This window comes from Motacilla alba, chromosome 5 (genome assembly GCF_015832195.1).
Source record: "Motacilla alba alba isolate MOTALB_02 chromosome 5, Motacilla_alba_V1.0_pri, whole genome shotgun sequence".
Classification (NCBI taxonomy): domain Eukaryota; kingdom Metazoa; phylum Chordata; class Aves; order Passeriformes; family Motacillidae; genus Motacilla; species Motacilla alba.
In genome coordinates, this window is record NC_052020.1 from 32962666 (window position 1) to 33028634 (window position 65969).

The 65969-nt window shown below is 36.9% G+C and overlaps 1 protein-coding gene across 1 annotated transcript; it reads left to right on the forward strand.

Annotated features, from left to right (window-relative positions):
* Positions 1-1213: 1213 nt before the first annotated feature.
* Positions 1214-49341, forward strand: AQR (aquarius intron-binding spliceosomal factor). Its single transcript, XM_038138144.1, has 35 exons — positions 1214-1309; positions 2244-2300; positions 3096-3136; positions 4136-4171; positions 5202-5322; positions 6656-6796; positions 8346-8414; positions 8887-8987; positions 9639-9715; positions 10949-11013; positions 12873-12989; positions 14477-14590; positions 15362-15465; positions 15946-16048; positions 17057-17177; positions 20007-20148; positions 20852-21030; positions 22792-22959; positions 23394-23563; positions 26651-26892; positions 28388-28531; positions 29009-29078; positions 30022-30132; positions 32231-32340; positions 33654-33789; positions 35442-35651; positions 36460-36597; positions 37455-37526; positions 38936-39123; positions 39941-40112; positions 42393-42563; positions 43341-43426; positions 44249-44423; positions 45671-45784; positions 48819-49341. Exons 1-35 carry the CDS (start codon positions 1214-1216, stop codon positions 49062-49064), a joined length of 4407 nt encoding a protein of 1468 aa, XP_037994072.1. The 3' UTR covers positions 49065-49341.
* Positions 49342-65969: the final 16628 nt, after the last annotated feature.

Here is a 65969-nt window from a genome sequence, read left to right on the forward strand (position 1 = left end):
TCCTTGTTATTTACAAAATTTGTTATTGAAACTTTTGTAAATTTTAAATTTTACTAGTTTTCATCTCCCTGGATCTTCTAAAGTAAAGGCATGCAGTAGGCATATTTATTTGAATGCAGCCATTGTCTGATCCTAGTCAAGGTACTGTCATTACTTTTCCCATTCCCATTGTACATTCTAATTCAACTTCAAAAAGAATATTTAGTTTAACCTCTGCTTGAAGAAATGAAATGGAGTTCACCTTGATATGAAAAAAAAAGGAGGTCATAATCAAACAGACTTCAATGGGACCTGCCTGGAAGTTTAAAGTACTCAAGTGGCAGGTGATGGATAATGAGCCCAGAAACAAAGCACAGTAACTTCCCTGGGGAGCCTGTTAATTTCCTCCTTAATTAATTTACCAAATAGAATAAGTTAATTGCAAACCATTCTAAAGCATTACTAAAGTGTTGACTTCCTTGAGTATGCAATTTTCCCCTTGTACCTTTGCCTTTCCTGCATGCATGTCAGGAGATTTAACAGAGTACTCTGAGCTGGAAGGGACCCGTAAGGATCCTTCTGTCCAACCCTTAAGTAAAAGGCCTTAATTACGGGCCTGTGGATGGGACAGAGCGCTCACCCACGCTCAGGAGTCAGTGGCAACTGTTTGATATTAAAAACAGTGTGTGTTTTTCCATGTTAGATGGACAGAAAGCTGCGCTCTAAGTAATACACAAAACAGGAGTTCTCCTAAGCGCTGGAAGGCTGAGCGCGGCAGCCACCCCGTGCGCTGGCAGCCTCCTTCACCTTTTCCCGCTGCCTTTCAACACCGACTCCGGAACTCCGGCCGGCGGCAGGGAGGGAGCTGTGACAGCGCAGGGAGGGAGCTGTGGCGATGCAGGGAGAGAGCTGTGACAGCGCAGGGAGAGAGCTGTGGCGGCGCAGGGAGGGAGCTGTGGCAGTGCAGGGAGGGAGCTGTGGCGATGCAGGGAGAGAGCTGTGACAGCGCAGGGAGAGAGCTGTGGCAGTGCAGGGAGGGAGCTGTGGCGATGCACGGAGGGAGCAGCAGATGGCGCGGCCGCCGCCCGCCTCCCCGCGGCCGCTCCAGCCCTCCCGGCCCCGGAAGCGCTCCCGCCTCCGCTGCTCCTGGCCCGGAGATCCCTCCCTCGGCCTGGCCCGGGCTGGCGGCGCCGGGGGAGCTGGGCCTGTGCCGGGCGGCTCCAGCGGCGGCACCATGTCGGCGGCCGTGGCGACGGCGGCGTCCTCGGCCCCGCCGAAGAAGATCGTGGCGCCCACGGTGTCGCAGATCAACGCGGAGTACGTGACACAGGTAGGGCCGGCGGCGCCTCCGGGCCGCCTCTGCCGCGGCCGCAGCCGGGGCTCGAAGGGACATTCTGGCGGCGACGGCGCCTCGGTGTCTAAATAGCCTTCGCAGGCCGTGGGTGATGGGGAAAGGGTCTTGCCTGGTCGCAGCTGACGAGGGATGTACGCCTCTGTCGTGTACGAGAGGGTATTTCCCCCGCGCTTCCGGAGCAGCGGGATTTACAAAGCAGCGCTGCCAAACGCATCAGTGCAATACTCTGTGCATCGCTGTAAGGCATGTTTTAACTTGTGAAAAGCTGCCGACAGTTCCTTGTTGGTCAAAGTTCTAAGTGATTTTCTATTTTCTTCTTTTTTTTTTTTTTCTTTCTTTCTTTCCTTTTTTCTTTTTTTTTTTTTTTTTTCCCTTGGAAATTTGCTCTCCTTCCAGAGCATAAAGAAGCTTGAATAAAGTTGCATAGGAAAGCTCTTGTCATCATTGCTCAGGAGTATTGGTGAAGTGATGGCTGCAGCAAAGAGCCTTAAAATGCTAGGCTTTTAAATAGAACCTCTGGTTACTTGTCAGATTCCTCAAGGAAGCATAATCGTTATCCATTTGGCATTTGCAGTTCCTGAAAGATCATGGCTTATTTTTGATGGATTTTTTAAGTTAAGAACAGGAAATATTTGTTAGATAGCAGCCTAGATAGCGTCTGAAATTTTTCCAAAGAATCGCGTTTCTGTTGAAAGAGGTTTTGGCATAAAAGCCTATAAACAGCAGTGCTTATCAACCTTAAATGGCTGATAAGCATTGCTGTTTAAAAATATAATAATTTTGTTACTTGTAGTTAGCATAAGCTGAAGTTAAGCAAGCTACTAGTGAAATGTGAAATAAAATTTGGGGATGGGATATGTTGTAGAGATGTTGTATTTAACCTTTTTTTTCTTTTCTTTACCTTGTGCAGTTAGCAAACAAATACTGGGCTCCACATGTGAAGAAAACATTGTCTTTTGATGTAAAGGTAACTACTTCTACTGGTATTTTGCTGGGGGCTGTAAAAGAATGAGGATCAACCGTTCCATGATGTGCCAATATTTAGTGTTGCTTATTTTATATGAGACTATAGGGGACTGCTTGAAAGGTCAACTGTTGCTTGAGACACTAATTTGTTATGTATTTGTAGTTTATAAATGTAGGCACTGTTAGGAAGGTATGCTATCGTGTGCAGTTATTTTGTATGCTATTCAGTTTATTCTGGCCACGAAGTTATGAAGGCAAAAGACTTTCAGGCATCTTCTTTGAGGTTAAAAGATGCTTGAGGGGGTTCTACTTTTAGGAATCAAATGGGGATGAAAGATGCAGGTATTACTGAACTGTATTCTTTCTAAAAGCTTCTGTGGTGAGCTTCCATCAGACAACTTTATTGCCATTCTGGTGGATATGTGCATTTTGAATGTTTAAAATTTGGCATGGTGTGTTAGGTTTTGTGTACTGCAGGGTACTTAAATGTTAAGTTTCTTTTCCTTGTGGATGTTTTCCTAAATCTCCCTGTTTAGCCTCAGTTTATTTTATAGTATTTGTGGTAGAACTGTCGATCGTTAGGATGTACATCAACAGCTGAACTGCTTCTCTGTGTCATGTGATGTCAAAGTGTGCCTGCTTACCATGCAGGTTCTTTCATTCTTGTTGGAAAAATTTATTGAAAATATTTTAACAGCTGTAAGCAGAGAGTATCTAATTCAGGGTAAAATGCATTAATGCTTTTTGAATCACATTAGTGGTTATATGAAATTTTCTTAATTTTTTTTTTCCATAGGTCATTGAAGATGTATATACAAAAGAAATAGTCAGGTCAAAGTAAGTACACCAGTTGCTTTCTCTTGTTTACCACCATTTCAACATTCTCAATGCTGGAGTTGTTTCTAATGTCTGATAGAATACTTTCAAACTCATCTGTATGTTAAAAGCAGATGAAAATTGCTCAAGTGCATTTAAGTAATTTAACCATTATGATATTTCAAAGTCTGAATGTGGTAACAAGAGAGTTTCCAAGCCCATAAACCTTAAACGTGATGGTTGGAGTGAATATTTTTCAGATCCTTTCCCTGGTAGTCTGTTGTCTTTTATGTTGGTTTTGTTGTGGTGGTTATAGAAGGCTGATCTCTTCTTTTGTCACTAAGGAATGTAAAGGAAAAAAACTGATGCAGAGTGCACTGCTTCTAGCTTCCTCCTCTCTTCTGGCTGCTGTTACCAGATTCATGAAGAGAAAGTGGTTTCAATGAATTGTACTGTTAGATGGGGGAAATGAATCCAAGATACACTGCATTCTGCAGCTCTCTGTGCAGAAAAGAGGTGTAACTATGTCTGGAGCTTTTTGGGGAAGATTGAGCTCTGCAGAGAATTCTTTGTATTATTCCTGTATGAAAACAATCTAAGAATTTGTCATATGGAGTCAAAGCAAACTTCCATTGCCAGTCACTAAGGAAAAAAACACCATTATGAACAGATTAAATACCTAATTGTAGTTTTCCAGGAGACACTCTCATCCGCTAGCAGTTTGTATCATCAAGGCTATTGGAAGTGTTTTCATATTTAAAAGACCTACATGAATCTCTTCAAAATGTGAATTTAATTGCTTAATGAATCTCTATGAGCTTTAGCATCCCCAGTGTCACAGCAGTTGCCTCTGCATTCATGAGGTTGCTATTGTATGGAAATGTCAGGACAGAAATAATTCCTGGGTATTTCTGCAAGTTTCCTTATATAATGAAATAAAGGAAAATATAGTCATTTTCCATACAGCTGTGTGTGGGAGGCTTTCTTTCCTGTGTTAATTGATTAATTTTTTCCTTTTAGGTTTGCAATTAGAAAAATAATGCTTCTTGAATTCAGGTAAGCTAATGGGAGGGAAATTTGGAGTTATATTTTCATAGGAACCTGTAAAGATGAGAAGCAAATGCAGGGCAGTAAGACAGTTTGAGGGTAGTGTATTTGTTCATACTTTGTAAGGTCTTGAATTGTGTACTGAGGAAAATTAAGTGAGGAGAGCTTAGTTTAAAGGGGAAATAATTCCGTAAGTGTGACATCTCAGAATGTCTTGTTTTATGATTCTCAATTTCTAGTGTAAGTGGAGCACTGAGAAAGAGAGTATGAATGAAATAAGTGAAAAACTTGGGTCTGTAATTTGGAATGTATCATTAAGCCTTAAATCAGAACTCACTGAAATCAGAGAAGTTTTTGAATTATGTCTCTTACTATGAGGTTAAAAATGGATTTTGTTGCAGCAGCATCATTAACATTTTCTTCTCTTGAGAAAGAATGGAAGTCTGTTTAAACAGTAGTTTACAACTGCTTCAGACTTTCCTGAAGAGATTACAGAGTATGTCCAAAAAGATGTAAAATGAATATTATCAGTATGCACTTAAAACCACAATATTTTATGTTCTCTTTGCTTCTTTTAACTCTCAAATCTTAAGAAAAAAATACAAGATGTTTTTTGCTTGAGGTACATTCTTTGTTTCAAAAAGGCTCAAGTCCCTAAGTTAGTACCAGTAACTACAAAAGGACAAACTTCCCTTGGTTTTTTACATCTTAATTAGAAAAAATGCAGAAGAGAAAATGTAAATAATGGTTAAGGGTTTGACACTAACAAATGGCATGCAATGGACTTTTGGAATTTGTATGTCAGCAGTAGCAAAGAATTAGAGGTTCCCGTTCTTTCTGTGAAAATGTTAGTTACTGAGTCTAACAAGTTTTGCCTCAGTGACCTAGAGGAGAGGTAACTTGAGGAACTACTCACAAACGATGAAGATAGCTTTCGGGAGAAGAGCGGGGGGGGAAACTTGTGGATAACTGCTTTTTAAATGAGTGACAGATTATGTGGGTGGCTGCAACTAATGAAATACTCTTTATCTCTTCACAGTCAGTACCTTGAAAATTACCTATGGGTGAATTATTCTCCAGAGGTGTCCAGTAAGGCATATTTAATGTCAATCTGCTGTATGGTGAATGAGAAGTTCAGAGAGAATGTCCCTGCGTGGGAGGTAACTGATTTCAATTGCAGCTAGAATTGACTTTGATCCTCAAGTTGCAGCTTTTACAGTGTGCTCGCTTACAGTGACAGAAGGTAGAAGAGCTTGTCGTGTTAAAAGGAAATGGTGCCTCAGCTGGAATACCTCATACGGTGTTTCAAACTTTGTGTTCTTTTTTGGAGAAGGGAATGGACAGGTGAAAAATTACTTGATTCCTTCTGGTGTGAAAGTCCTTGGTTCTGCTGTGAGATGCTGAACATTGTCACCAGCATTTGCTTTTTTGCCACTTGACAGAGATTGGGTATTTACAGAGAAGTTCTTGTTCTGATGTTGAAGGAAAAAGAAGGATTTATATATCTGTATATTCAAGAAGGCACCACTGAAAGTCTAATATATTATCCAATAACATCTTGCTTAAAACGTGCATATTGGTTTCTACCTTTTTTGCTTTATACTAAAATAATGTCTTACTCTTCTTTTGTGTATATTGTTTGTTTGGGGCTTTTTTTTGTTTGGGGCTTTTTTGGGCTTTTTGTTTTGGTTTTTTTTTTTTTCTTTTTTTTGGTAATAATAGATTTAGAAATTATTTAATGTTTCTACAAACAATCCAGGTTTTATAGGCCATCTCAACAACAGATGCCTAGTTATACGTTCTATACAGGCATTATTTCAGAAGCACACTTACTTCAATGTGTGTGCCATTACCTGAGTGTTGGCAAAGCACAAAGGAGTAATAACTTGCTCATATATTATCTGTGTGCTTTTCTTTTGGTATACATACTAGAAGTAAAATGACTGGTGCATGTTATGTTCCAAGCAGCTTAGTTAAATTTATTTGGTACATGACTGCCCTTGTAAAGGAACTATTTTATCTTGGTGATTATTCAGTTTATCTTTTTCCTGCTCAGGTAGCTCAATGGAAGTTCTAAGACTATAAGTAGTCTCTGGTGGTTATTACGTGCTCACTTTTTGCACGTCACTTAGAGCTGCCACAGCTTTGGCCAAAACCTGTAATTTGTCTTCTAGCTGGGAGATGTTAGAATATTTCTGTGCAGTCACGAGGTGAACATCCCCACAAGACTTCACCTGTGCTTCTTGTTTAGTTTGCCTTGTGCATCACCTATTAGACTATGCAGAAGGTATAGGGGGAGGATGCCTTGTCGGAAGGATATCATGAGTCTGTTTTGCTTGTGCTGCCTGGTTACAATAAATGAAAATGAAAAAAACTAATCCCTTCTTTTCTAGATTTAAATGGATTTAGAGAACTTCAGCTATGTTATGTAAATGAAGATTTAAATTATTTCTATCAACCTGACACAAATTTACCTTCCGCTTCTATTCCTAGACATTCAAAAAAAGGCCAGAACATTTTCCTTTCTTTTTCAAACGCATACTAGAAGCATCGCTGGTCGAAAATGAGAGTGAGTACTCTCTGCATGAGCAGACAGTCCTGCTGCTTTTCCTTGATCACTGCTTCAATAGTTTGGTACGTTGAAAGTAACTGTAAATCTTTCCAGTGTGTTTATGCTGTTTTGTGTTTGTGGCAGTTCAGTTTGAGCAATTTCTTCTTACAAGGCAGATGAAGCAAAATTCTGATTTAAGGAAAACACACTACCAGAGGGCTTTTACCCGCTGTTTTGACTCTGCACATTTGCTTTTCTCTGACATAAGGTCATAGGTGAGACTTGAAACTGAAGGATTGGCAGTTAGACAATTAAAAGACATGATTTGATACAAATTTTTGTATTAAAAATGATACTGTAAAATTTATGTATTTATATTTGAAAAGGTGCTTTACATTTAAAAATGATAAGTTATTACTGTGCTCTTTTTAGTTTGCCTAAGAAATAGCACAAAAATTATTTCCATTAATTATTGAGAAAGACAGTGAGGATTTTTTTCACTTTTGAAACCAGGTTTAGAAACAATTTTTATCTGCAGTTCTCCTGAGTTAGTTTTGAGAAAGCATTAGACCAACTTGTGTTCTCAATCTATGTCTAAAACAGAGTTAAAGATCCCAAGTAGCAAACAGGAAGAACACTTTACCTGTTATATGAAGCAGTGCTCTCTAACCTCTCTTGCTACTGGGTTTTTTCCTTACTTTCATTTCATGTGGGGGATATTATCCAAAATTCGGATCTGCACAAATAAAATTGAACAACATAGAAAGTGTATTAGTTGGTTTTGGGATTAGGAATGATTTTGGGAGCCAGTAACCATCTTGAACTTTATGTGTATAGTTTATTGATATAGTATTTTTCTGTAGTGGACATTGTACAATGCATCTTCATTTTAAATAGTTTGATGGTGACTACAGAATCCTTCTTGTAGAGCACATTTCTAATACAACATGATAGGAAAGCTGGTGAAAATGTGCCACTGTTATTAGAAGCTGCCTTTCTTTGTGAAAGGCAGAATAGAATAGTCACAATAGTGTTTTTAGTGAAGAGCACTGAAGTTTGAAGTTTCAGAATGCTAAGAATGGAGTATTTGTCCATGAAGACATACTTTAAATGTTAATTGAAATTTTTCAGTAGCTCAGGAAAGAAGGAAAACTTTGTGGATCCAGATCATAGGCATAGTTGGAGAGAGCACATTTGAACTGACATGGAGAAAATGGTTTGTTTCAGATAATGGGAAGAGTGTAGAAGTGAGAGAAACTTGATAAATTAAGGGCTTCAGGAGGCAAAGAACAGCTTAAAAACAAGTAGAGAAAGTACGGTAGGTGAGTTCAATAACAAGAACTGACGGAAGAAGGAACATCAGTTCTCAGCAGCTTTTGTCCTAAAAATACTTGCATGGATGAGGCCCATGGTGAAGTGTTAAGAACAGACAGACTCCATGAAAAGAACCTAAAATACAGAGGTGTCACTGGGTAGAGTTATTGTGCAGTTTCCTGTTAGGAAATTGTGAAATCTGATAAAACAATACAAATATTTTTGTCAGATTTGTACATAGATGTATTTTGTAAGACAGGCATATCCGAAAACATAAGAATGTTCTAAAAACTTTTATCATTTGTAACTTTTTAACAGGAGGTGGATTTGATCAGAGGACAGGTGCAGCAGCTGATTTCCTTACCGATGTGGATGGCTCTACAACCTGTAAGCTTAACATTGTTAACTGGCAGAGCAGTTTTGTAGGCAGTGTCCAAATCCTGTACAGTAAATTCTCATGGAATACTGTTGAGGACCTCTAATATTTACAGCTTTGCTATGGAATTACATTTTTGTGTGCTTTGCTAAATTCTTTTTTGTTGCAAATTTCCATGTAATAATGTTTTTATGTAATTTTCCAGAAAACTGAGCTTTGTTGTTTATAGCTTCTTCAAGCTATAATTTGTAGACAAGGCCATGTGGTCACAGGTAGGCAATGGAGTTGACATCTAGTTGTGGCTAGACTCTCTAGCATTATTACATTTTTGGTTCACAGTGATACTTAGTGAGAAGAGCCAGAGACAGCTCTGTTTTTCAGTTTGTTATATGTTTTTTCTTTTTTTAATAAAAAGACTGGACTGTATTTTTATCTCATGAAAACAAGGTTCCTTGGTGACTGAATATCACTTTATTATTTCAGAATCGATTGGAACAAGAGTTGAAAAAGACACCAAAACTAAGAAAATTCTGGAATCTAATTAAGAAAAATGATGCAAAAATGGATGAAGAATCAAGAATGCAGTATGTACAGAAGCCTTTTTGCCTTAATGCATTCATTGTGTTTCAGCTAAAATAAATTGTTTCAATGAAAAAAGTGTATTTTGAAGACCTGTAGCAAATGAGGATTGATCACACCTGGTCTCCTGGAATCTGTTGTGTTTTTCAGTAGTCTTTATGCAAAATGCAGTTATAGAACTTTATATTTTATTTGGTCAGTGAATTTGTGATATCAAATCTTAAAACGAAAGGATGAAAGCACAAAAGAATATTCATGTAGCTACTCACTTTCTTTCGTGACCTTTAGCAAATGTTTCGCTCCTAGGTATATAGCTTATGCAAGTATTTCAATAAATCTGTGTCTATCACACCAAAATTAAATGTTCCAATGCCTTTGTGTTGCAATGTGCTAAGGTGTAGGAGGGGACTTCTCCTTGACACAGTAAGAAGCATGGGTTGTTAATCAGTTTCTGTGCCTAAAAATGTAGGCTGCTAATCTGTCTTCCTGAGAGCAAAGAGAAAAGTTATAATCTAAACAGTTCAGTTGTGTTTCAAAGCAACCTATTATCATTATAATAAATTTGAAGCTGCTAACTTTGTGTTAGTGAAAGCTGCAATATTCTTCTAGTCTGCATTTAAGGAGTATTAATTCTTTTGTTATGTGTCCAATTTTAGAGCATATCGAGAGAGAAGATTTCTTTCACAGCTCATTCAGAAATTCATTTCTGTTCTAAAGTCAATACCTGTCTCAGGTAACTGTGCTTCTTATGTTACTTAATTATCTGGTAATCTGTGTGAAAATCTTTTTATGTTGCTGAAGCAACTAGTCCTTAGGATATCAGCCTGAGGTTGGAGATCTTATTCAGGTGAGGCTTGTAGAGAACACTATGCCTGTCTGCATGGATTTCATATCAAAAATAATATTCCAGTCTGTATATACTTTAAAATTGAAACAGCAAAAAGCTACTTTAAACCTCCTTCTATTCAGTATGTACTTAGTAAACACAATATTTCTGGGAACTGATATTCTTTACTGTGTGCTTATAGCCTTAAAGCATTTCATACATACTTAGGTGCCGTATTAAATAGGTGGTATAAATGGATACCATAAGGCTCTGTCTGTTCATACTGTTGATTTACAGCAAGAACAAAAGCCTAAGTGAAGTGAAATTGTGTAAGATTTGACTGCTCTTGAGTCATTGTGACAAGCAAAATTATCTCCTTGTCTGATTTAGAAAGGAAAAGTGTTTGTGGAGGAAGGTGTTAGCCTTTTAACAGAAAAGGGTTATTATGCTCTAAGCACAGCACAATTTGGGTGAAATCAGTTCCCAGAGTTTTGCTTTTCCTGTTAAACTCTTAGCAAACTTCAGCTCTTACCTGAGCTGTAAATTTTGTGATGTGGCTTCCTCAGAAAGGATACTTATCCCCTCTGCTCTCCTAATTGTGCTAGACCTGTTTTAGGAAGATCTACTTCAACATTTCTTTGGAGGCTGTAAGAGTTGGAAAGTCATTAAGGGAGACGTGGTGTGTTTTGACATGGTTCTAAAGGCCCCTTAGTACCTCTTAGAGGTACTAAAGACCCCTTAGAGTACCTCTGCATATGTCAAGGCCTTTTGCACACATCTTGTTTGCAGCTTTTAAAAATGTATTTTTGAGTACCTGGCATTAAAAGTTCTTAATAAACATAATGGGGCAAGTGATACCTCGTGGAAGTGAGCATTTTTGCATGTTACATTCAAGGTTTTTTCACAGCAGATAAAATCACTCCTGAAATTCTGGTTCTGTTACTCTTTCATTGTTAACCAGAAGAATTTTTAATATTCTTAAGAAAGGATTGTTTTAAAAAGAGAATAATGTTTCAATTAGGTTTTAACAAGATTAAAAGTAATATTCTATATTTGTAGCATTTAGTTAGTTTCTAAGGAATTGTTCAAGTGTAAGTATATTGTGATGTGGATCAATTTAAACTTTTTAATTTTTTCTAGGTCCCATTTCTATGGACAAAGTTCATTATTGTGAGAGGTTTATTGAACTCATGCTAGACCTCGAGGTAAGTTTTTTAATAGATTCTAGCCAGTTTCCAGGTGAACTTTTCTAGGCTTGAAGTGCATAAAGTAATTATTACAGCTTTATTCCAAATAGGAGGTGATTATGTCACAGCTGTGCGTATGGCTGTTTAAAAGTGATTTTCCATCTGTAAATAAAAGGTTGTAGCATTGCATCCATATTGGGAGCTGACCAGCAATGATGATAAGCCAGTAGACAAAGCTAGGATCCTAAAGTGCTTAGTAAAGAGGATTCAGTTGGAATAGATTTAATAATAGTGGCCATTTCTGAAAATATGTAATGCATTAATCTGGTAGGAATAATTCAGAATTATTTTTCCCAGTGCATAACAGGTCACCTAAAGACTCTTTTGTGTCTTTGGGTCAAATCCCAGAAAGCAGCAGTAGTCTGAAATGCAAACTATTCCTGTTTGACTAGAGTTCATTATTTAGAAGTACCAGGTCTGGGGATCTGCAGTTTGTTAGAGTAATAAGGCATGGAGCCAGGTTTTGTGAAGTTTTTCAGCAGATACCGAGGAAGTGAGACAGTTTTAAGCACCACAGTACCAGTACTAAAAGGCGTTCATTTGCAGTTTCTTGCATGAATAATTATTTTTTTAGAGTAACTTCAGATTCAGAAGGCATTGTGAAATAAACAAGAGTTTTCTGAAACAGTATCACAGCGAACTTAAAATGGCTTTGTGGTGAATTTCTGCAGCCTGACTCTGTTAAATCATTGGAGTAGTCTGTGCTTGTAGCTGCAATAGATTGAATAATTTAAATTAGAGCTTGCTGTCTTATGTATGTAATATACTCTGGTATAAAAAAAGAGAAAACATGTTGGAAGGTGAACCAAAGCCTGTCTGACTTAAAATGTTTAGAAGCATCACATTTAAGATTGATTCTCTCTAGATATTGCAGAAAAATTAGAATTCAGACAGGTTTATAAAGCCTGTTCAAGTGACTGGAACAAGTAAATGAGAAATTAGCTGTAAATCCAAGTCTTTTTGCCTTTGTAGCATGTACTGTGTTAATAGGCTCTTTTTACTTGGCTTTTTTCAGAATATTACTGTTTCATATTACAGTGCCTACACTGCCATCAAAACTGGTGATTTGATAATTTGAAAGTAATAAGTCAATGGAGGGTTCTTATGGTTTTATGACTTTTTTTTGTAATTATTGTGCAGGGAAATCAACATCTACTACGGATTCTTTTATTTTCTTAATCTTCTAAACATCATGCTGATACTTTTTGGCTTTAAGAAAAAGCTATTTTTCTCTTGAATTGTTGTGATCTTGTACTGTATGCTGTTCAACAGTTGCCACATATAGCGGCTTAATCTATTTACGTTGAGAAGGAAAGATCTCTATTTTTGTTACTGAAGATTTGAAAAATACTAGGGTATTTTGCAAAGAAGAGAAGATACCCTATCATATTTAGAAGAAACAGTTGGCAATTCTAAGGACCTCAAGCTTAAAATTCATTAAATTAATGTAGTTTAAAACTATGCTGAAGCAGTTTGACATATCATTTGTAGCACACAATCATTATGTAGACACTTAGTAGTAGAATAATTGCTTTATTTCACTTACTTTTTGACTGGCAGGATGAATTCTCACTCATGGCAAGTTCATGCCATGCTCCCCGTTACGTAAAGGACTGTTCATAGCAGAGCTTACCTGCATAAGCTCTGTGTCTTGGCATACATAACTGCTGCTTTAATACCTCTGTGAGGGTATTAGATATGCAAATAACTGCAGCAAACTATCTTAATATGCCTTCTTGAAATGGAAAATCGTAAGAAGCCAGGATTTCTTACTTTTTGAGGAGTTGCTTGTATTAACATGATGTTATTTACCACAGGCTTTGCTTCCCACACGGCGCTGGTTTAATACAGTGTTGGATGACTCCCATCTTGTTGTTCACTGTTACCTGTCTAGTCTTGCTAAAAGAGAAAAAGAGGGTCATCTCTTCTGCCAGGTGAGATACAAAGCTCTTGAAAAGAACTTTTTCATTCCTTTTGTTTCTGAATGCTGCAGTTGGTTTCTTTCTATTAAAGACAGGCTTTTGTTTGGATGCAAACTACATCTTTATTTAAATCTTTCACACAATGTTTTTTCTTACCTGCACCTATGTGTGTGACTACTCACATAGCATTTCATACATTTCATGGAATCACAGGATGGCTTGGGTTGGAACGTACCTTAAAGATCATCCACTTCCAATGCCCCTGCCATGGACAGGGACACTTTCCACTAGATCAGGTTATTTAAGAGTCCCATCCAACCTGGTCATGAACACCTCCAGGGATGGGGCATCTGTGGGCAACCAGTTCCAGTGCCTCACCATCCTCACAGTGAAAAGTTTTATCCTGCTGTATAATCTAAACCTGCCCTCCTTCAGTATATGGCCATTCCCTCTTGTCCTATGACTACGTGTCCTGTGAAAAGTCCTTCTCCATCCTTCTTGCAGCTCCCTTTAGATACTGTAAAGAAAGCTGTAGGGTCTCCCTGGAGCCTTCTCTTCTCCAGGCTGATCAGTCTGAACTCTCAGCCTCTTATTAGAGAATAGGTGCTTCGGCCCTATAGTACACTCCTCTGGACATTCTTCAGTAAGGTTTTTTAATGTTGGAGACCCCAGTGCTGGACACAGTATTCCAGGTGAGGTCTCACAAGAGCCGAGTAATATTTCTGCTTCTGATTTTGAGAAGTTCTTAAAAGTACAAGCTAGAAGGCAGTGCAGCTTCTGGCATGCTTTACCACCCACATAGCAGAAGTTGTCACCACTGCATTCTTCTCTTGCTCATTTTGGCTTCACACTGTTTTGCAGTGCAGCTGTTTTTCACTCCTGTCCTTCAGTTTACTCACTCATAGCTAGTACATTGTTTTTTATATGGCAGGATCTGAAGATCTATCCCCTTTCCTGCATCTCAGCTGCTTTTCCTGCTGCTTGCTGTTCTCCTCTTTGCCACTTGTTCATTTTCTCTGAGGGTCAGTATTGATGGAACACAAAGGCAACACAAAGTACATCTGAATAATTTTCTTCCTCCAAGTTAAATAATCCCATTGAAAGGCCAGATGAACTTCAGAGCTGCCATCAGAGCGGGCAGAAGGGAACAAGGTCTCTCCCTTTTGGTAGCAGGAATCCGTTAGTTGGGTTCAATGACAGCCTCTGGCCTAGATCATCTTACTGGGATCAGTTTCAATTTCAAGTCCTAGTATATCAAGAAACCTTATTGCTTGTGGACTATACTGAAATTTTGATGGCTTGCAGATGAGATACCTAACAAAAACTATTTTGTGCATCAGCCAAGTATAAAATTCAGATACCACTCCTTAGACCAGTTCTTCTAGAACTTTGAGGAGTTCTTGTTTGTGCATTTGTCCTCTTGAACTGTGGTTTTGTTCATAGTGTTTGTAGGTTGTGTCTTTTTGTTGATCCATTAATTTATATTGATGATGTCTTAGCTTTTAGATATGCTCAAATTCTACACTGGCTTTGAAATCAATGATCAGACTGGAAATGCTTTGACAGAGAATGAGATGACTACAATTCACTATGACAGAATTACTTCTCTACAGGTAAGTAGAAGATGAAGTGCTTATGAGAGACAGAGGATTTGGTTTTGCTGTTCTAGTCTAATTTGCATCTGGAATAGGCATGAGGCTATTTCCCAAATCAAACTCCTTATTTTCCCTCTTGAGTTACAGGAATAGCTTTAGCTTGGCTGCCTGTACCATATTGAAGACACGTAATGCTTCAGCATGGTGGACTATCACTAATTAATATGCTGTAGCAAAGCATCAGCATTTTTGACCTTGTGTTACCAAAATGAACTGTTCCTGTTAAGTGTGTTAAGAAGGGAAAGCAGAATGCTGTAGCACCCTGTGGTGATGCAGTAGGTGGCAGCATTTCCTCAAGATCAGTGTGCACATGTGCCTACAGTGGTCCCTTGTACAAATTCACTCTCACTTTTTAGAATTGTTCACATCAATTTTAACAGAACAATTGAAGGAAGCATGGTAAAGTTAAACTTGTTCCTGGCTTTTCTCAGTTGCTTGCAAAGCTACGTATCTGCTCCCTGATGTTTTATTTTAATGACAACAAATGCTGATAGAAGGGTCTAATAAGAAAGATACTGTGTCAGAAGTAGAGGAGTAACAAATAGATGATGTTAAGAAAAACGGAGATTTAATCTGGCTTGTATTTCTATCCTGGTAGGGTCCATAGGGTGGTTCATGTTATGAACCAGAAGATACTGTACTTTTTTCTTTTTTCTAAGTATTTAAACTGTAATTAACTCCTTTCATTAATATGCTTACATCTAGTTTTCATGCATGAATCTTTTGCAGAGAGCAGCATTTGCACATTTCCCAGAATTATACGACTTTGCACTCTCGAATGTAGCTGCAGTAGATACTCGTGATGCACTGGTGAAGTTATTTGGACCTCTTAGGTAAGTTAGCAAATTGAAATTCTTGGTTCTCAGTATGATTAAATTTAACAAATTTCCAGCCTTTTTTCCTTCTGACTATTCATGTGCATATAACTTTTTCAGTTTATTTTTTTTACTCTGTTCTGTAGAAGAACTACAACAGAAATCATGAAGGCATGCCACTGTATTAACTGTACTATATTGTAAATGCTGTGAATAAAAGGATAGCAGCATGTTTTTGGCCAAGGCAGTGTACGCTTTGTAGCTTGCTTCGTGTCAGGTCTTGAAACAAGACAAAAATATCCACCCCTTGCCATGTTTATTGTAGGTGAGAGGTTCAGCTTACACCTTATACACAAACTTCACGTAAAAGCCTGACCCGTAATTGTTTATCTGTGATCGAATCAGACAGTTGGGGTTTTGTTTAAGGAAAAAGCAGCTGCAGTAAGTGCTGTCTCTGCTTTCAGTGTCACAGAGGCTTGTTTTCCTTTCGCTGTGCAGCTCCAACGTTCTCCACCAGGTGGCGTCGTACCTGTGCCTGCTGCCGCCGCTGGCCGAGGGGGAGGACACGAGCCACGAGAAGGAGTTTCTGCTGGAATTGCTGGTAAAAGCATGATTAATGTTCCTTGCACTTTTTCTGTTGAAAACTCAAGGCATAGCTACATTCAGTAACTACACTGCAGTAAAGTAGTAGTTTAGAATGTTTTGTGAACCACCTGTGAACCACAGCAGTATTGTTGCAGTAATTGGCATGTTAAGATGGGGTTTTAAACCGTATAAATCAAGTATTCGAAAATGCCTATTCATAAATATAGTTTCAATGAGAAATTAATGTGTGGTTTTTTAGGTCAATAAGGAGAGCCTTGGAAACGGTTTTGAGTTCTTCTGAAAATGTTTTGACCCATTTAAACACAAAAATATCTGCTAAAGTAGATCTAGATATTCAGTACCTGTTTGGGCCTCAAACCAGTTTGAAATATTGTTTGATGCACATAATGGTTTTTTGGATATTCAAGGTCTAGCAATACTATTGTAGGCTTCTAATTTGATACCATAGCTGTTTTTTAAAATCTCATTCATAAGTTTTTTTTTTGTGGTTGTTGATTTCTTAAAAAATTGTTCATGTAGTTTTCTAAGGTATTTAGTGTAGAGATATGCCTGTGGCTGCCATGGAAAGATACTTGTTCAGATAACATATTATAATATTGGATAGATTTTTTTGTGTCCCAAAGAGGAAACAAAGATTAACTGTTATTGAATGAGTTGTATTAGTTAGGTACTGACCGTATTTTTAATGGAAAGTAAGGTAAGTTTTATTTGAAGTTGACTCTCTGCTGAGCCTTGACTGAGCATTTTCAGTTCTGTTGTGCCATTTTTGGTCTGCTGAATATCCAAAGGATTGTTTGATTCTTGTACTATGACCAATAGTTGGACTATGTGTTTGTTCATCTTCTGATGTCACTGTGTGCATTTGGTTGTATTAAAATACTTAATTAGAAAAATATTGATGGAGAAAATTCAAGTGACCACCTTATGAATTATTGTCTATGTTTCAAAAGTATCTTTATTGTTCCCTTTTGACTCAGAGGTTTGAAATGCTTCCTTTCTTTAGGTTTCCCGTCATGAGCGACGAATATCTCAAATTCAGCAGCTCAATCAGATGCCTCTCTATCCCACAGAGAAGATTATTTGGGATGAAAATATTGTGCCAACTGAATATTACTCTGGAGAAGGTATGATTAGTAGTTCAGTAAATGCTGAATGGAGCAGTAAATGCTGCAATAAAAAAAGGAGTTCTGATGTATTATGTTTATTCTGGCCAAGAAACTTACACATGGTACTTTGGCATATTCCAGTATCTTAAAGTAAGATCAGGGTTTTTTTTTCCCCCAGTTATGAGTCAGGAACTCTTGAGTTTAAATTGTTAGCAAATAAATAGTGGAATAAAAGAAAAATCCAAAAATCTATTTTTACACAAAGATGTTTATTTGTTTCTGGATGGTGGGTGTGCTGTACTACCAGCTGAGGCACAGGCAAGGTGAAAAAGGTTGGAAACAGCAGCAGAAATGCTGTTTTCTGTGCTTTGTGCTGAAGTATGCTCAAGTAAGCCTTTCTAAAAAGGGGGAAAAGGTTCTAATGGGAGGAAATTAACACCACTGATATTACTTCTGTTTCAAGGGAAATGTACACATAGTTACTGAAAGGTGAGTACTTTGAGAACCTAATGTGCTCATGATCAAGGAAGTAAATTACTGGTATTGCAAACAGGAATCATGTAATTTTAAGGTTTGCAATCAACAGCACAGGTATTTTTGTTCAACTACTTTTAAAAACTGTTCTAATGTAGATCACAAGAAATTGTATTAGAAATGTGAAAATTTTAATTTGAAATGTGCCAATTTCAAGTAACAACATATGTCTCCACAGACTAATATAAAGTTTGTTTTGGGTATTAGCAGCCGGTATTCCATACCCTTCTCTGTGTAGTTTTGATTTAGAGGGGTTTTTTTTGCATAGGTATAAGCTGTAAGTTCAGCTGCTTGCCATAAATTAGTCTTTTTGGATAAACTCTTTGTGAAATGAGTGTTAATGAGAAGAAAGAGATGACCCCCTTTAGACAGGCAGGGTTGTAGACAGCAAAGGATCTTTTTTCAACAGGGTATGATACAAATGTCATCTAGAGATGTGCTCTAAAAGAGGAAAAAAGGTATTTTGCTTTAATATTATGCAGTTTGTTAAAAGCTGATTCAGGTTCTTCTGCTGCTGATGTTTAACCTTTAAAAAAAGGGAATAAAAAAAGAAACTACCCCTCTTCCCCTGAAAAAAAACAAACCAAAACAAAGGAAAAAACCCCTAAACCAGGGAGATTGCTATAATTTCTAGGAAATTATTATATAAACCAAGTCTTTTTTAATTTTCTTTTTTGTTTCAGTGAACAGTACATAGGTTGTTCTAATTCTCTGAAACATTCAGGTTCTTAAATGCAGGTCAGGGCAGCTCTACTGTCATCCATCCTGTTCTGGCTGGTTGACTGCTTGTGCTGTGTGGTTATGTTTGATCAGCCAAATATATTAATGGCAATATGGCTTACAGTGGGGGTGGAAAGGGAGGGGCAGGAGGAGAAAGCAGCTCATCATTGTGACTTTTAAAAGAAATTTTGTTAATGATGAAATGTAATTTTGTCAAGTAATGCTGGTTGCTAGTGGAAACATTGCCTCCTGTGATGAATACTTTTGGAATTGTGGTATTGATGGTGCTGTTGTGAAGTATTTCTTTTGCTGTCAGACTGTTACAAGTATTTTTTTTCTATTTTGCTTCTCTCAGTTTTCTTTGCTTCTTAGTTTTCAGTTTCTCTTTTTCAGCTCTTTGTATTCTTCTGTCCTGGTTTCAGACAGTGTTGGTTTTAGGATCTTTCAAGGAGGCTTTTTGTGTTCCTAAAAGTAATTAAATAAATTTGGTCTAAAATTTATGTAATTTAACTCAAGAATGTTAGGAGTATTGTTTCTATTTCCTTTTAGAAAATAAAGGAAAAATAATGTCTGTCTGAGTACTGTGCAGCCTTAAAGAGGTGTTGCTTCACACCCTGCCCTTTGTGCATATAACTAGCCTTACAGGACAGGTTCTCTTACTTGGTGTTGGGAAATGTGTTAAAGTATTTTAATACCATCAGGCTTTCCACAGTATAAATTACTATGTTCTGCTGCCTTTCTTCACTGCTGCTGTATCTCAGTGCATGTCAAAGTCAGTATGTGGTACCTATACCAGAGAAAGGTTTTAACAATGATACTGCAAGTTTCAAAAGCAAGATGCTTTCACAGGTCTTAAACATAGGTACCAAACTGGAATAGTAATCCAGTAATACTAGATGAGTAACTTACTAGAATTTAAATTATGGAAAATTTGCACCTGAGACTATCCTAAAACAATGGAAGAAGCTTTAGGACCTGTCTAGGAGTTCTAACACTCCTTGTGTAGTAGGATCTAATCTTCCTATGTTTTTCTTTCTCCTTTAAAAAACAAACCAGTAACAGAAACTTTAGAGATGTGTGTTAAAATTTGATTTCTTGACTTAAAGCTTTTTTCTGCATTAAAGGTTTTTATAGCATCTAATAAACATAAAGCATGGGAATAGGGGAATTGTTGGATGTTGCATGGTTTTTATTATTTTATTAGCCTTATTCATAATTTTTTAACGCTAACTTAATTGTTGCATTTCCAAAGACCATTACTTTGTTGTGCATTTGATTTCCCTAAACTTCATTTTGTTGTCTGAATACATTGATGGATTTAATATTTAAGTAGCTCACTGTATTAGTGCTAGAAGGATGAAAATTCCTTTAATCTTGTGCAGGTTCTTTTAGAGAGAACCTGAAAAATACATGCTTTTTAGAGGTGTGCATTGATAAAAAGGGTAGTTTTTTAGAGTCTCCAAGGATAACAGCTATGGCAGTTGTACAGTAAAGTGTGTATGTATGTGTGAATTCATAGAAACAGTGTATTAATTCATCTTTTTGTTTGTTTGCTCCTCAAATATCTGCTTCCTTCCTCCCTTAAATCCTTAGGCTGTCTTGCACTCCCCAAGTTGAATCTACAGTTCCTGACTCTCCATGACTACCTGCTGAGGAACTTCAATCTTTTCCGCTTGGAGTCTACCTATGAGATCAGACAGGACATTGAAGATAGTGTCAGTAGGATGAAACCATGGTAATATTTATTAACTGGTGTAAACCAGTCAGTTCACTCCTAATCAAAGTGTGTTTAGGAGTCAAAAACGGATACTGTGTGTATACTAAATACATGGTCATAAATGTGTTTATTACATAGATACTGTGGTTTGTACTTCTTCTTCCATAAGATGTTGTCATCCCAAGGGTTGATATTTTAAAAGTTTGTGGGTAGGTATCCCTGTAGGTATGTTTAAAGCATGTGAATGCTAACAAACAGCCTTAGTTGTGTTAAGATGGGTGAGTTAATTTTCCATGAGTATTAAGCTTTGGCTGACATTACAAAGTACACAAGCGTCATAAACTCCTCTGTTTGTGGGAGATGTTACTGAGTATTCTTGAATTTGCCATCTGCCACATTTTAATCCTCTTTTGGTTTGAAGGGTTTATTTGGCGTGATATCTTTTATACTCAGTACTTGCTTTTTGTTACCTTTCCTTTATTTTCTGTCTCTGTGAGTTTTTTGAATAATGCTAGCATAATTTGCCTTTGTTTTTTGAAATATGTCATGTTATGCTTCGATTCTAAAATGCAGGATTGCATGAGTCTAATTCAGTAGCACATAAAGTTAAGAATTTTAATTTTTCTTTAAAGTTACTGTGGGGTAATTTTTTCATAATTTAAAAAAGAATTGAATCTGTTATCAGCTAATGACTAACAAAATTTTGGTGTTTGTTTCTTAGGTTATCAGAATATGGAGGTGTGGTCTTTGGTGGATGGGCTAGGATGGCACAACCCATTGTCTCTTTCACAGTGGTGGAGGTGGCCAAGCCCAACATTGGTGAAAACTGGCCCATGCGAGTGCGAGCAGATGTTACCATTAATTTGAACGTCCGAGATAACATCAAAGATGAATGGGAAGGTATTTAACATGCTTTGAAATAAAGTGCTCAGAGTAGGTGCTCATCAAAATACATTTTGATATAGTCTTATTTGTGAGAAAATGAGGTTTTAATCTGTGACACAGATTTGTCAATCCTAATACATTGTTTAGAAGACAGTTACTCAAATTCCAAATGTAAGGAGTTTATATTTTCATAAAGTGAAGTTTGAAATAATTACTTAGACGTTCATTGGGAACAGAATGTTTATTACTTCAGACCAATGTCAGTCAGTGACCAACTGTAAAATGCTGTCCTTTACAGGACTGTGGAAAGTTACCTTAGCATTTTGAATGATGTGTATGCTAAAAATGTCATATTGAAAAGTATGGGGAAGGTGATATCTCATACACAAGTGGAGAGGACAGATTTTTACTTAATTCAAACCAGTGCATTTCAGCAGTTTACAGTATGTTTGAATATTATGAAGTGCTGACTGTACCAAATACTGTTTCTTGTAAGTATCCACAGGCGACACTTCTTTTGCTTGGGGATTTGAACTTTAGTTGACTGTGTTGGCAAGTGACATAGAAGAATGCAGTTGTACTTGTATTATCAGTAAATGTCACTCCTTTCTCTTTTGTTAGAGAAACCTGATAAATGTGCTGGAGCTGCGTAGTGTGATTATAGGTCACGTAGCACAAATGCTAAAGCTGGACTGTGTGATAAATGAGCAGATGCCAGTTTGGGGCTGTAGATTCCTCTTAAAGTAGAAATCTAGGAGGATGGCAGAGAATTCACTATACTGAAGGTATCTATATAGTGATGCATGTAGCTTTTTGAATATTAAAACAGCCTCTATGATTTGGAAAAAATCATTTTTTAACTAAATCAAAACTGAGATGAAGAATTCATAAATCATTGCCCGACTTCTGTTGAATAGTATCTGGTGCTTAATGAGGAATTATTTGTCTCATGAAAAATACAGCATATTTTCTGAACGTTGAAGGTGTCTTAGATCTCTGAGACTCTGGAGGTGTACTGGAGAGAAAATTGAGTGTTCAGAATTATGTTAGTGAATTGGAGAAGCACCATTTTACAAGTAGGATGTTGTTCAACAAGGATGATTATTAAGCAAGAACAAGTCACTGTACAAATACATGTTGGGGGAATAACTTACCAGGCAGTACCTCTGCAGAATGGAAAGATCAGAGGTCATCATTACCCACAAGTGAATGTGATTCCTCAGCATTGTGTTAGTGCTGAGGGAAAAAGACAAAACCTGAAGTTATATTGGAATTTATAAACTGGAATGTTACAGTAAACAAGTAACTTGATTAAGTGACCTTTTCCTCTATTAAATAGATAACTAAAGTGACTTGGTTTGGGGTTTTGTGCCTAGTTCTAGGCACTGCACTTAACCTGTTGTAAAAAAAAGAAAAAAAGGAATTGGAGGTTTGTCCAGAGGGAAGCAATGAGAATAAGAGATTAATGCCACACTTCTTAGAGCTAATTGAAAACAATTAGGTAAAAATAACTAGAGTAAGATTATTGGGAGAAGAATAATCTTGAAATAATGTTTGTTCTTATGAAAAAAGCATTCAACTTTTTATATCTATTCTATCAGTGGCCTGTAGTTTTGTATTCTCTAAGTTCAAGGCATATTTTGGAGCAAAACAAAATATATACAGGTGGGATTTTATTTAAAAGAAATTTGAGTGCGTTCTTTTATATACATGTTAAGGAGTTGATGAGGACAATGCCATTCAGTCAAATCCCTGCCTGTTCCTTTTGGGGCTCAGGTCTGCGCAAGCACGACGTCTGCTTCCTGATCACGGTGCGTCCCATGCAGCCTTACGGCACCAAGTTTGACAGGAGACAGCCTTTCATTGAGCAGACTGGACTGGTGTATGTCAGAGGCTGTGAAATTCAGGGCATGTTGGATGAGAAGGGGCGTGTTATTGAAGAAGGTATGATGTACCAAAACTTTTTCAAGAGATTTATCTTTTTTTTTCTGTCTCTGGTTTTTTTTTTATTTTTAACAGCCTAATTGATAATTTTTCTCTCTTTAAAAGAATGCTTATTGAATTAGTTACATACATGGAAAAAAACAAACTAATTCCATAAGCAGCCTGAGAAAGGTTAACTAGTTTCCTCTGGTAAAATCTGATGTAGCTACGTTAATTAAGTAATTCCAGTATTGAGTTAAGGAGTAAAATACATTCTGTTCAAGAACTATTAGAATAATGCAGTGAAAATATGTCCATTGCTATGCAGAAATTAGTTTCATCATACGTATTTGTCTGAATTTCATTTGAGGAACAATTATGGATCACTTATTTGAATGATAATTTGCTTTTAGCAACTGAGTCAAATTCTAATCTTGCTCTTTTATTATGGGCAGGACCTGAACCAAAACCAAGACTTAAAGGTGATTGCAGAACTTACAGAGTATTTCTGGACCCAAACCAGTATCAGCAGGACATGACCAATACAATCCAAAATGGGGCAGAAGATGTCTATGAGACATTTAATATAATAATGAGAAGAAAACCAAAAGAAAACAATTTCAAGGTAAGATACTTGCTTCTTAGGCCAGAGGGATGGAGTACCTCTCCTGCAGGGAAAGCCTGAGAGAGTTGGAGTTGTTTAGTCTGGAGAAGAGAATGTTTCAGGGAGATCTGACTGCACCCTTTCAGTAAAGGGGGCTTATAAGAAAGATGAGGACAAACTTTCTCATAGTGGTAGTACAAGGGGGATTGTTTATGAACTAAAAGATGGTAGATGCAGACCAGATATAAGAAAAATATTCAATGATGAGGGTGATGAAATGCTGGAACAGATTGCCCAGAGGTGGTAGATGCCCCATCCCTGGAAATTTTCAAAGTCAGGTTGAACAGGGCTCTGAGAAACTTGGTCTGCTTGAAGATGGCCCTGGTCATTGCAGGGGGGGTGGACTAGATGAACTTTAAAGGTTTCTTTCAGCCAAAACTACTGTATGATTCAGCCTCAACAGTGCTGAGCAGAAAGGAAGGAGCCACTTCCCTTCACCTGCTGGGCAAATTTGTACTGTAGCACGAACAAGGTGGTGTTGGCCTTCTTCACTGTGAGGGTGCATAATTTTGTACACCTAAAATATTTCTTACTCAGTTTCTTTGCTTTTTAGACCTCTGAATCATTAATGTTCCTGGAGTTTTCCATTTTGAAAATGCAGCATGAATGAAAAACTGCATTTCATTTGGTGCCTTAAAATCATGCACTGAAGTGATTTTCATTTTGAGGGATTCTGTAGCAAGTTCTGTGTAAATAGATTAACAGGTAGGCAGGAAGACTTGGACTTTTTTTCCTTTCTGTATCTACAAAGATAGCTCTGGTGTAAAGCAGTAGCTTGCAGACTGCATAGACCATTGTGGTGCCATCATTTGTGCTGTGTTCTTCCAGCAAATTTACAGGCAAATCCCAATGCAAGCCGTTTTATGCTGGCATTTATGAAAGTCTCATGCCTTCATTTTTCAAGACAATCTAAGGTATTTCCATATTTATCACATTGCTGACAGTTTAGGTGCATGCATTCCATGTAATTTGCAAACCTTTCTGACTTCAGCTGGAGAAAAGAAAACAAAATGATGCTGTGATTAGTGTAGACAGTGTATGCAGCAGATGGAAGGCAGCTTGAAATTTAAAGCTGAGCTTCTAGGAGAGAAGACAAGAGAACTCTTGTGCAGTCCTTGTAAATTAAGCAGATGAGACAGCAGAGAAAGTGAAAATACAGTGTGCTTGCTGGAGGTGACACCACTGTGTCACTACAATTGGTCAGCAGTGTTAGTTCTTACAAGAATGAATGTTACTATTTTTACATGCATAGAAATTACTTTTTGAAAAGCTGAAGCAAAGTTTTTGTGATGTAGAAGCACCACATTTGCTGTTAGGAACATATTTCTTGCTTCCTCTTAGAAACTGATCACTGCATTTAGAAATACTACCTGAAAATGTGACATTGTCTGATTTCATTGTGCTTTTCTTAGCACAAACATATTATACCGTGCTTAATTTATGTTTGAGCCAGAAGTTCTTTTTCTATATTTGCAACAAAAAGATAAAAATTCTTACTTAATACGGGACCTGTCTATCCATATATCTTTGAAGTAATTCAGGCTTCAGAAGTGCTAAGATGCCTTCAACTTCATAGCTTTACAGGTCTGTCACAGAATCCACAGCATTATTGTGACTGGAAGAAACATATTCAGAGAGTGATTGAGTTTAGAGGGACCTTTGGAGATGGTTTAGTCCAAGACCTGTTTAAAGCAGAGTCAGCTAGAATAATTTGCTCAAGATCTTGTGACTGTGTAGTTGGAATTGGATATGTCCAGTGATGGAAACTACGTAGCCAGTCCAGACAACCTGTTTCAGTGTTGCATTACTTCTACAGTAAAAATATTTTGGTGTATTTAGGTGGAATTTCCCGTCTCTCAATTTGTGTGCATTGCCCCTTGTCCTTTCACAGGGCGCTGCTGAGTGGAGTCTCATTCCATTGATCTTACTTCCTCCCGTTACATTCTTTATACAAATCACTCAAATTCTCCAATGCTCCAAGAGTTTTGTATTCTTGAGGCTGAACAATCCCAGCTCTCTCTGCTTATCATACAACAGATTTTCCAATCCCTTGATCATCTTAGTGGCTCTAGCTTAATTGCTAGACCCATTCCAGTATGTCTGTGTCTCTTGTCCTGAGGAGCCCAGCATTGGATGCAGTCCTCCAGATGTGCTCTCACCCACGCTGAGTAGTGGGGAAGAATCAGGACCTTAACAGAGGTTGACTAAGCAGGGATGGTGATCACATTACTTGACTCCTTGAATGCTACAACACAAGCAAGAAAAGAAAATCCAACCCTTTGGAGATGGATAATAAATGTAGACTATCTGAATAAAATTCTGTACTTTGATTTGACTGACTGTTCTTTTACAAGATTGGCATTTGGAGGGTCTGTATTGTATTCTGGTGTGGACAGCTGATGCACTGAGTTTGCCATTCATTTGTGTCCATGTTTGGTGGCATAGGAAGTCAGAGGATCTGGAAGTCAATGCAGATACCTAGTGACCAGATGACAATTTCAAGTGAGATGGTTCTTCAAGGCTTGCCACTAAAGTAGCCCTTTAACAGGAAGGCTAAAATGCAGCTACCTCTTAGTTAAAAAGCACACCTTCTGTGCAAGTCTAGGGTCTGGAGCATTGGTGTTTTCACAAGAGGAGAAAGGAGAGAAAACTTACATAATCACAGATGCTTATATAAATTAATTTGTGGGTGAAGAGCAAATGCTTGAAGGGAGTTTAAGCTGACTGCAGGGGTGAAATTTATGGGCATGTAAGAGGAAACCTTGAACTACATGAGGATCTTCTATGTGTTTTTCCCTTGCTGTGTGTGTTCTGGGATGAAAACTTTACTGATGATTATGGTCATCTTTACTAGCTCTTAGTTTAAGAATTCTATGCTTTGATACTGGTGTTTTATTGCATATATTGACTCAGTCTAACCAAACACTGTCAATTAAAGAGTTACATTCTATAATCTTAAAACAGATTTGATTGATCTTCAGTATGATTTTTACTTGGTAAAAAGTCAGTCTCTTCAACCCTATTTTTTCTGGCTTTTCTTATTTACAGGCTCTTCTGGAGACTATTAGGAACCTGATGAACACAGATTGTGTGGTTCCTGATTGGCTGCATGACATCATTCTTGGATATGGAGACCCAAGTAGTGCACACTATTCAAAAATGCCCAATCAGATTGCAACTCTGGATTTTAATGACACTTTCCTGTCCATTGATCATTTAAAAGCTAGCTTTCCTGGGTACAATGTTAAAGTCACTGTTGACAATCCAGATCTGCATGTACCCCCCTTCAGGTGATCTCAATATTTCAAGTACTTCTTGATATTCTTGCTGAAATGTGTTTTCTGGTGGAGTTATGTTCAAGGGTTGAAAGGAGATACTCTTTCTTTTAAAAAAAGATAGAGATATGTTTAGATATGTAAGATTTAGATAGTTACATGATAGAGTTAACTGTTCAACAGCTAGACCCAGGACCAGCTTCTGTTCTATTCTGCAGAAAAATGCATCAGAGCATTGCTTGTAGATCAGCCTATGGAATATATGCTAAAAACAAAAGTATGAGATAGAATCAAGACGTGTAATACTCTCTTCTGTATTATGGTATCTAGCCTCCTCAAGATCAGGCTAGAGTATTTTAATTACATAGTTTCCATGCATGTCTTATTGAAACAAGCTAAGAACAGCAATTTCAACACCAGTTAAAATTTGAGCTTTTGGAAACACCGTTCAATCAACATAACGGATTAAGTCTGAAATCCCATAATGCTTAGTTTTAGAAATGATTTCTGAAATAAGATGCCATTGGCAGCTAAATGAGATTTACTCATTTTATTTCAGTGGTGCTATTGTCCAGCATTTTTAGACTTCACAATTCTGTCCCTTCTGGTGCACTTCCTTGAATTTTGACAACTGAGATTCACAGTACATAGTATTGGAGAACAGCTCCTTCAGCTGAAGAAACTACATCTTTTCCTTGTAAATGAATAAATCTGTGGAGGGAAAAGATGCCTCTCCCCTGCACCAGTCAGCTTTTATCATGGCTAAAGTGAATCTTGAAAAGTAGGGAGGTACTCTCCCAAGCTTTTTTTTGGAAGCACTGCATGGAGAATTTGTGTGGAGAAGGCACTAATACTGTATAATGATATAAAAATAGTCTGAAAGTATCAGGAAAAGATCTCACACACAGTTTTCCTCAATGACCTGCTGTTCAGTTTCAGTTACTCTATTAAGAGAGATACTGCTCTTTTTGAAGAGCTGTTGCTCTTCCTACTGCTACATTTGTCCTGTAAGAGATTATTACTGTTATAGGTATCTGCATTTTGGATGGGCATTGGCATTTCTTCACCTGCAATTTGTTTCTGAATTAGAGAAGCTTGCTAATATGCACAGAAGGCTATAAAAATTGAAGAGAGAGGATCAAATCTTCATCTGCTGGAATAGTTTGGAACACTGACACAGCTTATGTTCTATGACAACTTTTCTCCTGTCCCTTCAATTTTCACTTATGAACTTCTTGTCTTCAGTGTTCTTCCAGCTGGCTCTCAGCACTGCTCCTGGCTTTTCCAGTTGTGGAAAGAGTGTTTTTGACACACTTTTTGTTTAATCAGCTTCATCAATTCATTTGTCATTCCTTTTCTTTATTCTCCTTAAAACTTTGTCATTTGCAGCACTTGTTTCCCTGTTGTATGAAAGTTTGTCTTAATGGTGAGAAAAAATCTTTATCACCTTCTGAGACAGTCCATGTCATAGTGAACATGTTGAGCTGTAACCTTAAATTATGTGTTACAGGATAACTTTCCCAATGAAGGAAGGTAAAGGAACTAAAAGAAAAGAGGATGGAAGTGAAGAAAACCCAGAAGAAGCTAAAACACTGATTGTAGAGCCTCATGTTATCCCAAACAGGGGACCATATCCATATAATCAACCAAAACGGTAAAAAATGGATGGGAACTTATTTTCAAATGATAACACATGCACAGCAGTTGATTTTCAGAAATGAGACTTGTTTGTTTTATATTTGAATCAAAATATTCTATTGTCCCCCATCTGTGAAAGAAGTCCCTTGAAGAACAGTGAGAAATACTCTCTTCTAGTGATTTTTGTCTCAGGAATTTGAATATTAGGAAAGTAATACCTAATTAATTTTACAACATTTTCTGCAAATAATAACTAAAGACAAACAGGCTTTTAGATGGAAAGAGTTTGTTGTCACATGGACAACATGATTTATTGTCTTGCTCAGAAATTTCAAGACTGTTGTATCTATAGAAAAGATAGTTGTAATGCTGATTTAATTTGTGCAAAAGTTTGCAAGCGTGTAGTTCAGGAAAGATATAAACAGTTAATTGCTTTTATCAAACTTGTTGGCAAAATCTATCAATTATCTGATCTTGTTTTGCTTTGTTACAGCAATACTATTCAATTTACCCATACTCAGATTGAAGCCATCCGTGCAGGCATGCAGCCTGGACTAACTATGGTAGGAATGTTTTTAAGGATTCTATACTCGTATTTATTTAATTCTGGCCTTAAGTACATTCAGTGAAATACTAGTAATACTCCTTTCTGTAGCCTTGCTGAGGTAATTTCTATTAATAGTTTAGGGGTATGAAAAATTAACATTCAGAGGGTCAACATGCTTCAATCCTCACAAAATCATCCAGCAACACATCTCTGTATCCTGTGTTTCAGTGGCTGAAGCTTTCCACAGCAACTGAATTTGCTTTTGAAGTGGTTGGAGAGTCTTTAAATAAAGCAGGAATGATTTCATAACAATTTGTGATTTTATGTGTAGATGCTTATGAAAACTGCTATTCTGTGCTTATTAATCATGAAAAAATATTTTGAGATGCTTTCTTTATAGTACTTGGATACCTTTAAAATGTCTGAAGTGTCAGTTTTGGAATGTTTGTGGAATTGAGCCTATGAAAACATTAACTTTTATTATATGTCTCTATCATCAGTTGCAGATTTCTGAGTAAATAGAAGGAATTAACTCTCTTTCTTAATTTAATTTTTTCCTGTTCTTTATGTCTGTTTCACCTTATTATTTTTCAATTGTTTGTCTTGATTCTCTTTTCACTGTTTCCCCCGTTTAACCTGTTCGGAGGCTAAACTGCCTTTTTTCTCCGAGGATGTCTGTTTTCATATTAGTACTTTGTGTTCTGGATTACCATATTCCTTTTAGTCAGGAATCTGCCAACATAGTCTAAAAGAATCTTTTATAATATGTTGTATTTGGTTTGAAAGTTCACCAGAGCCAGGAAGCAATGTGTAATGTCAGTGTCATGTGAGATTGTTCTGGGTTTTTTCTTCCCCAGCAAACTCTTGTTTGTTTGTTTTTTTTATTGTGAAGTATTCTGATAAATTGTGTATTGATTTTTTTTTGGTTTTATTTTTTGTGTGTGTGTGTTTGATTTTAGGTAGTGGGTCCACCTGGTACTGGAAAAACTGATGTAGCTGTCCAGATAATATCCAATCTTTATCATAATTTCCCAGAACAACGAACTCTAATAGTTACCCACTCTAATCAGGTAAAGTGTCAATTATGTGTGGAATTTTCTTGTAATTGCAATATAGAAGAGCAGTAGGTATTGAGATCAGGAGTTTGAGAATTGCATTTGTTTCCTAACAATAGAAACTTGAGTCGACTTATGTGCAGTTTTGCCAGTTTGATAATGAGAAATTAAATTTTTGAATTGGAGCTGTGTGGTTCTAAACTATTTATCTGAAGTTTTCAGTGTATTTAATTGGTTGGAGGTCAAAAATAAGAAAGTATTTTGAAATAGTCTCTTTTTGGTTCTTATAGTTGCCCATGCATTGCAAGCATGGCAGATTTTTGCTAATTAGCTTTCTTAGACACTGGTTCTGTGCTTTATGCTCTAAAGGGAAAGCCTCTTCAGATGAGTATTTGCTTCCCATTCATAAGAGATGGAGTCTATCTGCTAATTTTTAAGTATATATAAAATAAAAATAATAATAAGAAGAAGAAGAAGTAGTAGTTTTTAAGAGTCTTACTCTTAATTTTTCCACTTTACTCTGCACTGGTACCATCTTACCTTGAGTCCTACGTGCAGTTTTGGGCACTACAATATACAAGAAACATAATGCTATTAGAGAGTGTTGAAAGAAGGGCAGCAAAGATGCTGCAGGACCTTGAGGGGCATATGAGGAGCAGCTGAGGTCACTTGGTCTGTTCAGCCTGTAGAAGAGGAGACTGAGGGGAAACCTTATTGTGGTCTACAACTTCTTCATGAGGAGAAGAGGAGGGGCAGACATCTCTTTTCTGTGGTGTACAGTGACAGGACCTGAAGGAATAGCCTGAAGTTGTGTCATGGGAGGTTTAGGTTAGATATTAAGAAAAGGTTCCTCATCCAGAGAGTGGTTGGGCACTGGAACAGAGTACCCAGGGAGGGGGTCACAGCACCAGCCTGACATTCAAGAATCTTTTGGATTCCTCTCAGGCACAGGGTGTGACTCTTGGGGTGTCCTGTGCAAGGCCAGCAGTTGGACTTGATGAATCTTATGGGTCCCTTCCAACTCAGCATGTTCTATGATTTTATGAAATCTGCATCTGATTTGGAATGATTTGTTTCATTGGTGGAAACCAAGGTCATCTGTTTCCTGGTCTCCCTGGTTAGCCTGTCCTGTCTCAGTTATGAGTTACTTTAACTGAACAAACCACTGGAAAGCATTTCATAATTTTTCATCAAAGCAAGATCAAAGAGTGGTTGAGGGGGTATTGTTTTGGTGAGAAGTTACAGCCTGGAATAACACAGACCAGTCTGCAATGGGTTGCAGGAGAGTGACAGGTTAAAGCTGGGAGAAAGGGTTGAGGACATGTCCATTGAGGAGAAAAAGAAGGAAATAGTTTGAGGCAGATAGAAGACTCTTCTTACCAAGACAAGACTTTAATGAGGACATTAACTTGAAATTGTACCCTGGGAAATTAACTGTATCTCAGCAGGGTATGTTTCCCATGCTTTGATGCTGCAATTTAAGATGTTTACGTGACTTGCAGCTGCAAGTGGAGCTTGCTTGTGTTTATCCTTATTTTCAAAACTTGATGATCCAGTGCCTACAAGCTTGCTCCCTTGAAACAAACAAGTTAGTTGATTGTAAGCCACTAGAGAACTGAAGAGCTTAAGATAGAAGAGGTAGCCCACCTAGAAGTTTAGTTAAGCAAAGTTCAGTTAGCCAAGATGGGATAGAGTCACAGTACCCGACAGTCATTACCAGATCATACTTCTCTAATGTACAGTAAAAGTTAAATTGTTTATTGTCACCATACAAAAATTGTTTGTGAGACACTTTGGTAAATTGATAGCTTTATCAACTAAGTTAACTATGTGATAGAATTAAATTTTACAATTGTAAAATCAAATGTAATTGTTATATAAAGTGTGCAAATAAAAGGGTGTTAACAGACTAATTTCCCTGTTGTCAAGATTCGGAGTTTCAGTTTTACCTTTGTTTTGTTAAAACAAAATTAACTTTTGTTTGTTTGGCTTCCATTTATAATAAAATAGGCATAATCTCCTACTCTACTTATAAGTAATTCCTCAGTTTTCCCCTGCAAGAGCCTCTGAACTTCTAAAAACTACCTTTTCTCCTGTTCTTGTCAATCTTTAGGCTTTGAACCAGCTGTTCGAAAAAATCATGGCTTTAGACATTGATGAGCGTCACCTTCTGCGTCTGGGTCATGGAGAAGAGGAATTAGAGACAGAGAAAGATTTCAGCAGGTGAGGAAGGAGATGCTAATGATAAACTCACTTGTATAAACGTGGCAGCAGGATGTCTCTCTTGAATCCACTCTACCTCCCATGCACAGGAGCTGTGGTGGTCAAGTTTTACCCTTCTCATATTATTCAATCCCAGTAACACAGAGTGCACTATTTTTCAGTACCAGGTTTAGTAATTTTGGTTCTTATTCTGTACAGAAGCCGTGCTCCCTTGAGCATCTAAAGGCAGAATCAGTCAGTTGCTTGTTCACAAAATCAACTGCTTGAATAATAGATAATTATATTTTTTTGACCCTTATACCTTTCATAAAATTAATCTGTGAGAGAATTAGAATAATAAGGTGGATTCTTAGACCTACAGGTTTTTTTGTTCAAATATGGTATCACTTCTATTGTCATGGTAATTTTGCATTAATAAACATGAAAATAAACTTTCTGCTTTGAATTCTTCTTGAACTGTTTAACCTTAAAGTTGCTTATTTCATTGATAACACATTTTGAAATATGCATATATAAGGAAAGCTATCAACTCTGTGTCAATACAAAGACTTAAGAACCTGTTCTTCTAAATATTTGTATGTTTGTCATGCATTAGTCCAATTGACGTCAGTAGGATTACACACATTCATGAATGTAAGCGGGGTATAATGGTCGTGCACTGGAAATATCTGAACTGTCCAGAACTGGATTATCATAGCAATACTTTGACTTCAAAAGCTGTAGTAAAAATTATATATAGTCACTAGAAGCTACCCACATATACATAGTTCAGTATTTAGCAAAATAAATGCCTTGTGATTTTTTTCTTTTAAATTGAATGCTTTGACGTAGTCAAATTATTCCAGAAATTTGATAGCCAAAAACTTACTGAAATGATGCCATAGCAGGTATTTATTTAGTAGTATCCATAGTTTAGCATATTCCTTGAACTGTAGTGTTCATAATTAAAAGGAGTTTTCTTTAAAACTACATTGTCTATTTTCACACTTTCTCAAGGTAACTCCACACCTGTGGGATATTTGTGCAAGCACTATGGGTTCTGGCAATTCAAGAGGGAGGGGTAAAGGTTGAGGAATGTATTTGAAAGTGGGCTGCACTACTGCAAGAACTTTATTTCTCATTAGCTTGGCTTTGTGAATTGTTAGGGCTCAGCTGATAAAAATAGTCAGCATGTAACAAATTCTTAGGTTTTGGAACAGGGTTGTAGTTGTGATGGTGTTTTGGCAGGGTGCTAGGATTTTTTGTGATCTCTCATTGTGACAGATACTATTTTGAGTTTAATAAAAATTATGTTATATGAATCTATTTTGTAGGTATGGAAGAGTTAATTATGTGCTGGCTCGAAGACTTGAACTTCTGCGAGAAGTTGGGCGATTACAAGAGAGTCTTGGAGTCCCAGGAGATGTATCTTACACTTGTGAAACAGCTGGCCACTTTTTCTTATATCAAGTAAGGACGAAATACTTTTGCAGAGACTGTATGACCTAAATACATTACAAAATACTTTGTAAAACCTGCAATGAATTTTTCAGATTTGAGAGTAAAAGCAAAAAGCATTTTCCTTGGTGATTCACAATACAGTAGCAGCTGAAATTAAAATTGCAGCATGACTTGCTTGTGTTGCTATTGTTTTAAATCCTGTCTGCTGACTCACCAAGTCATTGCTGCCCTTCATGAATGTTGGCAAGGATTCTAACTTGAAGTTTCTCCTTCAGATAGGAAAATCTGTGGGCTGCTTTATATTTTGGACAAACATTAGAGCAGCTACTTGATGGTCCTGATAGGAGGCTTTTATAGCATTAAATGCCAATGTGAAATCAAATGTACAGTGTACAAAATGGTATGTTGCATGTCCCTCTATTTTTTCAGTGATGTGGTCTACATTTGCAATTAGTGTTGCATAAGGAGCTTTACAGAGTGGTACTTAGGACTGAATGCACTTGTGGATGTTTTCTCAGCAGTTACTCTGGGCTAGCTTTAGTGTGGACCTTAACACTAAATGGACATTAGGTGTTGAAGAGTGCAAGGAACACTGCTAGAGGTCATCTTCTGGTTCATTTTCCCCCCAAATGAAATCCACTTGGTATTTAAATCAAAGTAGTGCATGTGGAGATAATAAAGAAGGTTACTTCTGTATTGGGTTTATGTGGCAAAGTTGCTGTAGGAATGACCTCTGAGAAGAGGGCAGGGGCTGCCCTCTGCAGGACCCAGCCAGCTCCAGCAGACCCACTGCTTACCAAAGCTGAATTCACACTGAAACTAGTTGTGCCACTGTGAAAACCTCTTTGAGAAGAGGTCAAAAACCAGCAGCAGCTGAGGGCAGAGAGGGGAGTGTGAGAAACAACCCCATACACCCAGGACAGAAGAAAATGAGGGGTCAGGAGGTGCTGCAGGCATCAGAGCATAGGTTCCCCATAGCTTGTGGAGACAGCCATGGTAAAACAGGTTTTGCACCTGCAACCAGTGGACAGGCTGTGGCAGAGCAGATACCGACTCTGCAGCCCATGGAGTTCCCCATGCTGAGCAGGTGGATATATCCTGATGGAAGAGGCAGTCTGTCAAAATCCCATGCTGGAGCAGGGAAGAAGTGTGAGTAGGAAGGAGTGGCAGAGATGTGGTGTTGTGAACTTGAATGACACCATTATTTCTGTACTGCTCAGGGTAGGGAGGAGGTAAAAAAATTGACAATGAAATTAAGCCTGGGAACAAAGAGGAAGTGGAGAAGAAAGATGGTTTTGGTTTTGTCTTTGTTGCTCACCATCTTACTCTGTTTTTTATTTTCAATAAATTAAATTAATTTTCCCTGTTTTGTCTGTGATGCTACTTGCTAAGCAATCTCCCTGTCTTTATCTCAACCCATAAGCTTTTCCATCTTAATTTCTCACACTGTCCTGTTGAAGAGGGAGAATGAGAGAAACTGGGTGGGAGTCTGTCAACCAGCAAAGCTCAACCCACTACAACTTCAAAAATGTCGTTCTGACACAAGGTCAAATGCTACCTAAGACATACCTTACTTCTGTGATAATTTTTTAATGCTATGCTGCAAGCCTGTATATTGCCAAAAAAACCTTATGGTATAAAACCCTCTTGCTTTGTTGTAGGTGATGTCTCGTTGGGAGGAGTATATCAGTAAAGTGAAGGTTAAAGGTGGGAAATTGCCAGATGTTGCAGATGTCTCCAGTTTCTTTCCTTTTCACCAGTATTTTGCAAATGCTCCTCAACCAGTTTTCAAAGGCAAATCATACGAAGAAGATATGGAAATTGCTGAAGGGTGTTTTAGACATATTAAGAAAATATTCACTCAGCTTGAGGTAAGACATGTAACTGTTAAAGGCAAGTGAATCTGGCTAATCCTGTAGAAAAACTGCACAATTCCAAAATGCTCATTTTCCCTACATCCTAGAAGAAATATACATGTCTAGGCAGCTTCATTACCTTGCAAGGTGAGAATTTCCACCTTTGAGAAATACAGGCTTGTTACACAGTAGGGGCAAGGGTCTGGTCTCTTTTAGTTGGATCGTGGGAAGCAGCCATCCTGCGTCTGCTTTCACTGATGAGGTTACAAGGACTGGTACACCTATCACTGCTCCTCTGATCCTCACATGGTCTTTGTATTTACAGTGAGTTGCCCTTAATCAGATAACCTAAAAGTAACAGATTATCTTCTGGTTTTGCCAGAATTGCTTAAGAGACTATTAAAAGTTAGGGTAAAGGTGATTTGTGTATAATTTGATTATATTATCTGTAATGGTCTTTCTACCACTGAATTTGATGTCATGTTACGATGCAGTAAAGTAGGAAAGAAGAAGATAAAGTACAAGAAAATTTTGGGGGATTCTGAGAGGGTTCCTGAGAATTATTTGAATATTTGTCTGCTAATTTATATGTACGTGCAGGGTGGAAGAATTCTTTCATAGGTTTTTACAATATTGTTTTTCAAAATACGCTAAACCTGGAAACGACAACAAATTATTCATATGGGATTGTTAACAGTACATACCCCCAGAGCTTTCTTGTCTAATTATATCAAGAAGGTGGCCACATAGTTTGAGTGGATTCATTTTTAAGTGATATTTTTTCATATTCTGACTTTGAAGACTTTTCTTTTGTCCTCCATAGGAATTCAGAGCATTTGAGCTTCTCCGCAGTGGCCTGGATAGATCCAAATACCTGTTGGTGAAAGAAGCCAAAATCATTGCCATGACTTGTACTCATGCTGCTCTGAAACGACGTGACCTGGTTGAATTAGGTTTCAAAGTAATGATTATGCTAGTGTTACTGTACTAGTTGATTTTGGTGTTGGTTCTCCCCTATTCCCCACCCCATTTGAATCTTGTTATCTGCCCCAAATCTAGGCAGTTAGATTATCTAGAGTTGCATTTTTTACCTTTATGTTTCAATTTTTAAATTTTACTGAAGAAAAATATAACTTCTCTAAGTAAAAGATTAAATCACTTTTAAGTTACTGTATATACAAAAAATGGTAAATAATGCTTTTTTTAAAAGTCAATTTTGCCATTTACATGATAAACAGCAGTGATAGGATTAATAAAATTGAGGCAGAACTGGGTAGAAAAACATGGCCATTACAGCTTTGTTTATCTAAAAAATTAACAATTTGAGGAAAAATAACTATGATGTAATGCTGTTTTCATTTTGCAGTGGTAACTATAACTATTAATTTAGTGCAATCTTTTATTCTGACGAAAGCCAGGCACCAGTAATTCTTTCAGTTTTATTTTTCACTGATCATGTACTGTGTTGGATCACAAAATGGCTCCTCTTTAGCTTCAGTGCAGAGATACCAAATTAATTTGCTCCACTGCAGAAAACTTTTCTCTTGTGGTTATGGCAAATAGGAAGCATGTAACATAATTCAGTCTTGGATTCCTTCTAGGTATAAGCCCTGACTGGTACAGAGAGATTTGCCATTGGTGTAGTAGGACCACCTATTTGGTAATACTGATATTTTGCCTATAAGGTGAAATCCTGCTGTAACTGTCCCACCCAGCAAAATCTGAAGGAGTAATAGATGCTTTCTTTTGGTAGGCTGAATAAATACGTTCATTTGTGTTACTGTGTTTATGGACATTGCTTTACTTTTTTTTTCTCAGTATGACAACATCTTAATGGAAGAGTCTGCTCAGATTCTGGAGATAGAAACCTTTATACCTCTCCTGTTGCAGGTTAGACTTGAAACATAAAATATCTTTAAAAACAAAAAGATAAATAAGGCTCTGGTTCTTGAACAATATTGAATATTAAAATGAAAAATATCATGTGCAGGAAGTAACCCAGAACTGCTATTTGCTAGTAAGAGCTTTCATATTGATTATGAAATTATTTTATTGAATGAAGTAAGCATCTTACAGTTTTTTCAAACTTGTAAATGAGCATTGATTAACCAGATGCATCTGGCAGTTGAGGGAAAATAGGTGTATGTGACCAATGCAGAAACTGAAGAGTTTGTATAATTAGAGTAGACCATTTCACCATAGAGGCATAACCTGGGGGTTATTCCATGAGTTTATTTATGTGAGGCGTCCAAATAGTCCTTGAAAATTGAGTGGGTTTTAATTTTAACAAAACCTAAGGATCTAGCCTTCCAGAGTAGCAGTACTTGATTTCTTTATTTGCAATTCAGTGAGAAATTTTAAAAAACTTAATTTTGGGGAACCTCTTTGTCCAAGATTAAAATGGCTGATACGTACAGAACAACTATGTAGAATGCTTTGTCATCTCCAAAGCAGAAATTCCAGGAGTGGATAAAAAAAAAGACAGTAAGTTTTGGGTTTTTGTCTTTTTTTATTCTTGCCAATAAAAATTATTTCCATCCTCTTACGTTCTTTCTAAGGCGTTTTCAGGCTTGAGGAATTGGACAGTCCAGAGTTCAGTTTTCTTTCCTTGCTCTCTGATCAGAAACAGCTTCAGAGCTCTTCCACTTCAAGTGGCAGGAAAAGGAACTTTATGTTCTGTCTCAAAGAGTGTTCCCATGGGGAAAGGTAATTATCACAGGAGTGTGTAATGAGGATCTGACAGTAGGAAGTCTCTGGAATGCTAATTGTGAAGAGCATTCAGTCCAAGAGCCAAGATGGGAATTAGTTAGGGGCACATCCTGATCATGGAAAAGGCTATTTGAGAATTACAGAAGTAAACATGAACTACAGAGACACTTGAAAGGCAGGTTCAGTGTTGCCTCAGACATCTGAAGACTAAAAACTGTTTCAGATGCTTCATATTCACTACCTCAGAATCCAAAAATAAAGTTCAGAGGACAGTTCTGGGTTAACTGCTATTACTGTGTAGTAATCAGGGGTTTTAGCCTTTAAAGCAATATAAGATGGTCTTTATTCTGATATTTCTCTACTAATTTTAGTAGATAAAGGTACTTTTTTTATAAGAAAAGAGACTTCATTTACAATTCTACTCTCTGATTGGATGGAAGCTACTAGTCTTTAAAAAGACTGAACTTCATTTTAGGTTAAAAACAAATGTTGAAGGGCTTATACAAAGGCAGACAATGACTCATTTTAATGTATTTTGAGTGCCTTGATTATATTGTAATAGTTGCAATAATGTAACTGTTCAATTCTAGAACCCCCAGGATGGATTCAGTCGTTTGAAGCGGTGGATTATGATTGGTGACCATCATCAGTTGCCACCAGTCATTAAGAACATGGCTTTTCAAAAGTACTCCAACATGGAACAGTCTCTTTTTACACGGTTTGTTCGTGTTGGAGTGCCAACTGTTGACTTGGATGCACAAGGAAGAGCAAGAGCAAGGTAAGCCAGAAAATGCTTTGTCTAGCTTGAAAGAAAGTAACAAGTTAAAAATAAGAGAAGGGCACATAGCTATGTAAACTGGTTTTTATTGTTAGGACAGGAGTTTGCAAAGCTGGAATTTTAATTTCAGCTTAGACTAGGGAGGCAGATTTTACTTCTCTGAAATGCAATCAGATAATTTCTTCATTGTTATTTTTATATAGTAGTATAAAAATACCTCTGCTGTTGCATGGATACTTTAATGAAAATTATATTCAAAGGTACTTATTCATCTTAAGTGTTTGAGGTTTTCTTACAAATGAGACTTTGCAGAAGCTTTCTTTTCTAAACTAACATTTAGTATATTCCAAGTTAAATGAAAAAATCTGATATATTTAGTGTTGAATATATAATAATTCCCATAAAGACTGTAAGAGGCTGCATTTCTCTAGTATTTCAGGAGAGATGTATCCAGAGATTGGACACATTCAGGTTGTCCTCACAAGAACATAAAATCTTTTTCATAGTGAAGGAGATATTGCAAAATTTGTAGCTTGATCAAGACTTAAACAGACTTAAACCCAAATGTGCAACATTGACATGGCATCTGAAGTTTTCAGTGAGAGAGAACAAAACAGAATCACAACCCAGAAATAATATTGCTGGATAGATTGTTCGGGTGTGTTCATTTATATATGTACAGGCTGCCTAGCAGAATTACTCTTTTCACTGAAAACCTGCAGAAGCCCCGATCTTGTATGCATGTAAACTCTCTTGAATGAGTTAAAGAGCCTGCTGTAGCTCACTCTGTGCTTTGTGTCTGTGTGGTTTTGAACAGTTTGTGTAACCTCTACAACTGGCGCTACAAGAACCTGGGTAACCTGCCTCACGTGCAGCTCCTGCCAGAGTTCAGAACAGCCAATGCTGGCTTTTTGTATGACTTCCAGCTTATAAATGTAGAAGACTTCAATGGTGTAGGAGAGTCTGAACCCAATCCTTATTTCTATCAGGTAAGAGAAGTACTACATGTGTTATTTATAAACCTCAATAGGGCTTGTTAGATCTGCAATGAAGACAGACTATCAAAAACAGTAACTGACATTCAGTTCATGTTCTCTGATAATTGAATCATGTGTATGATTTTTTCCTCCTTTTAATGAATTTTGAATGTTTAAAATGAAAACATTATGTTGAGGCTTTTGCTCAGTGTATTACTTTGTTTTCTCATTGTTATGGGGGGGATGAGACTTGGTGTAATTCATTACAAAATGTAATTTTGACCTAGAGGCAAATTAAAGTCCACTGTAATTCAGCTGTACCACGATACTGGAAAAACAGTAGCACTTTCCCTGAACACAAAGAATTGAAGTTTGCTTGGTTGCTCATACCTGAGTTTGAAGAGTCACACTGTGTTATTTGTTCTATAGGTAGGAATGCTAAAATGCCCATTCAATAAAGAATAAAACAGCACTGCTAGTAATATACATAAGAGGCAAAGAGACATTGAGGATGAAGTAAATTGCCAAAAAACCTTAATCTTGGAGTTTCTCAACTAGGTTTTCAAACTCTCAACTAAATTTTGAAATTAAGTCATCATCAACAGTCTCTATCTTGATTTCCCTTAAATTAGGAAAACATTTTACACTTGTTGTGAGATGCTTATATTTTTAGTCCTTTTATTTTTCTTGTTTTAAAAACTGGTGAAACAAACTATGGTGCCTAAGATAGCAAACTTGGGCTTTGTAAAAATTAGAGCTGGAGCAATGTGCAAGTTAAAGAGTTTAATTCAAACATGGAGTTAATATATTTTGTTTAATATTATGGAAAGCAAGCAATATACTTTATGATGATAATATTCCTGTTTGTTTTTCCCTCTGAAGATTACTGAGATTTATGTGAATCTTATGCTTTTTTTAAAGGTATGAAATATATTTGTAGGTTTTGCTTGGGTTCTTCTCAGTACTTTCTCAGTACAAATAAATGTACTGCTAGAGAAGAAAGCAATGGTTAATCATAGTCCACTTTATCCCATTGCTAGACTGAGGACAGAATTCTTTGGAGAGATCATTTTGATTTTGTTTTTGACACTCTTAACATGCAAGTAGTAAAAAGTCGTCCAGTGGAACACAAACAGCTGAAAGGAGTGCCTCATAATTGAGAGTGCGAACACTCTCAATGCTTTAAACCACTCTGGCTAAAGAAGATTAAGAACACTGACATGAGGACACAGAACACACTTCTCATTATATCAGTTCTCTAATGTGCACAGTCTTCTAATACTTCCTACCATTACTTTTTTTTTTTTTGTGATCTTGATAATTGAATGATATTTAGCAGAGTATGTTGGTGGCATTCAAGGTTTTTCATGAGATAACAGATTGTTGTCATGTATAATTCTCTTTGTGAATTTGGGCTTTCCTTTCCAGAGTTAAAGGGGATTAAAATTTGTAGAATAGCTTTACACCCACAGGTGTTTGATATGCCTGGCAACTGCAGTTTCCAAGTAATGCAGAGCCCACTTAGTAAGAAAAAATAAATGAGGCTGGTATGTCCAGCCTATTCAAACATATGCCAAGTGGGGATAAAATTCCTTGTATAAATAGAGCAGGAGTAAATGTCAGCATTTGAGATCAACTTTTTAACCTGAAAGATAATTTTTGTTGACAGAAAATGGATTTAAATAGGCTATGAATAACTGCAGTCTGGAAATAGAACAAAGCTTCCCATAGCCAGAAGAGTGGTACTTTGGGACAGACTCATAAAGTAATGACAGAGAGAGAAAGTTACAACATACGAAATAACAGCTGGTAATTTGTAATTGAATAGGATGGCCTGCAGTGTAAATAACTGGATTTGATAATCCAGATGTCTGTCTCCTAATTAATGCTTGAAAGGACTTTATTTATACTAGTGCAACTAGTTCTTACTTTCAGTTTACTGAGGAGTGAGTCATTGCAGCTTTTTCGGCTGACTGGAACTTTTGAGTAAATATTGCAAAGTTTCAGTCTGTGCCTAACAATAACAATATTGATGTAGATATTTTTAATAGTTGTCTGAAAAGGTCTGAGAATGAAGGTGTTAAACCTACTTGTGGTTCTTTCATTCTTTCAAAGTGGCTTGTGTGAAGTGATCAGAGAATCATCAGATATAGGGACATTTCTCTCAGCACTAAAATATTTGTCTAAATACCTGACAATATCACAGGTGATATTCTTTGTAACTGTACCAGATGAGTAACCTTTTTTTTTTGGTCTTTTTCTTCATTTTTTTTCTCTTATTTTAATCTTTAGAATCTTGGTGAGGCAGAGTATGTTGTGGCAGTTTTCATGTATATGTGCCTGCTTGGTTATCCTGCAGACAGGATAAGTATCCTGACAACATATAATGGACAGAAACACTTGATCCGTGATGTCATTAATCAGCGATGTGGAAACAATCCTCTGATTGGAAGGCCAAACAAGGTGACTTTGAAAGTGTATCAGGCATTGCAGTAGTTCTGGTTTCTATTGTCATATTGTCAATTGTCAGTTTCTGGTTTTTAAATTGTCATATTGCAAATCAGGCTAATTTAAGCTATACTTATACGGGTATCTGTGGAAATATTTCCTGTTTAACCACATATTTATGAACCTACATTCTATGGAATTTCATAGATTATTGCCCTTGGTTTTGCCTGTTGATAATTTGACAGAGTGAAATGAGTGAAGGTGAAAAGACTACAGGCTATGTGGGGAAGAATAACTCTATTTTTGTCATATGTCCTCAATAATAATGTCATTCCCCAAAATCACATCATTAGAAAGATCCACCCAGAGTGGAAATTATTTATTAGAATGTATGATCACAAATCTGAAGAAACAAATAAAGAATATAGTTATAAATGTCTGGTGCTAGTATTCTGCAGGTTAAAACTGCAGGTTAATTCTGGAGGTTATAACTGTATTGCAAAGCTAATGGCTTTCCATAATCTTTTGGTATTAGCACCTTGCTTCTCTGTCTGAATTTAAACAAAAAGAAGTAAAAGAAACAGTATACAGTCAGACAAAACCTCCTCCCAACATATTCCAGAAAATAACCCAGGCTTTTTGTTAGAGGCCAGCTAAATCAGTTAAAGAATTTTCACTTCTTGTTTACTGCAATCTCAGTTCAAAGTCAATGTTAAAATTTTGGTGTCATGTTTTAAGTGAAATGGCAAAGATTAACCTGTAAGAGTTTTTTTCTTATTTTTAATTTTTTAGGTAACAACTGTGGACAGGTTTCAAGGCCAACAGAACGATTATATTCTGCTTTCCCTAGTGCGTACCAAAGCTGTAGGCCACCTTAGGTATGTAAGAACATCTTCTTGTAGTGCCATAGCAGTACTTGTCCATTTCTGTATCAGATACAGAAATGTTTATAGTACATTATACAAAAAATCTATTGTATGAGTATGTAGTAGAAATGAAGTTCAATGCTGTGTATATAATGAAGTTCAGACAGACTTCCTTTTATAACTGTCTGGTACCCTCTTCTTGAGCACTTTATCTTTTGGTGATGGCTCTTACCCTATAATTAGTTTATATTGCTGCAGATAGGCTGATCTTGGTTTCACCTTAGTAGAATGATAGGACTGTAGTACTGTTGAGCAAATGCAGGCTTAAATTTTCTCATAGATCCTTTCCTGTGATCAAGATTTTTTTCAATTTTGTATCAGAAGTGTTTGATCATTACGTAAGTTGCATTATTGTGTGTAGTTTTAAATGTTTGCACTTTTGGTTTGGGATGTGATGGAGGAAGACTTGTCTAATCTTAGGCAGATAGGTGAGTTATCAAATTCATCTTTACTCATTCAGATACAGATATGCTATTGGGATTTTTTCTTAATGTTAACTCTCACCTTTACTTCTGAGGTGTAGGAAAATAATAGAGGGTGGTTTTCATAGTGGTATTGGTACAGTGAACCAATATATTTATGTTTCTATATAATGGTACTAGGATTACTAGTTACTGAAACAGTGTGTTGGGAAGAAAACTAAAGACAAGACAGTATTTGGGCAGGTGATTTTATATTTCTTTTAATTAAGACTCCCGTATATGTCTAGTATGTCTACTTTATTGCAAGTATGTCATCAGTGAAAATTAACATGTTTGAGTTTATTTTTTGAAGGGATGTCCGACGATTAGTCGTTGCCATGTCAAGAGCCAGACTTGGACTTTATATCTTTGCAAGGGTATCACTATTTCAGAATTGTTTTGAGCTAACTCCAGCTTTCAGCCAACTCACAGCTCGACCACTTCACCTCCATATCGTTCCTACAGAATGTTTTCCAACAGCAAGACAGGTAGGAACAGCTGCACTGGATTTTGGTATCTGTAATGGGTGTTTGTGTTTGCTGACTTTTTTTGAGTGGGCTGTAAGAGGTGAAACTGTTTTCTCTGCTAGACTGGTGCATCTGCTTCTGGGCATTGGACCAGGCTGCCCAGAGAAATGATGGAATCATCATCCCTGGAATTATTTTAAAAAAGGTGTGGATGTGGCACTTGGGGGTATGGTTTAGTGATGAACTCAATAGTGCCACTTGATGATTGAATTTTGTTGATACTAGAGGTCTTTTCCAACCTTAGTGATTCTGTGAGCCTACGAATAACTCCTTGGAGTTATCTTTTGTCATGATACACACTAGCTGGTTTTAATTGATGTTTCCACGAAAGTTAATTATCAGTATAACTTGAGTATTAGTAGCTGTTGTGCCTGCTTTTTCCTGAGTTCTGCCTGTGTGAATGATTCGGTATTCTTTTCGTGATCAAAATAGTTTTTTAGTTCTTACATGTTTTTGGTCTTGTTATGAAACAAAATTATGGTATTTCTCAAGGAAAGCTACATAAAGCTACTCATTCCTCATTTAAAGAGGCAAAAATTACATGTAACCGAGTAATTCAGGATTACAAGTTAATTTTTTTCTCTTAAAATTGGTTTCAATGTCATGAGAGTTTTGCTGCTGAGCTGGGTTCATAAGTACAAAAACCTAATTTGTAATACTGCACTAGATCTTTAGGGAAAGGTTCGTATTGAGGATCTAAGCACAGGACACACAGAGCAGGATGCTAAATGAAGGAACAAAGGAGCATATCTGGTCTTAAATGCTGTTGACAAGTTTGGGAGGGAGCCCTTTCAGTTGAAACATTCAGAACAACTGTGCAACAAGACTGCAATGAGCATGGTCAGTGAGTGTGAGCAAGGAGCTGGGCTGCGACAGGCAAGAGGCTAAATCCTAATCTGATCATAAACAATTTGTGCCTTTAATATGTTAAATTACTCGAGTCCAAAATGTACTTCATGGAGTAAGAATCAGAACCCAGCCTCTCCTTTTGAAGTTTCTTCTTCAGGCTGCAGTATCATGATTGATCCATTTCCCCAAAATGTAAGATCTATGCTTCCTAACTTTCCAAAGAATTCACCAATTCTTTTTTCTTTGAAAAGCGTTATTTAATTTCCAAGGGCTTTTGACTTCTAATATAGTTAAATAACCTTTGAATGGTGGTTGTTTTGCTTTGTTTGCTGAATGTCAACTTTTTTCCCCTTCCTTAGAATGGAGAAAGACCAGCTCACCAAATACATGTTATTAAGAACATGCCTCAAATGGCTAACTTTGTGTACAATATGTATATGCACATGATACAGAGTACACGTCACCATCAACAGGTAAGGACCTTCTAAGTTTTGGAATGCATTTAAAATAAAATCTTTTTTTAGTAAATGGCATAAGAAGCTGTTGAGATTTGAGTTATATTTAAAATTCAAGAAGTGTTTGTGACTGGAAGTGAGAGCATTGAGGTCATGTAAAATGTTGCAGTAGCAAAAGCTGTATCTTCTAGTGGTTTAAGCCCCAGTTTAAGGTCCCAAACCTATCAGTAATTGATGACAAGTGCATTGATGGCTCTCTCTGGGCCAGAAATACTATTCATTAATAGTAGCTTGAAGAACTAGCTTGTCCAGTACTAATTTGAAAGAAACTTGTGTGTTACATTTCAGGTAAGTGTAGGATTTCAGCTAGTTGAATTATAACACCACTGCATGATGTAATAATGTTTTGTAAGTATTGAAACCATTTTGAGCCTGTTGAATCTCCCTGTTATCCAGATTGGTTTGCAGCTGTAGTGTTTTTTGTTCTGGAGCAATTTTTTTCAGCTGTACTTCAGCATCAAGCAAAATTGCGTGGGGTTGGAAGCAGTTGTAGACAGTTCTGTACCTGGTTTTGTCAGTGTTTAATCCCTGAAGCAGAACTCAGAACTCATCAGAAAGTCTTTGTAGTCTCATGTAAGTGAGTGGAGCATTAAGGTAGCTTAGATGGTGTGCTGAGCAGAAGGCTGCCTTTGCTCAGCATACTTGGAGCTGTAAAGCCTAGAGGTAGTTAAACCAAAAGGGAATGGTCTTAAATGCTACCCCTTAACTGCATCACCTTTCACACAGTGTCTAGGGTCTGTCATCTTTATATTACCTGTATATTATTCTTCATATAATGCCTATATATTGTATTACCTATAATTTATTCTTTCATGGTGCTCTGTTACTGGTTTTTGCTCTTCTGAAAGATTTTCAAAAGTGAACAAAATTGATGTAAAAGGACACTGCTTACTCTGTATTAGCTGACTGTGGGAAGAGAATGTGAATGTGACTGTCCTTGAACAGATGGTCTAAGAGATCTAGGTCCCGTCCTTTAATGCAGGGATGTCTGTGTCACATCCTCTTCCTTATTTTCTTTCACTTCCACGTTTCATCTGATATGGAACAGTGTAATCAGTAGAGATCAGAATGCAAAGCTTTACCTGAATGTCAGACTTTCAGATAGAACATTTATTTTTCTCTGCAGTTCTTACGTAGTGACTTCTAGATTTTATTTTTATTTCTGAGAGAAAGCTTCAGCCGAATTTGAAGTGTTTTGTTACCCAGAAAAAGCCTTTTCAAGGCTGTCTGAACAGAGAGGGTACTTTCTCACTATTTTGAAGAAATGCTGTAATTACCTGTGTGCTATAAAAAAAAGGGGATATACAAAGAGGACACTACTAGAATTGCTTCTTACTGTAATTTTTTAGTAGTAAAGTAATTTCACGCTGTCTTTTTAGAAACCCAATCCTATAAGCACCTGACAAGACTTGCTTTGAAGCCAGTTTGTCTAATATAGTTGGAGATCTTTCAACCATGCAAAATGTTATGTGATGAAGACTTACTAGATTGTGCAGTAGATTGTCCACATTTAGGTGTAAATGAATATCCCTGTCAAAACAAGGAAGTGTATACATGTCCTGAAAAGCAGATGCTAGCATCTAAATTTTACCAAAAAGCATTTGCTTGACGTCTTAATCAAATATGGACGCAGTTCTCCTGCTAATACCTGTTACTCTTTTTGGCATCCTAATCTTATCCATTGGTAGCTAAAATTAGTTACAAAATTGCTGTTTTCCTACTGTGGCAATGAATCACACTCTCCTTGCAGGAGAACCTGAGAAGTGAACTATTGAAAAAAAGCAAAGCTGGCATTAAATTTATTTCATTCTATTCACTACAACATTATTATTTTCCTTTTCTTTTACACTAGTCCTTACAGTAGTCATCAAAAAGCACAGTGTGCATCTAAGTAAGTCACAGAAGTTTGAGCTTGTCTCATACATCAAGAACGTATTTGTGTAAGATCTTTGGTTTGGAACTACACTTTCCTGTGCACAGACAGATATAGAGACCAGTCTGTTAACTTCAAGGTCTATAGAAAATGCTTTTTATATCTCTGCTGGTAATCATAATTGATCTGTAGATTTGCCTATGCAAATTTATAATATTAGTGTCTTCTAATTGAAGGTAAAACTACACTGTAATTAAACAGCTCATTTGTCATGTGATATAAAGTTGCCTTTTGAGCAAAACAAATGGTCAAGGTTTTCAAGATTGCATTTCATTAAAATGATCCAAAATATTCTAAAAAAATATCCATCATGTCATTGAATAATGTCAGGCTGCAAGAAGTATGAGTGTTTCTGTTCAACCTCCAGTTGTATAGGATTCATCCATACTCATCAGCTCAATGTATTCCTGGTGTTTTTTGTCCAGTTGTGTTACTTGGCTACCATTCCAGCCTGTAATGTTTTACAAACTATTTCTTTGGTAAGCAGAACACTTTGAATACATGAAATTATTTTTTCAGAAGTATTGTGTGAAAATATTTAAGCATAGTTTAACTGTTAGTGAAACTTGAATTGTCTAAGTACAGATAATATTCACATAATATTTTATAAGATGCTGCAAGGGGAAATTATGGGTATGAGTTGTTAAAGACAAGCCTGTTGAAGGCATCAAAAACCAAGTTAAACATATCTTAGAGTTTGAAATGGTAACAGATAACATTTGGGTAGAAATACACATATTGCTCCAAGTAGGATTTACCATAGCCCTATTACTTGTCTGAGTGTTTGAGATAATGAAATGTGTTTTCTGTCCTTAAATTGGAAGTCCTGAGATTTTCAGCACCTTCTTTTCCAGAAAAAAATTTATCTAAGATGACTATATTGTGACCATTATTCTAATTTTTTTCATATATAGGCATGAAGTGCTTACAAATCATTACAGCTTCTAAATTTTAAGTGTTTGTTGTTAACTTGTTATCTAATGCAAAATCCTAAATATAAGAAGAACAGTTCAAGCTAAAGTGTAAAAACTTAAAATCCTTCCTTTTTCAATCATCCAGCATTTACTGCCCCCACCTGCCATGATTGAAGAACCAGAACCGACACAGACTGGAGAGACTGAAGTAGAAGGTGAAGTTCAGGGCATGCAGGAAGATGCAGCAGAAGAAAGTGAAGTAGTGGAAGAAATCATGAAGGAAGGAGAATTGAATGTGGATGAAATGGATGAACATCGAAAAATGCCAGAACACCCTGGAAGAGACAGTGATAGTGGAGACAGTGAACCTGAGAATGAGACTGAAAAATGATTGATGGAATCCTTGTCCTTAAAGCATTTTGGGAAATTGGCAGGGAAAAGAGCAGTTGGGAAAATAATTGCTATTTTTACATTGACTTTCATTAAATGGTTGCCTATATAATACCTGTTTGGTATATTTTTCACTGAATACTTTGTGGACAAGCAAGATGTTTGGCAAACATTCTACTGAGTTCTTGTCACTATTGGTAATGTAATTTGTTTTATGGCCTCAAATTATATGCATTTTCCTTTTTATAAGTTGTTCAGTAAAGATGCTTTTTATACCAGTTTTGAATATTTGATTCTTAATTCAGTCGCCCACTAAACCTCACCAAGTATATTCAGTATTGGTTAGACATGCTTTATGGTTTCCATAGTATTTTGCCATGGAGAATTCCTTATGCAGAGCTGTGCTTGTATACACTGAGATGGTATTTTTGGCATAGGCTCAAGTTCATTAAGGTATTTGAGAGATGAGAAATGTAAATTCTCATGGGACTTTGAAGTGTTTAAAAACTTCATTGAATTTTGACCTTAGTGGATTCTCAGGATCCACGTACTTGTAGCAATTTCTTACCATTGACTTCTGATGTTGTTTTTAGTTTCCTATTCTTTACAGAAGAAGGAAGGATGCAGCTTTTCAACAGCACTGGGTTCTAAATTAGTGTTTTGAAATAAATTTCTCTTGCTTGAAGAAGACACAGTAATTGCCCAGGCTAAAGCCACATGAGGAAGAAAAGAGAAAGTAGTTCTCTGAATGCAGGATATATAAAACATAAAATATCTATATTAATGGCATAATGGTTGAGTGGGGTTTTTTTAGGCTAACTTCTGAGTGTGCACATTTCATAAAGTGATCAGAGAAATTATTTGTCCCTGAATCATTATGAATACTTGCCATCATGTCAAATTAGCCAGTGATTCAATGAGACTTAGGAATTTCCAAGTAGATTTTCAAACACTTGGCAATAGCCATAAGAGCAATAGCCATAAGAGCACCTTTTGCTGGCAAAGGGAAAACTCTTGGATTTCAAGTGTTGCAGTTGTGAAGCTGCCAGATGGACTTGGTAGAATGATTAGAGAATAATTAACTTCCAAGCTTTTTTAACAGCATTGAAGTTTTTTTTTTTTTCCTTAATACTTTTAAAGTATAGAACAGGAAAAAACAGTATCAAGTTAAATGTATGCCAAGCTCCATGAAATTCATCTATTGCATACCAGTCTGTGTGTGCTGGGATCTCATCTGCCTCTCCTCCTGAAATCATTCTCTCCCTTTTCTCAGAGGAGAGCTCAGGAGTAGCAAATTTAAGTACTTACCTACACAGTGTTCTTTAATGATCTTTCCTTTGAGAAAACCTGAAGTTTTCTCAAACAAGAAACTAATAATAATGCAGAATGTTTGTTCTATCCTTGTGTGTCTTGATTTAAGGGAGAGTACTGTTTATTACTGAATTGCCTGCCTTGGAAGAACTAATTGCGTTGAACATATGGGTATTCAGTTTCATGCAGGATCAATCATGTTCATGCAGAATTTAATAATACTTAGCCTTCAGGCCACAAGCAGCTGGCTCAGATGAGGGTTGTCATCTTTGTTTTCCAGCTAATTGTCTATAAATACTGAGTTTGACAATAATTTACTTGCTTTAGTATTTTGGAAATTTGAAAAGGATTCTCCAGTTGTTTGGGGTTTTGTTCTAAAATGAATAATTTAACTGACAGAGATTCTATAAAAAATTAGGAAAGAATGACTCTTAATGAAGACCCGAAGCTGAAGGGGGCTGCAGAGACCTTTTTGAGTTGTGCAGTTCGCAGCGGACAGTGTCCCCACCTGGCTATGCCATGCTGTGCTCTGTGTGCAGACCCCAGGTGTGTCCGGTCACTTTGGCTCAGTCCTTGTAGAGCAGCAGCCAAGGATGGAGTTGTCCTAGACAGACCTCGGTGCCCTGAAGTCAGGAGAGGAGTGGCAATGGAGGTTGTTTCTGGCTAAAGTGGAGGAAGAGGCAGTGCAACTGCAAACAATTGTAAAAGCTTGAACAGCTTTAATGTGCAGCTTTCTGAGGCACCTGTAAAGAAAGTGGAAGGTTTTGTTGAGGTAACCTGAGCAGAGCAAGTCCTTCATTATCCTTAATGCCATCTTCCACATCTAAAAATTGACTTTTTACAGAGATATAGGTGTGTTAGGAGAATACATCCTCAGGAATTTGAGAAAATCATGTTGTCGTTCCAGCAGTGGTTGGAAAGTTCTTGAGGCTTTGCTTTGGAGTGTGAGATGGGATTTGGGGCCTTTTACTTCCAAAGCTTTTTAGTTCTGTGTTTAATTTTTGGTAAAGGATGAGCATTGTCTTTTCCACCAGAATAGTCTTTTATGATTGATGTACCTTTTCTTTCAAGAAAGATTAGGGGGGAGAAGTGAAGGAGTCTAAAACTGTAATTTTGATCTATGTGGTTTGTTTTCCAATGGCAATATTTGCTAAGGACTTAGCATCTCTATTCAAGTGAACAACAATACCCAGTTGTTAAACTAAATGTATTGACATTTAAAAAAAAATACACACAAATTTAATTACTTTAAAAAGGCAACATTTTTAAATGAACAAAATATTTGTTAAAATAGCTTTGAAAAATATTTTAAACATTATTGCAAAGATTATTATAGCAGTGCGTGAAAATCTAGTGAACAAAATTAAAATCTTTCTAAGGGCAAGATCCCTTAAGGGTATGAACTGGAGGAAAAGATACAAAATTGCTTTATTTTATTGTTCCAAAGCTATAGACTAAGAAATCCATTAAGGACATTTGAGTGAAACTAAAGCGCTATTAGGGGTTTTTCTTCCTATTTATTTAGCCAACCCTTACATGAATTGTCTCATTTTCCTCTTAAACTGAACCTGTAAAACAACTTAGTTACTACTTTCCAGACTTGCTTAGAGACTGGCTTGGAAACAGCTGAACTCTTGGATGCTGATGTAGTGCTAATGCAAAAATGATACTGTAAGGCAATGTCCTGTTCATTTCTGTAACAGCCAGAAAAAGAAAGGTAAAGAGCAATTTACTTTGGGCTCTGTCATCCACATATAGGTGAAATAATGCCATACAAATACAGGCTGGTTTCTGTCTGTGACTGAAATAATGCAGTAAGTGCAGGTTTTGGTAATATCAAAGAAAATGCCTTGGTAACTGTCAGAGCACAGTTTGCTTTTGCTTTAGTCTGTATGGACTTTGAAAGGGCTTGGGCAAAGGTGGTGAGTAAGTCAGGACTAGAACATTCAGGAGCAGTTTTGCCAAGGGGAAAAGAAGAGACCAGTAAATGAGAGACATACAATATATATAATCTGTAATATTAAATATAATAATATATGATAGACTTCTAAAGATAGGGCCATTACTTTTTGCTACCCTACATTGTATTTGTTTTAGTAGTGTATACCAAGTACTGCTCTGTGTTCAGTAAGGCAGGACCTAACTTCCTTTGGAGGGGAAGGAAGCACTGGCAGTTTCCTTTCCCTCTTGGAATGGATCTTGCCATTTCCTGGCACGTAAAAGGCTATGAATCCTGAACAAGAGTATTCTCACAAGGAGTAGAAATTAAGGGGTTTTTTTTAACAGAATTGCTTTGCTGACAGGACAAGGGAGACAAACTTTCTGAAATCACTGAAATCTTTTGAAAGAAGACCTAGAGGTTGTGATGATCACATGCTGAATAAACATGGTGACATACAATTCTATTGAAGCAAGAAGGAGGTAACACTTGAAATCTTGTGGCAAGCAGACAAAAGTCAATGTCCTGGTCAACAAATGAATCACAATCCACAGCAGTCAAGAAGCGGTGAGTGCTGTTAAGAAATATGACAGCATAGTTTCCTTTGCCAAATATGGTAATGCTCTCAGGAGAGATAATCAATTGAAAATGAATGTTTTTGTGGGAATTTTGGAGCTGGTTTTATGGCCCTTAGTGTTTCCTTTGCTGTGTAGTTTCTCAAGCGTGGTTCTTATGCAATCCTTTTTCTCAAAGTATTGGTTGCTTAGGTACCTGTTGGAAAAGCCCAATAACAGTGTAATGTTCATATGCTATAATGTTTTCAAACATTACAAAGAATGCTGTTTCCATTGCAAATTGCAGAACATTCTTGAAAGACTTTCAGCTAAGTATCCTCTGTAAATTATGCATTTTCCTAAGTTTTTGGGAGGTATCTGAAAAAGTACAATACACAAACTTCCAAACCTTGCAGACATGAGCATCTACAAAATGGTTACATTGAAGAGAAAGAAAAGAGAGAGAAACAATAATTGTAGTTCCTCCCTCTCAGTTTATAAATAGTAGTATTTCAGACTAAACACTACTACAGTAATTAGAAAGTGATTTTTCCCCCACACTTAGGGTAGGTAAGAAGGACCTTAAGGTAGGAAGAAGGACAGATCATCTCTCCAGGCCTTGCTCTGGCAGGGCTTTAGCTTAATCTAACCAATATAAGGAATAATGTAATATGTTGCTATTAAGAAAGATATTGTGTTTTATTTAGCTGCCATTATGATTTTCACTCACCTTGAAAAAGGAGCAAGGGCAAGGATAACTGAATCAAGCAAGAGCATTAATTATGTGTAATACATAGTAGCCTGTTGCTGTGTCACTCTCTCTGGAAAATGAGATTCAAAAAGAAGCTGAAGAGGAGTTGTTTCAGCTACAGGTAAAAACTTCCCAGAGTTCAGGCATTATCTTTCTACTTAAGAAACACTGTCAGAGCAGAATACGTTTCTCTGCATGTTCTAAGAAAATGTAGACCCAAACAAAAGGTTGAGCCAGCAGCTAAAAATGACATAGTTCACCTATAGATGTCAGTGAAAAAGCTATATACAATAACAGTGCATGTTTGCTTAATCAAACATTAGAATTTTGTGATTCCAAAGAACAGCATAAAAGAAGCAAGCTGGATTGCCAAATAAGGATCAGGAATACATCAGTCCTGGCACCATTTGCAAGAGATAAAAAGAAGCCGCCTGTATTGCATTTATCAAGTGTGAATTCCTAAATTGCTGCAACCCACTGTAAGAGAAGCCCTGCTACGCATCTAGAGACGCTTCAGCATCCTGCTGTGCTAGTCTGACATCTCTTGTGTGTCAAGAGCACTTATTTTTAGACGGGACAGTCGTCGTTAGGGACAGAATGTGTCTTAACTACTGTAAAGGAAGAAAGGAAGTAGTTCAGGGGCAGCAGAAGTGGGTAGGGAGAAGCTCAGTACAGAGGCACAAAGAGTCTGTTTCTGACCACAAGCCACAGCAGTTTAGGCTTGCCCTATTTTTTCAGAGTGAATTTTGGCAGCAGCAGTCATGTCCTATTGGGCAATACCTGTTTTCTAAAATGAGACCATGTTTTGCAAGCTGAGTCAAAGAGGGGAGAAATAGACTCACGGATAATCTTCCTCTGCTGAGGACACATTCAAGAGCACTGGAAGAGGACTAATTGGGATGAAAAAAAGTCCAACTGTGGAAAGGTTTTCTTGCTGTCTGTCATTGACAACCCTTGGAAATGTGATCAGGGTTAAATAAAAAAACTGCTGTATTGCTATTATGCAATGTAATGTATGATCTAAATTTGAAGAGAACTCATGCAAATCCAAATATTTCATCTGTATAGCTCTGAATTAAACCTAATAATCACTAAATTTAAGATAAGAAGAGATAATGGTTTTGCCTATGAGAAAGATATACTGAAATTTACTGTTCTTTGATTAAAATATTTACTAAGTCTCTATTAGGATTTCTGTGGTTTCATACAGACTCTAGAGGAGAATGCTACATATTCACCTTCAAGAAAATTTTGGGTTCTTATTTTGCAGACTGGTTTTTTACTGATGGCCTACTGTGTATTGGTCTGGATAAGAGAATCTGTGTAGTAGTGAGAAATCTTGTGGAGAGCAAAGCCAGAACCCATGGCTTCCAGTTCAATAGTGTATTATAACTTTGTATCTGAACTACTGCAACACATGTGTTTTACATAAACTTTAGTGATGAGCTATGGGTTTTCAAACAGAAAATAAATTACATTATTTGGAAACTCCTGTGGGATTTTTTTTTTTTAATAATAGGGTGCTAGACATGATCACAATTTTCCAAAAGCAATGCTTTTCCCAAAATGTTGGAATAATGTTGCAATTTTTTGGGCACTTATTTAAAAGCAAATAACAAATAGAAACTAGCACTTGCCTTTAGAAATGTACTTTTCCCTTCCATGAATTATACATTTTTAGGAAGTCAAGGGATGAAATTGAAAGTAAAAGGTGCAATATTGAAAAACACCAAAAGCAAACAAAAAAAAATCAACCAATCAAACTAAAAAACCCACCCACACCAAAAAAACACCCCAACATATTTGATTGTTTAAATTTTCTGTTGTTTTGTTTTGTTTGTTGATCCAATTAGCACTGAAAGGAATTTAAAATTTGGAGTTTCATGCAAAATGAAAACATCAAATTATGACCAGCTCTGGTCAAACTTGTTTGGATGTTGAACCATTTCTGCACTACCACTTGTGTCTCAGTTTTGAAAAATGGCTAATCTCTGTGCAGAAGTGCGTGATTCACTATAATCTTCATAAAGTTCAAGCTTTTGGAATTGTCCTAAATGCCCCGCCTTCCTGTCCTGGTAAAAGATGTAGTATCACTGTTTCTTTCCTTGTCCACTCTGTCCACGTTTGAGGCACCTGCTAGTTTTACTCAGAGCTAAGAAATGCTAAGAAATTTTCACAGGCTCAGTTCTTTATCTCATTTGATCTCTAATGTACTATGAACTAATCTTGTTCCTGCATACACAGATACTTCAGTGATGGGACAGTTGTCCTAGATTGCTCCCTGCTCCTGCAGTGCTCACCCACTGGCGTTCTGTCAGTCTGAGCTGCGTAATGAGACGAGACACTGAGGACAGCTGCTGCTCCTGACTCATCCCAGTGCTCAGTACCTTCCTGTAACTCTGAGCTGAAACAATCACTGTAAATTGGAAACAAATACTGAGCAAACACAGCAGGTATAATACTTGAAATTTTTATCTATTGAAACACAAATATCAGTGGAAGTACACATGCATACCTTGTGTAGTGGTAAATTTATATCAAGCTGATTTTAAAGAGAATTTCTTACTATTATCACAAAAGTGTTCAGTTTTGTCAGTACGAAGCCTGAGATTTTATATAAATACAAGGTAAAGCCTATTTTGTAAATTATTAGTTTAAACCAGGTTTTTGATACTATTTCATTTTAAGGAACTGAGTGAATATGCTTTCTTCCTATGTAAATATGCAAAAAGCCTTTCAATTTAAACAACATAAAAGGGTTTGTCCTGCAAATTTAAAGTTATTCTATTTGCATTTATTTTATTACATTTAGAAATGATGCCTTACAGTGTTCCAAAATGAATACAGTGGAATAAAGGGCCAATGCAAGTTACTGTCATTGCAAATGCTCCTCTACCGTGGAGGAGGAGGAGGTGGGAAGAAAACAATCCCTCTCTTATATTCCTGAATTCTGCCAGCAAAAGAGTGTACTAGAGGAAAGCATGTTTCACCCAAGCTAATGAGGCTTTGGATCAAAAATATTTATCTTGATTCTCCTGGACCTTAGAGAAAGATGCTAAATTTATCCACATATAAATTTGTCCTAAAAATTGCTAAGCAAACTTTTTCATAAGGGATTGCATGGCTGTGAGTAACTGGGACCTGGGAGGCAATTTAGGCATAAGCTGGTGAGACCATTAGATCAGAGGTGCATAATGGGCCATGAGCACAGGGTGAGGAGATGCCCAGTAATGTGTAGCAGTGAGCTAAATGTGTACCTCAGTGGTTTAGCTTTAATTTATGAATGTAACAACAGCTCCGTGTTTCTTCTGGCAACATCTTGTAAATGAGCTATAAATACATCTGCTTTGATAAAATATATTCCCAGTTGGCACCTGTCTGCACCTTAGGCTACTTTTCTCCTTTGAGAAGCAAGGGGCAACTGTGTTTGTTAGTGTTCTCACACTGATGCCTGCAGAGCCACGCTCTCTTCCTCAAGTCAACCAGAAAAGCCTCTTCCCCTACCCTCTGTCTTCTGCCTCAGTTTGCTGTTCATAGGAACTTCTCAGCTTGGAAACTTTGCTGAATGAGTTTTGCAGCTTTTTGCACTATAGCTATAGACACATTCAACAGACAGTTGAAGGGAAAGACATAGGCTTCACCTTGCAAGGTGAGCCTCTGAGAGATTAATGTGAAAAAAGAAAGAATTTGCTCATAAGCAGAAATCTGTATAAGGTTTATAAGGGTAACTGTAACACTAAAGGGTCAAACTGCCACTGCCTCACTCAATGTCAGCCATGTACATCAAAGTCTCACCTAAGCCACACAACCCTGTGGCACTAGGTAGGAAATATGTGCAGATTTTCAGGTTGTGGTTTTAGATTTTGATGTTTATGTGCTGTTGTAGTCACAGAAGTTTTGGTTTGGACAGGGGTTTTTCCTTTCACATCTACTCTATGCTGTATGGGTATCAGCATCTTTTCAAATCAGCAGTCTTGAAGACAAGGAAAAATTATTCATAACAATCTTTTGGGTAATTCTGAGAAAAGACTTGAATGTGTTCATAATGTTTTCATTAAATTTTTTGGCTATCACCATTTCAGATACTCTTGTAAAATCTGTTTAAAATAGGGAACTCCCTCATCCAATAGAACAAGAAAGACTGTACTTTCTTCTCTTGTTCTAGCTTGAAGCCAGACTTGGGACATCATAAATCTATTCATAACTGAGAACTTTGAAGACAAATTTAACTAGCTATTTAATTGTTTAGGAAAGGCAATCAGAAATTAAGCAGTAATTTGCAATATTTTTTCTGTGGGGACATGTCCAGAGTGAAGGTTTTGTTCATTTTCGATTGGAAGAAAAAATTCAGACCATCTCCAAATTAATGTTAAGGCCCTGTTCAGCAAATATAAGACTGAAGATACAGTGCCATTATTTTGCTCTTTCCTGTGCATTTTCTTTATTTGAATGTGTTCTTTTTCTTAAGTTGACTGTGTGTTTAAAATTTCAGCTGGCAAGCTGTCAGTCTTGCCAGCAGCACCATAACTGTGAATATCATGACATCCATATACTTCAATTTTCAACCAAAATATTTGTTTTGCAACTTCAGTGATGGAATGAATTTATGAAAAAAACCCTGATTTCTCCATATCCACTGTGAAAAAAAAGTTGACATAGTTCAAATCAACATATATTTACATTCACTATAAGATGTTTTGTTAAACTAAATGCTCAACTCATTTTGTGGCAGAGACTTTCTCTGAAGTATCTCCACAAGAAGAAAGTTACTTAGAATATCTTACAACATTTCACTCTGATGTGGTTTAATATAGTCTAAGTGGATTTTAACAAAATTTTCTGAAGCATAAACATGGTTGAATTACAAAAAAGCTGTCTATACAAAAGCATTTGTTAAATGCCTTTAAAAAAATTACCAAATGTGCTAACAGAAACACAGACTGGAACATTCCCCAGAAGCCATAGAATGTTCTTGTCATCTAGCAAAATGATGGCAAAGACTAGTAAATTGGAGGGTTTGAGGAAGAGCTTATATAATGAACAAAAGCAGAAACTTTCACATAGGGCTTTTGGGACATGTCTTCCTCCCTGTCTGGTTGTTTCCTGTTTCTTCGGTATGCCTGTACCAAAATCACAAAATTGCAGAATATTTTGGGTTGAAAGGGTCCCACAAGGATCACCGAGTTCAGCTCCTGGTCCTGCATAGCACCATCCCCAAGGGTCATACCATGTGCCTGAGAGCATTGTTCAAACATTTCTTGAACTCTGTCAGGCTTGGTGCTGTGACCACCTCCCTGGGGAGCCTGTTCCAGGGCCTAAACACCCTCAGGGGGAGGAACATTTTTCTGATGTCCAATCTAAAGCTCACCTGATTCAGCTTCATGCCATGTGAATGACATGAAAAAAAAAAATAAAAAATATATATATATATATCTTTCACAGTGACCACAGTGAAGTTTTATGTAAGATCACTGAAAAACTTTTCTAGCCCTCCCTATTTTTCTATTCCTGCCATGGAAGGAATGGAGGGACTAATTTTTAATATCTTCATGTGTGCCATGTCTCTCCTCCAGAAGTTTTCACTAATCAAAACACAGCATGCACATTCATTAGTGTCTGCTTTTAGTTTCCCTGCCATGTTTTTTGTAGCTGAGATCAGAAGAAACTTACTGTATTCACTGAAATGCATCTGCCAAACCACGGCTGAGGCTGGAAGCTGCATCTTCAGCTCTTCAGAATAGGTGACATACAAGGGTCTTACCAGGGTAGCCATCAATGCCTCTTGGGATGTGCAGTCTCTGGCTGATGCTGGTGACTTCTGCACACTTCTGTCCTTGCCCAGCAGCTCCAGATAGCCCAGCCACCAGTTGGGATTCCATGAGCCAGCACAAAGATATTTCCTGCCATGGTTGCCAGTTTACAGGTGCGAGTGTTGGGAAACGTCACGCTCAGGAGCACCTCAGGTCCTGAGAGACACTTGCTGCCTACAGAAGTCCCTCCATTCCTTGCAGCCCTCCTGAGGCATGAGTCACTTGCTGTACCACACCTGTGGCTGTGGCACGGCCATGTTTTGGCTATAGTGGGGTTGGTGGTGTTCACAGGTGACACAAGAGGAGACAGGTGGGTGTCAAACACTGTATTCACATTGGTTTCCTGCTTTGTTGAATGCCTGCTGGAGAAAATGTGATCATTTAGAAAGCCATAAATCTGTGCTGTCAAGGTAAGGAAGGCTGTTTCCCATACATTTTTCTGGTTTTACTCATAGTTGATAAATTTGTGTACTTTACAGTATGATATCATAAGGCAGTAAAAATTCAGCTAGTTAATCCACACCTTCTGATCTTCAAGCCCCTCTTTGGTCCATTTTCATTAACAGGAATGATGAAAACTGAGTATGTTATTTAGATTAGTATGTTAGATTGTGGGAGTGTGTTAGTATGATTAGTGTGATTCTATGAAATTAGTCCACAAGCAACACTCTCCAGGTAAAGCTATACTGTTCAAGAAAACATTCTTTCTGATCATACTTTAAATGCTTTGTAAGCAGAACTTGTCTGCAGAAATGGAACTGTGTATGTTGCCCATACACCCAGTGATACTCTTATTTTTCATGTCATCGTTTACTTTGTCATGATTTTGAAGAGGTGCCTCCTGGGTGTTGTTCATGTATTTCATTAACATCTGAATTAGAGCAATCTGTTTAACTCAAGAATATTGTACCACATCCAGTTATCTCTCCTTAGGCTGAGTAATACTGCTTTTTACTACCCCAACTTTTGCTTCTCTTTCTCTCTCCTTGATGTTTAACTCCTTTATCACCTTGTTAACTAGTATATATAACTATATATAACTATATAAGTATATATATATATATAAGTATATATATAAAGTATATATACTATATATATACACTTATATATATAAGTATACTTTTATACTATATAAGTATATATATACTATATATACTTATATATACTATATATACTTATACTATATAAGTATATATAACTATATAACTAGTTAACAGCAGTCATCTGATAACCAAGAGTGTACAGAGTTCTTGGATTCTAATTTTAAAAGAATTTTCTGAGCACCTTGTATTTTTACCATGAAATCTCAATAATGAATTATTAAAAATGAAACACTGAGACATGTATCAGTATTTTAGATATGATGCTTTATTTTTCCATTGCACCATTTTTCTAGGTTTATTTAGTTCTTGGACCTCTCACAAGACCATGAGAAAATGGCAGGCTGTGTTTTCAATTGTGTGGTGTTGTCATAAATATATCTGCAATTTTCCAGTCTGCTGAAAGAATGAGCAAGGCAGAAATAAAATACTCTGACATATCACAACACATCTCAGTCATTGAGGAGATAGCTGTTAATATTCTTAGTGGATAATAGGCTTGATGGATCTGTTAAATAAAGCACATAGTCTCAAAGCTCATCACAGGGAGTAGGTGATAATGAAAAGAACCAGCAGATATGCAAACTTCATTAACCTGCTACTGGTTGTGTGCAACCTATTCCTCGTTAAGCCAGAAAATAAGCAATGTTGTCAGCCTGCAATGTTCTGCAGCTTTATGGACTAGCCATAGCCTAATTCTTGGGATTTTAATAATGTGTTATATTCCAAATGTACTGTCTTCCATACATTAATTTTATTCTTCATCTATAACCATATTTCATCATGCATTGAAGGGACATTGAAATTTATCTCTGTAGAGCTGTGTTAAAAGTTTGCATCTAAGTCATTCTGCTCTAGAATGTTACTCATTAAAGTGAATCTGGTATTTTCCTTTCTTCCTTAGGAAGAAACCCCAAAAGGCATGTCTGACTTGGTATTTTTTAATTAGACTTTTGTTAAATAGAGGAAGCAGATCTTTCTCGCCTGAAAATATCTTTCACTCCCTCCCTCAAAAAAAAAAAAATTCAAACAAAAGAGGTCTCTCTATATATCTCTATATGCAATTGCAGTCAAAATCAACCCTTCTTTTCCATGTCAGTGGTTTCAGATGGCAGAAGCCACTGCCATCTGCATATCATGGAGATTATTTTGCCTCATGCCTTATTTTACTGGTATTTCTTGGCTGGCCCATAGGTGTAGCCTTGTGTGCCCTCCCTGGATTCCTTTCTCCTCCCTTGGCTTCAACAGGACCTGATGAATGAAGCAAAGTGTCACTGAAGGGCACGTGTCTGGGGAGGCAGCGTGCTCACAATGCATGCAATGGCCAGCTCCTGTGCCAGGCAGTGGAGACAGCTCTGCACCACACCAGCTCTCAGCTGTAGGCTGTTGGATTTCATCGTTTTCTCTGTTAATCCTTGTTTTTCAGGTCTGAACCACCTTTCTCTTGAGCATGTCACAGAAACCTTAACAATCCAGAGATTTGTCTCCTAAAATATACAATGGAAGCTATTGTAATGAAAATGAGCAATGATACCTTGTACTTTTAGAAGGTAGTTTGCTTGGAAAAGGTAGATATATTTGCATTTGTCAGGTTTTGAACTCAGTGTCAAAACCTAGTTAATTAGAAAAGATTGAAAACAGGAGGATAGGGCAGCCAAGGTTATACTGTGGAGACAGACTTGAATGTAACTAAGTAAGAATGAGGTTATAGGGCTGATGAGACGTTGTTGAAAGACTTAGAGGAAAACAATGCACCCAGGAATGATACTTATCTCCAACATGGTTGTGGAAAACACACATATTGCTGTGATGTTATGGTGCTATATGATGTCACTTCTGAATTTCAGCTTCCTTTTTTAAATCTCCCTGAAAACTTTGTGCAAAGACGATTCAGTGAAAGTATACCATGCTTGCAAAGTCAAGAATCTGAACTCAGGAATGTTTCTCTTACTGATTAAGTAGAAGTTAAATGACTGCATATATTTTCTTTAGCAGGGGTTTTGGTATTGCTCTGGGTACTACAGGGATGTGCTCTGGGTGTGATGCTCCAGACTTTAATTTTATTTAAACCTATTGCAGAGCTTTTCATAATCTACCCTCTTGATCTGCAGGGCCCTTGGAAAACTCGGTGGTGAAGAAGGGTGCAGGAAAATGCCTGAGAAAACCAGAGTCCATCTTTTCCTGCCTACAGCTTAGAGAACCATCTCCAAGGTTGTTTACAGTATTTATGTAATGCAGTTACTTTTTAGCTACTGAAAGGGAAGAACAGATAGAGAAACAACCCCCAAATATTTCTCTTAACATCTGAAATATTACCTCTTTTTGATGATACACCTATCATCAGGGTATAGTGTGTATAGCCATACATAATTACTCTTTTAATAGCTTCTAGAACTACCTTGAACTTGGCTCAGAGAGGTAGTGATATGTATTTCTACCTCAGTAGGAACACAAAGGGATTACATACACTATTTGAGAATAAGCTATTTATGAATAAGCTACGGCAATTAAAAAGCCTTTGGAAAATAAAGTTGGCCATAACTGATGCATTTTTTAGCCTTTAGAAAGTGGTTTCAGGCTGTGAATCCAAACTGGCAAAAAAAGAGTATCTAAGCTTTGAAGATGAATGGTATTTCAGAAATACCCTTGTCCTCATTTAGCCTCAACCTTCAAGCATCATCTTATGCTGAACTGGGTGATGATACACGAGAGAAATTTAATATTTTAGAGGATAGGATCAGAGAATACACAATGCTGACTGAGGTGATTCACTGGGGGGTTTTTTTTGCTGATTCTGTTCTCTGAAACATTTAACTTCCCCTGTGTATTAACATGGGAGCTGTGAATTCTGCTAGGGCAGAGCAGACAGATAAAACTTAGACATTAAACATTCATCTAACACTCATGTTAATACATAAAGTGGAAATATGAGATTTAGATTGGGCACAGTATGTGTTTTTGATATTAAAAATAAGAGAAATAAATACACCCAAACTCAAACCCTAAACTTAGTATGTGGTTCATGAGAGAGACTTCCTATAGGTTGGTTTTTAAGTGCTGGAATGAAAGCATATTTTTTGTTTACTTATTTAGCACAGACAGAATGACTCAGATATTTTCTCTTTTCTCCCCCTTTTATAGCTCCATAATAATCAAACAGAATTTAGAAAAATTTCTGAAAAATCAGATTTTTTGTTGAAAGCTGATTTTGAAATATTTGTATCTGTTAATTTTTGTTCTGCATAGAAGTCCACTTTCTAAAAATCAATCTTGTAATCAGATTTCCTTCTCAATCATAAATGTTGCTGTGTGACTTCCAACAGTGATTGTAGTGGCTGGTAAAACAGAATCTCCAATGTACAAACATCTTTAAGCTATTCAAGCCTAGCAGGTGCTTCTTGGGAGTACTGGAGCAGTAGCTGGTTGGCTCTTTGTGTCAGTTTTGTCACACACCCAGTTACACATCCACAGGGTACCAATGTGTCATGGCTGTGTCTGTGGCCTGGAGTCCCAGAAGGATTTGTGAGAAGTGCACTGGGAATTAGAATATCGAGTGATCTCTATGAGTACCTCTCTAATTTTCTCTTCCCTCCCCATCTTCCTCAAATTAAAAATTAGTAGATGATTGCTCAAAACCTTTTGGATTGCAATGAGTTTTGGAAGCCACCAATCAAGACAGATGTGAATGTTGTTCAGAATAGCCTCCATTCTTTTATTCTTTTCCCTTCCCTTTCACTCTTAATGTGCCATCCATCTTTATTATTTTTAAATATTTCCTGTATTTTTCCTATTTTTGCTAGGTTTTTGTTTAGTTCACTGTAATTTGCATGCTCTTTTTTTTTCTTTTAAGTTTTTTTCATTTGATATTTTGTTAATAGATTTTATTTTCCTTCATTATATTTTCCACCTTCTCCATTACACACTTTACTTTGTTAAAGTCCCTTTTATATTTAAAAAGCCACTTTTATGCCTGACATAACAAGTGTAGAATTCCTTGTGCTGAGTGTGTCTTAAGGGGTTGTTGCATTTTGCTTTGTGTTGTTGTGTTTTGGTTTTTTGTTGTGTTTTTTTGGATCACAGTCTGTTAAACCTTATGTTATTAAGTTTTCTTGTTCAACCATCCTTGATCAGATTTTGGACTACATCCTATTTATTGTTTCCTAGGTGGAATGGGCCTCCAGTGTTATGTGTTCTAGGCTGGTGGTCTCCAAACTTTTTTGACTGCACACCTCTGTCAGTAACAATTTTAAGTGAGCACATCCAATCTATGTATGTTTATTAATGTATAACTCATGTATGAGCACTACTGTAAAAACACATTCTGTACACTATAAAACATAAAAAACCCAAAATTAGAGAGTGAATGAGATAAAGATGAAACAAACAAAATTTAATTTTTTTTAATCTTATCTATTGATGATGAATATTTTGAATTACTATTTTCCGCCTGTACCCCAGTGGGTTGTTTGTGCACCCCCTTCGCTCCTTGCATCCCACTTGGACCCCACAGCATTTACCTTGTGTAACATTCTTTTCCCCAGCTCAAATTTCTAGGGTACTAAGTAGAACCAGAATAATTTCTTCAGTTTTCCTTTTAGAATAGGAAAACATTCTTTTCAGAAATGGAAAATTTCCTTTTTAGAAAAGGAAACTTTCATCTATCTCACATGATTTTTTTCCGTGCTAAGTAATTAATCTCTCCTGATATCATAAGAATTGTTTTTTGGTAGCAGTGAAATTTTTATATCCAACTACATTCTCCCAACAGTTCCAGAACCAGGAGGTAAACCAAGAATACATGTTAAGCTGTGATTTTTGAACCCCTTGTGTTTCTGTGCTCAAGATTTTTTTTTCATTTGAATAATGTAGAGATAATTTTCATAAAGTTAAGACCTCCAGTATTTAGTTTCCTTTTTATTAATAATTGAACGCAGAATCTCACTGCTCTTTGGCTTCAGGTGGGTATAACTGCTGAAACCAGCAGTACTTTCTAGGGCTTTCAAGAAGATCAGGTTGGAGAACATGGCTGAGCAAAGGAATTTCTTCATGTTGATAACCATGTCATCATGTTAAAATCATCTGTAAAACTGCATGACCCAAAACACTCGAAGGAATGGGGGGTATTTAGAAAATTTGAGGACTGTAGGACTGATGCTTAAAACCATTGGAGTGGTACTTTTAAGAAGATTTTTTTTTTCTTTTTTGGGTTGATCAACAGTTGATAATCAATTTATTTATTAATAAGTAATTTATCCTGTACCTCTTTGCTTTGTGCATAGAAGCCTCACAGGAATTTTGGGAATGTAAAATTCACTAAGAACGAACATTGTAGTTATATCTCCGACCAGAAGACCTCTGAAGATCCAGAAAACCACTGTCCACTTAGGACAGAGGCAGGCCGTTAGCTAGACCAAGACTGTAATTATAGTGCATATTCTATC

Coding starts and splice junctions, on each gene's coding strand:
- AQR (XM_038138144.1), top strand. CDS start 1,214: ATGTCGGCGGCCGTGGCGACGGCGGCGTCCTCGGCCCCGCCGAAGAAG. Junction 11,014..12,872: donor AACTCATGCTAGACCTCGAG/GTAAGTTTTTTA, acceptor TATTTACCACAG/GCTTTGCTTCCCACACGGCG. Junction 20,149..20,851: donor GTCAGTAGGATGAAACCATG/GTAATATTTATT, acceptor TTTGTTTCTTAG/GTTATCAGAATATGGAGGTG.